General features: G+C 48.9%; 2 protein-coding genes across 2 annotated transcripts; one reads left to right on the plus strand and one right to left on the minus strand.

The window, feature by feature from the left end:
* Positions 1–18,228: 18,228 nt before the first annotated feature.
* Positions 18,229–43,459, minus strand: gucd1 (guanylyl cyclase domain containing 1). The gene is made up of 6 exons (XM_073055584.1): positions 43,240–43,459; positions 28,828–28,912; positions 25,669–25,834; positions 23,051–23,142; positions 20,112–20,353; positions 18,229–19,383 (listed from the first exon to the last, which is right to left on the minus strand). Exons 1-6 carry the CDS (start codon positions 43,457–43,459, stop codon positions 19,292–19,294), a joined length of 897 nt encoding a protein of 298 aa, XP_072911685.1. The 3' UTR covers positions 18,229–19,291.
* snrpd3 (small nuclear ribonucleoprotein D3 polypeptide) lies at positions 43,403–52,866 on the plus strand. The gene is made up of 3 exons (XM_073055585.1): positions 43,403–43,537; positions 51,403–51,595; positions 52,699–52,866. Exons 1-3 carry the CDS (start codon positions 43,412–43,414, stop codon positions 52,758–52,760), a joined length of 381 nt encoding a protein of 126 aa, XP_072911686.1. The 5' UTR covers positions 43,403–43,411; the 3' UTR covers positions 52,761–52,866.
* The last annotated feature ends 19,223 nt before the right edge of the window (positions 52,867–72,089 follow it).

Raw genomic sequence — 72,089 nt, forward strand, 5'->3', positions numbered from 1 at the left:
TACTGTACTCAAACATAGAACACTGCAGCCAGTCACTACTGTACACAAACATAGAACACTGCAGCCCGTCACTACTGTACTCAAACATAGAACACTGCAGCCAGTCACTACTGTACACAAACATAGAACACTGCACCCAGTCACTACTGTACTCAAACATAGAACACTGCAGCCCGTCACTACTGTACACAAACATAGAACACGGCAGCCAGTCACTACTGTACTCAAACATAGAACACTGCACCCAGTCACTACTGTACTCAAACATAGAACACTGCAGCCTGTCACTACTGTACACAAACATAGAACACGGCAGCCAGTCACTACTGTACTCAAACATAGAACACTGCACCCAGTCACTACTGTACTCAAACATAGAACACTGCAGCCCGTCACTACTGTACCCAAACATAGAACACTGCAGTCAGTCACTACTGTACACAAACATAGAACACTGCAGCCCGTCACTACTGTACTCAAACATAGAACACTGCAGCCAGTCACTACTGTACTCAAACATAGAACACTGCAGCCCGTCACTACTGTACTCAAACATAGAACACTGCAGCCCGTCACTACTGTACTCAAACATAGAACACTGCAGCCAGTCACTACTGTACTCAAACATAGAACACTGCAGCCCGTCACTACTGTACACAAACATAGAACACTGCAGCCAGTCACTACTGTACTCAAACATAGAACACTGCACCCAGTCACTACTGTACACAAACATAGAACACTGCAGCCCGTCACTACTGTACTCAAACATAGAACACTGCACCCAGTCACTACTGTACACAAACATAGAACACTGCACCCAGTCACTACTGTACACAAACATAGAACACTGCAGCCCGTCACTACTGTACACAAACATAGAACACTGCAGCCCATCACTACTGTACACAAACATAGAACACTGCAGCCAGTCACTACTGTACTCAAACATAGAACACTGCAGCCCGTCACTACTGTACACAAACATAGAACACTGCAGCCCGTCACTACTGTACTCAAACATAGAACACTGCACCCAGTCACTACTGTACCCAAACGTAGAACACTGCAGCCCGTCACTACTGTACACAAACATAGAACACTGCAGCCCGTCACTACTGTACACAAACGTAGAACACTGCAGCCCGTCACTACTGTACACAAACATAGAACACTGCAGCCCGTCACTACTGTACTCAAACATAGAACACGGCAGCCCGTCACTACTGTACACAAACATAGAACACGGCAGCCAGTCACTACTGTACTCAAACATAGAACACTGCACCCAGTCACTACTGTACTCAAACATAGAACACTGCAGCCCGTCACTACTGTACCCAAACATAGAACACTGCAGTCAGTCACTACTGTACACAAACATAGAACACTGCAGCCCGTCACTACTGTACTCAAACATAGAACACTGCAGCCAGTCACTACTGTACTCAAACATAGAACACTGCAGCTCGTCACTACTGTACACAAACATAGAACACTGCAGCCAGTCACTACTGTACACAAACATAGAACACTGCAGCCCGTCACTACTGTACTCAAACATAGAACACTGCAGCCAGTCACTACTGTACTCAAACATAGAACACTGCAGCCCGTCACTACTGTACACAAACATAGAACACTGCAGCCAGTCACTACTGTACTCAAACATAGAACACTGCACCCAGTCACTACTGTACACAAACATAGAACACTGCAGCCCGTCACTACTGTACTCAAACATAGAACACTGCACCCAGTCACTACTGTACACAAACATAGAACACTGCAGCCAGTCACTACTGTACTCAAACATAGAACACTGCAGCCCATCACTACTGTACTCAAACATAGAACACTGCAGCCAGTCACTACTGTACACAAACATAGAACACTGCAGCCAGTCACTACTGTACTCAAACGTAGAACACTGCAGCCCGTCACTACTGTACTCAAACATAGAACACTGCAGCCAGTCACTACTGTACTCAAACATAGAACACGGCAGCCCGTCACTACTGTACACAAACATAGAACACTGCAGCCAGTCACTACTGTACTCAAACATAGAACACTGCACCCAGTCACTACTGTACACAAACATAGAACACTGCAGCCCGTCACTACTGTACTCAAACATAGAACACTGCACCCAGTCACTACTGTACACAAACATAGAACACTGCACCCAGTCACTACTGTACACAAACATAGAACACTGCAGCCCGTCACTACTGTACACAAACATAGAACACTGCAGCCCGTCACTACTGTACTCAAACATAGAACACTGCAGCCAGTCACTACTGTACACAAACATAGAACACTGCAGCCAGTCACTACTGTACACAAACATAGAACACTGCAGCCCGTCACTACTGTACTCAAACATAGAACACTGCAGCCAGTCACTACTGTACTCAAACATAGAACACTGCAGCCCGTCACTACTGTACACAAACACAGAACACTGCAGCCAGTCACTACTGTACTCAAACATAGAACACTGCACCCAGTCACTACTGTACACAAACATAGAACACTGCAGCCCGTCACTACTGTACTCAAACATAGAACACTGCACCCAGTCACTACTGTACACAAACATAGAACACTGCACCCAGTCACTACTGTACACAAACATAGAACACTGCAGCCCGCCACTACTGTACACAAACATAGAACACTGCAGCCCGTCACTACTGTACTCAAACATAGAACACTGCACCCAGTCACTACTGTACACAAACATAGAACACTGCAGCCCGTCACTACTGTACACAAACATAGAACACTGCAGCCAGTCACTACTGTACACAAACATAGAACACTGCAGCCCGTCACTACTGTACACAAACATAGAACACTGCAGCCAGTCACTACTGTACACAAACATAGAACACTGCAGCCCGTCACTACTGTACTCAAACATAGAACACTGCAGCCAGTCACTACTGTACTCAAACATAGAACACTGCAGCCAGTCACTACTGTACACAAACATAGAACACTGCAGCCAGTCACTACTGTACACAAACGTAGAACACTGCAGCCCGTCACTACTGTACTCAAACATAGAACACTGCAGTCAGTCACTACTGTACAAAACAGACAGGTACTGGATTGGCTTTTGGCAGAGAAAGGGGGTGTGTGTGTAATGTTTGGAGAACAATGCTGCACTTGCATACCGAACAATACTAGCCCAGAATGGTCTTTCACCAGAGCAATGAATAAGTTAAAGAATCTGCGGACGGAGGTCAAACAGAATGCAGGATTTGAACATCAGTTCTTTGATTGGTTAGAAAGTAGACTCGGAGGATGGGGAGCATGGCTGACTAAAATAGCAATAACTGTCAGTATTATATTGTTGAGCTGTGCTGTTTTCTTCCTTGTCTCAAATCTCTTGTAGTGCGTGCTGCAACCAAACAATTTCCGATGCTCGTGGCAATTACTGAAGCAAGCTTAGTGGAGAAAGAAACTCCGAAAATGTATCGTTACAGCCTACAACACCTGCAGGATGAACAGGAGCAAAACGATAGTGTGGGAGTAGATTGTAAGGGCTGCTGAGTCTTTTTCCCTGTCTCAGGTACAAAGGGACAGGTTTTTGGCTCAGCGGCCCAGGGTAACTTGGAGAGAATACTTTGAGGTCTTGGCGCAGAAAATTATAGTTTAACCCGAGATTTGGGAATAAATGCTTGAGTATATTGGGGCTTTTGTGCTCAGACTCTTCGTCTTCTTTTTCTGTGTGAGACCCTCTGGGTCTCAAAGGGGGGATATATTGGAGTATAAAAGTATAAATTTTAACTATGAAGTCAGTTATTTGCTATGCATGTACTCAATTTAGTAGAATGAAATCTTAGGAATGTAGAAGACAATGGTGTGTTAATGAGAGGTAGCTAAAGAACTAAAGAAATGTAGATTAGAACATTGCTCAGTACTGAGTTTATTATTTGCTATGTATGTACCCAATTTGGTAGGAGACTGAAATCTTAAGAATGTAGAAGACAATGGTGTGTTAATGAGAAGTAGCTAAGAGATATAAATTAGAACATAATTAAGTCACATAATCCTAGGACTGCTATTTGCTATGCATATATCCTAAAAATGTAGAAGACAATGATGTGTTAATGAGAAGTAGCTAAGAGATGTAGATTAGAACATGATTAAGCCAATTGATAGGAACAAAAGGGACATATTACGTGTAATATGCAACTATAGATCGATTACATATGCTAATGCAACTGGACCAGGAGATTGCTATAAAAACTGCGGTGTCCGGAGATCGGGGGGGGGGGGGGCAATCAGCGACTAGCTCAATGACTGTCGCAGCTTTGATGTGCAAATTAAAGTTTAACCCTTCTTGAAGAATCTTCTGTGTCTCTTGGTCATTTGTGAGGCACGAAAAACCACGACAATTGGAGGGTTGCGAATGTTGTTCCTTGATTCAAGAAAGGGAGTAGAGATAAACCAGGAAATTATAGATCGGTGAGTCCACTTCAGTGGTTGGAAAGCTGATGGAGAAGATCCTGAGAGGCAGGATTTATGAACATTTGGAGAGGTATAATATGATTAGGAATAGTCAGCATGGCTTTGTCAAGGGCAGGTCGTGCCTTAAGAGCTTGAATGAATTTTTTGAGGATGTGACTAAACACATTGATGAAGGAAGAGTAGCAGTTGTAGTGTATATGGATTTCAGCAAAGCATTTGATAACCCCAAGGCATTCTACAAGTATATGAAGAGCAAGTGGATAAGACGTGAGAGAATAGGACCAATCAAGTGTGACAGGGGAAAAGTGTGTATGGAACTGGAGGAGATAGCAGAGGTACTTAATGAATGCTTTGCTTCAGTATTCACCACAGAAGAAGATCTTGGCGATTGTAGGGATGACTTGCAGTGGACTGAAAAGCTTGAGCGTGTAGATATTAAGAAAGAGGATGTGCTGGAGCTTTTGGAAAGCATCAAGTTGGATAAGTCACCGGGACCGGATGAGATGTACCCCAGGCTACTGTGGGAGGTGAGGGAGGAGATTGCTGAGCCTCTGGCGATGATCTTTGCATCATCAATGGGGACGGGAGAGGTTCTGGGAGATTGAAGATCTGCAGATGTTGTTCTTTTATTCAAGAAAGGGAGTAGGGATAGCCCAGGAAATTATAGACCAGTGAGTCTCACTTCAGAGGTTGGTATTGTAAGATTCAAAATTAAGATGTGCGTTTCTGACAGGTCCGGGTTAAAGTCAAAGGACAACTGTGATTTAATTATGTTTAGGGACAAATGTGATTTAATTATGTCTGGGTTAAAGTCTGTAAACAAGTGTGATCTAATTATGAATGCAGAAGCCTTGACAAAATTAACTGTTTGTGGAATCATTGAAGTCCTGAGATATGGACTATTGTTTTACAGAAACGCGTAAAAAAACAACTCCAAATATGGAATGGGATAAGACTATGTACCTCCCGAGTCAGGGAGGAGGGGTGGTAAGGAAGAAGGATAAAACCTGCTGCCCTGTAAGGTTCAGGGTTCCCTTCTCTGAAGGGGCCCAGCTCTGCAGAACTGTTAATAAACTTTGTTTCCTTGAATTTGTCTTAAAGCCATTATTCGGGAGCATGGCTCGTTTCTGACAACTTGGGGTGCTCGTCTGGGATCCACACTCCAGCCGTGAGGGGGGCAAGGAAGGACATCGGAGAAGGTGCACCCTGCCGAGTTTGGCAGTCCCTGATTCCTTGCTCGTCGCCCCGCGCGGCTTGAGCGAGTGATATCCGGCGGACTCAAGGAAACAAAGAGAGGTTGTCGAGGCAGTTGAGACAGTGAGCGATCGAGTAATTTCTGTGCAAAGGACCCAGGTAAGAAATTGAATTCCTGTAGAGACGTAGTACACAAGAATCGTGGAACTGCGGGGTTCCTGCAGGTGATTTCTCCTGTAGAGACGTAGTACATGAGAATTGTGGAACTGCGGGGTTCCTGCAGGTGATTTCTCCTGTAGAGACGTAGTACACGAGAATTGTGGAACTGCGGGGTGCCTGCAGGCGATTCTTCCTGTAGAGACGTAGTACACGAGAATTGTGGAACTGCGGGGTGCCTGCAGGTGAATTCCTGGGCGATCGCGGGAATACAGGTTCCGGAATTGGACAGGAGTGACCGAGCTAGGTGGGTCACATTCAAATTAAATTCCTGCAGAGACGTAGTGCACGAGAATTGTGGAATTACGGGGTGCCTGCGGGTGGATTGGAACCGGGCAAGTCCTCGAGATGGGGAATAAGGGGTCCAAGAGAGACAAGGGTAAAGGAAATCCAGGCGCCAATGATGAAAAATACCCCGGGGTACCCCCTGATAGTCCGTTGGGACGGATGCTAGAAAATTGGGATTACGGGAGGCGAAAAGGGAAGTCAAAGAAAAAATGATACAGTACTGTGAATTCTGATCCCGCCAGCCGATCCAAGGGTCGGCTGTGTGATGGCCTAAGTTCGGGTCTAGCGAGGATTGGGTACAACAAGCCCTTAATCTGTACGTGAATTCAAAACCTAACGTTAAACCCGAAGAAAGTGATTATGCCCTATGCTGGTTACCAACGACAAATAGTTATAAATTGAAAACGATAAATGAAGGGGGACAGAAAAAGAATACATGGGAGGTGCTCGACCACCTGCCGCCCCATATGTGCCCCCTACCGCTCCGCAAATCGAAGACCCTGAGACGGAGGTTGGCCAACAGCTGATTCGTGTTGAATTTGTATCGAAAGCATGGCCAGATTTTAAAAAAACTGGAAAAACTAAAAGATTGGAATACTAAACCCTTAAGTGAACTACTTAGGGAGGCACAGAAAGTGTTTGTAAGAAGGGATGAAGAGAAGCAGAAGACGGCAAGGATAATGGTCCATACAGTGCGACAAGTAACCGCAGATAGTAGAGAGAGAGACGGGGACCATGGTTGGATCGAGGTAGTAGCCAGGAGCAAGGAGGAGGGCTAAGGAAGGCTTTAAGATGTTTTCACTGCAACGAGGAGGGACACTTCAGGCGCGAGTGCCCCAAATACCGACGGGAAGTGCGCTCGTATGCCATGATGGAAGATGAAGACTAGGGGGGTCGGGGGTTCCTACCCTTGGGGAAAAGAAACTATCGACAGGAACCCCTGGTAAATCTGAAATTAGGTCCCCAAGGGTCAGATACAACTTTTATGGTAGATTCGGGTGCCGAAAGATCTAGCGTAATCCAGATACCCCCCGGCGCCCGGACAGGAACAAAAGTAATGGGGGTATCCAGTATCGGAGGAAAGACAATACAAGTACCTGTTATAGAAAACGTGAAAATTGAACATGAGGATAGGGTAACGGGACAGGACCTACTTTTGTTACCCTCTGCGAGATTCAACCTGCTCGGGCGGGATCTGCAAGTCAGGCTAGGCATCGGGACTGTGCCCAGGAACGGGAAGATAATGGTACAGCTGTTTGCCCTCAGGGAAGAAGACGATAGGAAAATAAGCCCGGAGGTATGGTACCAGGAAGGGAACCGGGGGGGTCTGAACGTCCCCCCTTGCAAATCTCACTATTACCTAACAGTTCGCCAGTACGGAGAAAACAGTACCCTATTTCAATGGAAGGAAGAAAAGGGCTGCAGCCGGTGATTGAAGGACTGATCGCTGACGGACTACTGGAGGAATGTATGTCACCATATAATACCCCAATACTCCCGGTGCGAAAGCCAGATGGGACTTATCTGATGGTACAAGACCTGCGGGGCCTAAATGCAGTAGTCCAAACCCGATACCCGGTAGTGCCCAACCCTTACACACTGATGAGTAAGATCTCCCCTGACCATGAATGGTTCAGTGTAATAGATCTAAAAGATGCCTTCTGGAGTTGCCCGCTAGAAGAGAGCAGTCGTGACATGTTTGCATTCGAATGGGAAAATCCTACGACGGGGCGGAAAAGACAACTCCGGTAGACGGTCCTGCCACAGGGGTTCACCGAATCACCTAACCTATTTGGGCAGGTCTTGGAGCAAGTACTAGCGGAATTCCAATGTGCTCCAGAGAGCCAACTGCTACAGTATGTGGACGACCTATTACTATCCGGGCCAATACAGGAAGGGGTGCAAGAAGACACCATCAGACTACTGAACTTCCTGGGGAAGCAGGGGCTACGGGTCTCAAAGAAAAAGTTACAATTTGTAGAAAAGGAAGTAAGGTATCTGGGACACCGGGTCAGTAAAGGACAGCGATGCATTACCCCAGAAAGGATAGCTGGAATAACGGGAATGTCACTACCACGTACCAAGAAGGAGATACGCACCAGTTAATTTGCGATGCACTTGATATCGAATGGAAGTACCATACCCCGTGGCATCCCCAGAGTTCGGGAAGAGTAGAACGAATGAACAGCACCCTAAAGGCACAACTGACCAAGTTGATGTTAGAAACCAAACTACCATGGACTAAGTGTCTCCTTATTGCCCTTTTAAGAATACGAACAGCGCCCCGCAAGGACATAGGAATATCCCCATATGAGTTGTTCGGACTCCCGTATTGGAATAAGGTGGAAGGGTACCCCACGCTACAAGGGGGTGATATCTTTGTAAGGGACTATTTACTGGCACTGTCCCGTTCCTTTGCAGAACTGCGGAAAAAGGGTCTCTTGGCCCAGACTCCGCTGCTCGATTTTGCTTTACATCAGATCGTGCCTGGAGATTGGGTTCTGGTAAGGACCTGGAAGCCGGAGAAGTTACAGCCACAGTGGGAAGGCCCTTTCCAGGTCCTGCTAACAACAGAGGCGGCTGTACGGACAAAAGAAAAAGGGTGGACACACGCATCCAGGGTAAAAGGACCGGTGAAGCCCGAAAGCCGCACTGAGTGGACCTGTGTTCCCGGTGAAGAACCGTTGGTGGTGAAGCTAAAAAGGCAGCAAAAATGAACTCTATGTGGACTGTAACATTATTGACTGTAATATATTTGATTCTATATGTCGGGGAAATTGAAGGGAAATGCGACAAGTGCAGAACCGTGGTACGAGTGGGGCAGAGGGTGTTCCCAGGATCATTTGTATCCCACTCGCATGTGAATGATCGATGCTATGATCTAAGCAAGAGAGAAACATGTTGGGAGAACAGTAAACCTTATTACCAAGTCTATAATAAAGGATACATGGGACAGGGGGGGGACCCTGAGAAGTCTCAGCTGTCCCAGGAAAGACCGGAGTTCTTCCTCCTGCATCAGGAGGGTGACCAGAAGCTGGGAATTAAGCTGTTTGATTCATTAAGGAGAGAAACACGGGAGATAAAGGTGGGCGAGTGGGGTGATGAGTGGCCACCGGCTCACATCATTGAATACTATGGGCCAGCGACCTGGGCCCAGGATGGGTCGTGGGGGTATCGCACTCCTGTCTACATGTTAAACCGAATTATTAGACTGCAGGCGGTGGTGGAAGTGATAACCAATCAAACGGCACTGGCATTGGAGCTGTTGGCAAAACAGCAGAGTCAGATGCGAACAGCAATATACCAGAACAGGCTGGCTGTGGATTACCTATTGGCCTCTGAAGGCGGGGTATGTGGGAAGTTCAATCTTACAAACTGTTGCCTTAAGATAGACGACAGTGGAAAGGCCGTGTTAAAAATATCCGACAAAATTCGGAAACTGGCCCACGTGCCAGTACAAACCTGGAGATCCCTGGGGAACATGAGTTGGCTAGACGGGCTACTGGGAGGTAGTTGGTGGCGCACCGCTCTCCTAGTAGCAGGCGGGGGTCTAATGATTCTCTTACTTTTGCCGTGTTTGATTCCTTGTATACGAACACTGATCAGGCGCGGTATATTCCAGCTCCAGGCAGTAGCGATATCCCATCATGGGACAAACGAGCTAAAACTTATGCTATTAAAGAAGAAAGTGGGCCCCCTGGGAGTGAGAGAAATGCTAGCTGAAACGCACATCTTAAAAAGAAAAAGGGTGGTATTGTAAGATTCAAAATTAAGATGTGCGTTTCTGACAGGTCCGGGTTAAAGTCAAAGGACAACTGTGATTTAATTATGTTTAGGGACAAATGTGATTTAATTATGTCTGGGTTAAAGTCTGTAAACAAGTGTGATCTAATTATGAATGCAGAAGCCTTGACAAAATTAACTGTTTGTGGAATCATTGAAGTCCTGAGATATGGACTATTGTTTTACAGAAACGTGTAAAAAAACAACTCCAAATATGGAATGGAGTCAGGGAGGGGGGTGGTAAGGAAGAAGGATAAAACCTGCTGTCCTGTAAGGTTCAGGGTTCCCTTCTCTGAAGGGGCCCAGCTCTGCAGAACTGTTAATAAACTTTGTTTCCTTGAATTTGTCTTGAAGCCATTATTCGGGAGCGTGGCTCGTTTCTGAGTAGATGGAGAAGATCCTGAGAGGCAGGATTTTATGAATATTTGGAGAGGCATCATATGATTAGGAATAGTCAGCATGTCTTTGTCAAAAGCGGGTCGTGCCTTACAAGCCTGATTGAATTTTTTGAGGATTTGACTAAACACATCGATAAAGGTAGAGCCATAGGTGTAGTGTATATGGATTTCAGCAAGGCATTTGACAAGCTATCCCATGCAAGGCTTATTGAGAAAGTAAGGAGGCATAGGATCCAATGAGACTTTGCTTTGTGGATCCAGAACTGCCTTGCCCACAGAAGTCAAAGAGTGGTTGTAGACGGGTCATATTCTGCATGGAGGTCGGTCACCAGTAGAGTGCCTCAGGGATCTGTTCTGGGATCCTTACTCTTCGTGATTTTTTATAAATGTCCTGGATGAGGAAGTGGAGGGATGGGTTAGTAAATTTGCTGATGACACAAAGGTTGGAGGTGTTGTGGACAGTGTGGAGAGCTGTCAGAGGTTACAGCGGGACATTGATAGGGTGCAAAACTGGGCTGAGAAGTGGCAGATGGAGTTCAACCCAGATAAGTGTGAGGTGGTTCATTTTGGTAGGTCAAATATGATGGCAGAATATAGTATTAATGGTAAGACTCTTGTCAGTGTGGAGGATCAGAGGGATCTTGGCGTCCGAGTCCATAGGACACTCAAAGCTGCTGCGTAGGTTGACTCTGGTTAAGAAAACATACGGTGCATTGACCTTCATCAATCAAAGGATTGAGTTTAACAACCGAGAGGTAACATTGCAGCTATACAGGACCCTGGTCAGACTCCACTTGGAGTACTGTGCTCAGTTCTGGTCGCCTCACTACAGGAAGGATGTGGAAACCACAGAAATGGTGCAGAGGAGATTTACAAGGATGTTGCCTGGATTGGGGAGCATGCCTTATGAGAATAGGTTGAGTGAACTTGGCCTTTTCTCCTTGGAGCGACGGAGGATGAGAAGTGACCCGATAGAAGTGTGCAAGATGATGACAGGAATTGGTTGCGCGGATAGTCAGAGAGTTTTTCCCAGGGCTGAAATGGCTAGCACAAGAGGACACAGTTTTAAGGTGCTGGGAAGTAGGTACAGAGATGTTAGAGGGTAAATTTTTTACTAGAGAGTGGTGAGTGTGTGGAATGGGCTGCCAGCAAAGGTGGTGGAGGCGGATATGACAGGGTCTTTTAAGAGACTCCTGGATAGATACATGGAGCTTAGAAAAATAGAGGGCTATGGATAACCGTGGGTAACTTCTAAGGTAGGGTCCTGTTCGGCACAGCTTTGTGGGCTGAAGGGCCTGTATTGCACTTTAGGTTTTTTATGTTTCTATTCCCAGAAAATTCAGCCATCTCTGCTCTGTCAGTTTCCCCTGCAATCCACCCGGGCAGGCTCCTCTCCGGCATTCCCTCCACCTGGGCAAGCTCCTCTCTGGCATTCCCTCCACCCGGGCAAGCTCCTCTCAGGGATTCCCTCCACCAGGGCAAGCTCCTCTCTGGGATTCCCTCCACCCGGGCAAGCTCCCCTCCGTGATTCCCTCCGCCCGGGCAAGCTCCTCTCCGTGATTCCCTCCGCCCGGGCAAGTTCCTCTCAGGGATTCCCTCCGCCCGGGCAAGTTCCCCTCAGGGATTCCCTCCGCCCGGGCAAGCTCCCCTCCGGGATTCCCTCCGCCCGGGCAAGCTCCCCTCCGGGATTCCCTCCGCCCGGGCAAGCTCCCCTCCGGGATTCCCTCCGCCCGGGCAAGCTCCCCTCCGGGATTCCCTCCGCCCGGGCAAGCTCCCCTCCGGGATTCCCTCCGCCCGGGCAAGCTCCCCTCAGGGATTCCCTCCGCCCGGGCAAGCTCCCCTCAGGGATTCCCTCCGCCCGGGCAAGCTCCCCTCAGGGATTCCCTCCGCCCGGGCAAGCTCCTCTCCGGCATTCCCTCCACCCGGGCAAGCTCCCCTCCGGCATTCCCTCCGCCCGGGCAAGCTCCTCTCCGGCATTCCCTCCACCCGGGCAAGCTCCCCTCCGGCATTCCCTCCACCCGGGCAAGCTCCCCTCCGGCATTCCCTCCGCCCGGGCAAGATCCCCTCCGGCATTCCCTCCGCCCGGGCAAGCTCCCCTCCGGCATTCCCTCCGCCCGGGCAAGCTCCCCTCCGGCATTCCCTCCGCCCGGGCAAGCTCCCCTCCGTGATTCCCTCCGCCCGGGCATGCTCCCCTCCGTGATTCCCTCCGCCCGGGCATGCTCCCCTCCGTGATTCCCTCCGCCCGGGCAAGCTCCTCTCCGGCATTCCCTCCACCCGGGCAAGCTCCCCTCAGGCATTCCCTCCACCCGGGCAAGCTCCCCTCCGTGATTCCCTCCGCCCGGGCAAGCTCCCCTCCGTGATTCCCTCCGCCTGGGCAAGCTCCTCTCCGGCATTCCCTCCGCCCGGGCAAGCTCCTCTCAGGGATTCCCTCCGCCCGGGCAAGCTCCTCTCTGGCATTCCCTCCACCCGGGCAAGCTCCTCTCAGGGATTCCCTCCACCCGGGCAAGCTCCTCTCCGGCATTCCCTCCGCCCGGGCAAGCTCCTCTCCGGCATTCCCTCCACCCGGGCAAGCTCCTCTCCGGCATTCCCTCCACCCGGGCAAGCTCCTCTCAGGAATTCCCTCCACCCGGGCAAGCTCCCCTCAGGGATTCCCTCCACCCGGGCAAGCTCCTCTCTGGCATTCCCTCCACCCGGGCAAGCTCCTCTCAGGGATTCCCTCCACCCGGGCAAGCTCCCCTCTGGGATTCCCTCCACCCGGGCAAGGTCCCCTCTGGGATTCCCTCCGCCCGGGCAAGCTCCCCTCTGGGATTCCCTTTATTCCATTGTGACACTGATACCTCTGCCTCTTCTCCCTCTCAAATTGCTGTACAGGTTTCCTCCGCTATCCGAAGCTAGAGCCTTCCTATGAAACGGTTTGTAAGCCGGAATGTCGTAAAGTGAAGAAGCAATTGCCATTTATTTATGTGGGAAAAGTTTGTGAGCGTTCCCAGACCCAAAAAATAACCTGCCAAATCATGCCAAATAGCACATAAAACCTAAGATAACAGTGACATACAGTAAAACCAGGAATGATACGATAAATACACAGCCTATATAAAGTAGGAATAATTTTCTGCAATCATTGCAGCACTGTCTACCGTAGTGAAAATCTCACACAATTGCTTCCCGTTCAGTTCCTGGACATCTTCACTTTCGGGCCGTTCGCTACTGCGTTCGGCTTCAATTGTTATCCTTTCCTCTTCATCAGTCAGTTCTTGGTCATGGGATGCCAAAACCTTCAACATCATCTTCGTCAACTTCCACAAACCGTTAGCTAAACTCACTATATTGTTACTTTGTTCACCATGATCGAAATGCTTATTATGTCTAGTTTTATGCTAAGTGTAACACCCTTACGCGTTCTTTTAGGCTTTTCCGATACCTTAGAACTCATCTTGCTAACGGATGCACAATATAAATCGACATAAAGCACAGATGCTCACGGGCTCGTGTTTAAGCAATGCCGGCTAGAATGCAGTTCTGGGGGAGGAGCTCGGCTGCTCGGGACGTGCGCTGCCTTTTCTCGTAACATTGAAAACACCTTCTGTTAGCGAAAACAGGTAACTAATGTAGGTCTTTCGTAACAGCGAGGTGTTGTAAAGCGACGTTCGAGAAACGGGACACCCGTACGAATCCAATCATATTATGAATTCAGTCCTCTTAAGGGTTCCTTTACATTAAGCTTCCTCATAAAATCTGGGTTATTACACAACACCCAATCTAAGACAGCCTTTCCCGAGTAGGCTCAAGCACAAGCTGCTCTAAAAAGCCATCCCATAGGCATTCAATAAATACCCTCTCTTGTGATCCGACACCAACCTGATTTTCCCAATCCCCTTGCATATTGAAGTCCCCCATTACAATTGTGACATTACTCATATTACATGCCTTTTCCAGCTTCCTTTGCAACCTCAACCCCACACCTGGCTACTATTTGAGGCCTATATATGATTCCCATGATGGTTTTTATAACCTTGCGGTTTCTCAACTCCACCCACAAAGTTTCAACCCTATGTCATGTCTTTCTAAAGACACAATTCCATCTCCTACCAACAGAGCCATGCCATCAGCTCTGCCCTGCTGCCTGTCCTTTGATGTTAAGCTCCCAACTATGGCCTTCTTTCGGTCACAGCTCAGTGGTGCCCACGTTGTACTGACCAATCTCTAATTGTGACACGAGTTCGTTCACCTTATTCTGAACGCCACGCATTTAGATACAGCATCTTCAGTACCGCATTCTTCACCTTTTTTAATTCTGCCTCTGTGGTACAATTTAACTCTTTGCTCTGTCTGCATTTGTACCCAATCACTGGCTTGTCCTTCCTTATGTTCATGTTACACCCATCATCTACTTGTAAACCCACTGGCTCATCCTCAGCTCTGTCATACTGTTCCCATCCCTCTGCCATATTACATCAGAACATAAGAAATAGGGCAGGAGTCGGCCATCTGGCCCATCGAGCCTGCTCCTCCATTCACTAAGTCATGACTGATCTGGCCATGGACTCATCTCCAGCTGCCTGGCTTTTCCCCAGATCCCTTATTTCCCCTTCTCTGCAAAAATCTATCCAACCTCGTCTTAAATATATTTACTGAGGTCAAACGGGGAGACTTTTTTCCCTTATTAGGGAGAGAGAGCCTGAGGTATGTCGAATTACCGGGTGAACGAGTAGTCTTTGGGGTACTGCAAGTCTGTGTCTTTGCTGCACACTGAGTGCTCGGTGAGGGGAGCTGATGCTTTTTGCTGGGGAGGGGGTCATTGCTTTGCTGCTTGTGCATGAAGGGGGAGCTGGGGGGGGGCTTTGGGGTTCTAAAATTTAACTTCATTCTTTGGGGCACTCCTATTTGTGTGGATGTTTGTGAAGAGAAAGAATTGCAGGGTGTATATTGTACACATTTCTCTGACATGAAATTTATCTATTGAACCTATTGCTTTGTTGGCTAGAGAATTCCACAGATTCATCAGTTCCTCCTCATCTCCATCCTAAATCTACTCCCCCAAATCAATGTCCCCTAGTTCTAGTCTCACCTACCAGTGGAAACAACTTTCCTGCCTCTATCTTATCTATCCCTTTCATAATTTTATGTTTCTATATGATCTCCTTTTAATTCTGAATTCCAGTGAGTACAGTCCCAGGTGACTCAATCTCTCCTCACAGTCTAACCCCTCATTATCTGGGATTTACATGGTGAACCTCCTCTGCACCGCCTCCAAAGCCAGTATATCCCTCCTCAAGTAAGGAGACCAGAACTGCACACAGTACTCCAGGTGCGGTCTCACCAGTACCCTGTACAGTTGCAGCATGACCTCCCAGCTCTTGAATGCAATGCCTCTAGCAATGAAAGCCAACATCCCATTTGCCTTCTTGATAGCCTGCTGCTCCTGCAAACCAACCTTTTGTGATTCATGAACAAGCACTCCCAAGCCCCTCTGCACAGCAGCATGCTACAATATTTTACTATTTAAATAATAATCTGTTTTTCCATTTTTCCTTCCAAAGTGGAGGACCTCACATTGTACTCCATCTACCAGACCCTTGCCCACTCACTTAACCTATCTGTATCTCTCTGCAGACTCTCCGCTCGTTAGTTTGTCTAAACCACTCCGAACAGGTCTCATTCTCAGCCTGCAGGTAGGACTCTCCTTTTTGGGTATCACCATCCATTCTGTCTTTTTGCAATTGATAGACTGACCCAATTTTGCACTTTCCTCAACAACTATATCAATTAAGTTTTGTAGTTCTTCCTCCGTACTTGCAATTTTCACAGTGTCATCCACGTATCTGAAATTATTGAGATCCCTATTACCCTCTTCAGTTCCCTAGCCCTCAGTGCCAGAGACACAGCCACTGTAGCTTTCCCCAGGTAGGTCTCCCCCACCCCACAATACTCAGAATCACTGCCTCACTGTCCCTAACAAGCCGAAGGTCATCGAGCTGCAGCACCAGTTCCTTAACACGCTCTCTAAGCAGCTGCATCTCGATGCACCTGGTGCAGATGTGGCCTTCAGGGAGGCTGGAAGTCTCCTGGAAATCCCACATCCAGAACAGGACACTGGGCATACCCCCTATTCTCTCAAGAGTTAAATACAAGGAATAAGGAATGAACTTGTAGTTACCTGTTCTCACTGAAGCCCTGTTGTGCCAATGCCTCACCACTCCCACGATCATCGCTCTAAGTGGTACCCCTCTTTTATGGAGACTGGGTTCTTAAAGCTCTGCACTGGACTAGCATGGAAACACTGCTACTGCATCCGTGCAGTACTCCAATCAAAGCCCGCAGTGGTCTGCCGGAGGACACCGGAGGTCTCCTTGCCTTCCTATACCCCGCAAGAGGAGCACTCCACTACCCTACCTGGCACCTCTACTGTCCTCATTGCGCAGATATAAAGAAGGGGAAGAGATAAAAATCTGAGCCCAGAGCTTTGCTTTTGTTTTCTGTAACTGAAGCCTCTCTTCGGTGAAGCCTCAAGATGGCCACCCTGACTCTGTCCACTCAGGCGACTGCCACTGTGGCGATGGAACACAGGACTGCAGCCTGTCGCTAATTTACATGAACACAGAACACTGCATAAACAGGTGAAACTCGGCATCTGCTGGAAGCCCAAAGCAACACACTCAAAATGCAGGAGAAAGTCAGCACATCAGGAATTGAATAAACAGGCGACATTTTGGGCCGAGAGCCTTCTTTGGGACTGGAAAGGAAGGGGGAAGATGGGGGGGGAGGGGAAGGAAGATAGCTGGAAGGTGATGGGTGAAGCCAGGTGAGTGGGAAAGGTCAAGGGCGGAAGAGGAAGGAACCTGATAGGAGAGGAGAGTGGACCACAGGGGAAACGGAAGCAGGAGGGACACTAGGGGAGGCGATCCGCAGGAGAGAAGTTAAGAGGCCAGAGTGAGCAATAGGAGAGGGGGAGGGAATTTTTTATTTTTAACTAGGAGAAATCGATGATCATGCCGTCAGTTTGGAGGCTACCCGGACAGAATATAAGCTGTTGCTCCTCCGTCCTCGTCGTGGCACAACAGGAGGCCACAGACAGACATTTCGGAATGGGAATGTGAGTTGGAATTAAAATGTCTGACCACTGGGTAATTCCACTTCTGGAAGCTGTAGCAGAGGCAGTGTGGTCCTGCAGTCCGTGACGGGTCTCAGCAACGTAGAGGGGGCTGAGCGCAATAGACAACCTCGGCAGATCAGCAGGTGAGGTGTTGTTCACGGTGCTGAATGGGGTCAACGGGCAGGAGTAGCCCTCTGGCCGGGAGGGAGGGAGCTGGACAGCGTTACAAAGGGGCAGCTGGTGTGTCTGGGGGACATGCTGATGCCCAGGGACCAAGCTGCTGAATGGAAATGAGAGCCGTGGTGTTGTAAGTACCCGGGTGGCAGCTGGGATGGTTCAGAACGGGGTCGAAGCAAATATCCAGCGAGAACTGAGCTGCTTGACCTTGTCATTGTCTGTACGTGGTGAAAATCCCAACTCACCGTGCAGCTGGCTATCTCTTGTCCACAGCCCAGCTGAGCGGGGCTGCCTACACCCAGTGTGCAGCTGGAGTCAACCACCCTGGAGCCCTGATATGTGGAAATAGATTCACCACACAGCAGTTCACCGTTTGAGGGCAATAACGAGTGGCCATCAAGGAAAGAAAAGGTGAGGCAGCTACTGCACAAGTCACGGGGGTAGGGAAGGAATGCAATAAATGACAGAACTTGTTTCATCAGAGGACATCGGTGGGGTTGAAGGCAACCCTGGGGGAGAGGGAGCTCTGTACAAATGAGCAACATCCTTTCCCCACCTGCTGAGAAAAAGACTGATGAGATATCCAACCTGTCATTAGCAAATCACCTTTTAATTCAACCCATAACAGCAAAACTAATGTACTACAAACAGAAAAGCATCACAGACAGAGAGAACTGTTTTCAGATAAATGGCATCGACAGCGTTAGAACCAAATCTGAAAGAAATTCACAGGCGTACCCATCATGCTAGTCGCGATGTGTTCAATGCCACTTTTTGGCATCACTCAAGTCCCATTAACGGTTAGACAATGGGCCCGCCAAACTGAAACAAGGTGGGAATCAAGACAGAGTCAACAATGGTGGGGAGACAGGTACATGTCTTCTGTAAAAGGACAGACACATCGTCTAAACAGATCTGACACATCCTCATGACACCTTCAGGAAAGGCGAGGGACCCATGGCACCGTGTGCCAGGACAAGATGAGATTGTTTCCCCTTCCCTCACTCGTGGCTGGGGCTGGAGAATGTGAGGGGCAGCCAGCATCATTAAGGGCCTGCTACTCCGATGCCCCATCGCGCAGGCATCCCTGGTGGCTGGGCTTGTGAGTCAGCCATGCCACCGACTGAAGACACCAGCCCAACCGAAGGTCCCACAGGAAGTACAACAGCAGGAGGCAGAGTCAGCAACAGGTTCTGAGTCGGACCACATCAACTCCGTATCGACAATCCCTGTCTTCCTTACAAAATTCCAACAGCAGCATTCTGAACGTGCAAAACCAAAGTGTTTACTGGTGAATCTCAACTGATTTCCTTCTCAGAATAGTAGATTGTGGGACAAGGGAATGAGTTTGAGTGTCTTTTTAAACCAGTTTAGCTCAGTGTTGTGTAAGCAGCAGGGCCGAGGATCATGGGGGAGGGGACGAGCAGCGGGAGCCGATGCATTACTGTTTCCCTAGAGGTTCTTTGGCACACTTCAAACAGAAGGGAAGGAACTCCCACAGGCGGTCGCACAAAGATCTTTTCCAGTTCGTGGGAAAGAGGGGTGAGTTTGTGGGTACCATGCAGCTCTGGGAATCGGGCACTCACACAGCCCTGTTCGTACATCATGAGTATGTCCTCAGAGTGGAGAGAGGGTCCTGCGGGCAGTGCTGCTGTCAGCTGTCCTTGTAAACAAACAGGATGTCTTCGTCTGTTCCGTAGCTCATACGCGCCTCGTTGAAGTTACTCGTGGATGTGCAGCAGACTCCTATGAAACACAAGTTTGAAGTTAGATAGTGCCCATGTTTAGCTCGTTCCAATCATGGTGGGGAAGGGGGGAGGTCACAGTGGCAGCAGAAACCTTGGATCTTTGCCAGGTCAGAAAGTGCTGAGCCTGACTCGGGCAAGGACCCGCAGACAGGTCTGAACTGTCAATGCTCACCAGCAGCATCCACTAACAATTAAACGCGGCCTTGTTATCCACTTGTTATATTTAACGTCCAACACGTACATCCTGACTATCGACAGGATGATAAGATGGACCTCCTGTCCTCACAGTCTACCTTGTACTTTATTGTCTCCCTGCACACAGAGCCACGAGCCTTGCACCTTTCTCCAAGGTGTAAAGTGCAAAGCAGATGCATCAGATCTGTTTAGAGTAACTCTGTAACGGTTGTACTTTATTCTGCATCATTATTGCTTTTATCTGCACTATCTCAATGCAGAGGGGAATGATTTGAACTGTGTGAACAGGATGCAAGACCGTGTGACAGTAGCAACAGATACTGACTGATCTGGGAGTTCCATGTGCCTCCAGAATGAACAATTCCGAGATGCCTATTCCCGTTCAACACTTCCACAGCACAGGAAGTAAAACTCCAACCATTTCTACATCTTACTCTCTGCAATCTGCGTGTGTGACCTGCTTATAAATGGTTCCCACACATCACTAAGCTCCCTCAGGACAGTCACAGAGAGAGTCTGGGCTCCACTTACTGTCAGCGTAGGCTGGGTTGTTGTAGAAGATACAGCCCGAGTTCCTGTTGTAACCGCACACCACGATGAAATGTCCCTGATAGTCCGGCTTCCGGCAGAAGCACTTCTGCCCGATGGGAAGGAGGCAGCAGAACTTGAGCGGGGCTGAGCAGAGGTCGCAGACGAGCAGCACGGCATTGACCAGGACCACCAGCACGTGACCCTGGGCCAGGTGCTCCTCCATCTCCTGAATGGTGACAGACCTGCCGTGGAGCGGAGGGAAATCAGATCAGTACCACAAGACCCAGAATCGCAAGTCCAGGCCAGACGGTGAGCGGCACAGACAGAACACCCTGCATCCCACCGAGGGGCACTGATCACCTCTCCCCAGAGTCTGGCCGGCCGACAGCAAGGGTCTCTGCTTCAGACAGAGACTCCCCATACTCTGGCATCTTCCGTGATCCTGAGGACTACACCCCTTCAATTGGTGTCCAGTTCAACTCTGGAGTGAATAGGCTGACCCCAGAGCATCTCTGGATGTCAAAGTAAGTAGTATCCCAGTTACTGCCATCTCCCTGGACCCTGAAAAGGCCTTTGACAGGGCTGAGTGAAGATTTTTAACCACAGCCTTGTCATTCTTTGGGTTTGGCTCTATCTTTAAATCATAGATTAGAATTTTGTATAAAAACCCTAAGGCTGCAGTTATTATAAACGTTATCATATCCCAATTTTTCAACATCTCAAGGGGTGCACGCCAAGGCTGCCCCCTCTCCCCACTGTTATTTACGATTTTTTTGGAACCGTTGGCAATCACGATTAGAGCAGATCCAAATATTAGAGGGGTGAAGGGAGGCGGAAAGGAGCATAAGTTGATGCTATTTGCTGACGATATTTTATTACTGATTAGTGACCCTCCTAATTCCTTACCCCCACTAATGAAAACAATTCAATTATATTCTGACATGTCTGGTTATAAAATCAACTGTAGTAAATCTGAAGCTATGCCAATATCAAAACTGTGTTATTCAAATTCAGTATCTCAGTTTAATTTCAGATGGGTGCCAGTTGGAATGAAGTATCTGGGGGTCAAACTCAGTCAGAATTTGGATGAAATAATTACTTTAAATTATGATCCATTATTGAGTAGGATAAGAAATAATCTGGATAAGTGGGGAGCACTGAGACTGTCACTCTGGGGTAAAGTCAATGTAGTTAAAATGGTCATAGCACCTCAATTTAACTACCTTTCTATGATGCTTCCTTTAAATATTTCAGATTTGATCTACAAGCAGTACAACAAACTTATCAGTGATTTTCTATGGGATAAGAATAAGCCCAGAATTAAAATGAGTAAGGTGTGTATGTCCAGTGACATGGGTGGGCTCAGTCTACCAGACGTCAGGGCATATAAATTATCCTTTGAAATGACCAAGTTAGCTAAACATCGGGACAGGGCTGATGTTGATTTAGATTGGGAACGGAGCTTGGCTACACCACATTCTCCCCTTAACATTCTCTCACAACATGTGGAAAACAAGACTAATCTAAATCCTATGCTATTTCACTCAAGGGGTGTGTGGATTACAATTCATAAAGCTTGTAGAATGTCACATTTAAATCAGTTATACTCCTCGCTCTGGAATAACCCTGCGATATGCATTGGGAAAAGAATGGTGTACTCAAAAGAATCGAAGATTAAAGGTGTAAATACAGTAGGTGATCTCTATGAGAATGGGATTTTTATGTCATGTGGATTTGCAGAGGAAATATAACTTTGTAGATAAAAGGAATTTCTGGAAGTATTTACAAATAAGACATTGCGTTAGTAGTATATTCAAGAATGGTGGCCCACAAAGTAATTCTTTAACTGAATACTTTACACTACCTCAGGAAGTTCATAAAGCATCAGTGTTTTATAAAATGTTCAAGCACTCTGTGGGTGAACCGTGTAACAATCTCAAAGCAGTATGGCAGAAGGATCTTGGAAGCAATATTGAAGATAATGAGTGGTCAAATATTTTATCAAATGTGGGTAGACATATTAGGGAAGTGAGAGGGGAATTTATTCAGTATAAGATAGTACACAGATATTATTGGACACCAACTAGACTCTACAAAATTGATTGTTGATAATCAATTGTTGATAATAATTTATGCTGGAAATGTAAAAATGAGGTGGGCACATATTTTCACATGATTTGGGAGTGTTCCATGGTTCATCCATTTTGGTGTAAAGTTCTTGATTTGTTGGGGAATTGGTCGGGTCCTACACTGCCCTTGTGCCCACGGCTTTGTCTCCTGGGTGATAGGAGAATGATACCTAATGTAAACAATGACAAATTTACTATTTTAAAGGTGGGTCTCATCACAGCTGCAGGAATTATATTGCAAAACTGGAAAAAACCCAGATGGTCCCACTGTGAGGGAATGGACTGAGGAAATGGTTAAGATTTCATCATATGAACACGTGTTGGGAAGAATTAACAGTGAGGGAAAAGTGCAAGATGTGTGGGATCAATTTTGGTTGTATGTTAATTTAAACTTAAATTAGAACTTGTTTCCGTTTCTAAGTCTTATTTGTTTTCCTGTCATGGGAGGGCTGTGTAAATATGCTATTCTGTATCTGCTCTATGACAAGCTGTGCTGCTTTGTAAATAAGAATAAATAATAATAATAATCTGAATTTAAAAAAATAAGTCGAATCAGAGAGAGGCAGATTCTGGTTAGTTCCCATTTTACAGGAACCTCCTTTGAACTTCCCTAAGGCCACAGCAGTGGAGTTAATTTCAGACGGGAGAAGTCTGGAGAGCCATACGGGTGACAGGGGCCATTAGTGTGTGTGTGCTCAGACAAACTGTGAGATTCTGGAGGTGTGGAATGAGCAGTAACATCTGAGCCCCACCACGGGACGTGTAAACAAACCGGCCTGGATTCAAGCTGTCAACCCATGCACCTCCTACCTTTTCTCCACTTGAACACAATTCGCCACAGCGCCAGCAAACAGCTGATTTACCCGGTCCTCCTCGGTATCGAAATGCTTCCGATAGAAAGACTGGGAAAAGAAAGGGCAAGGCTCAGCACGATAAAGACAAGGGCGAGGCACTTAAACAAAACTGCAGGTGCCAGAAATCAAAAATGAGAACTAAAAATGCTGTAAACACACAACAGGTCAGAGAAAGAAAGGTCACGTTTCACGTGGAAGAGATTTCACAGCGTTTTGTGTTTTTGTATTGTGAATGCTTGCTCACTGGCTGGGTAACCTGCAGAGAGAAACAATCACTGATCGGACAAGGCACACCAAACGGCAACGAATCCCCTGCCCAACCCCAGAAATGGAACAGGAAAACGTTCCTCGATCAGACACTAGTGTAAATAACCAGGTGCTGGGAGATCAGAGGGCAGACTCCCTGGAAGATGTACAAAGTAGAAGGGCAAACTGCAGCCTGGGGGTGAACAGGAACACAGATTGACAGGAGCACAGCTCCTGTGTACTGGGAAGTTCACAGGCACCATTCAGAAACCAGTAACCATTCACAGTATGAAACAGAGTTAAAACTGAACCTCGCAAATAGTAGGCTCTTTCAGAAGATCGAGACACATGGAGTCACCGTGACTTGGTCATTTGGACTCTGAATGAGTTTGCCCAGAGCAGATAGACGGTAGTGGTCGACGGGATTTATTCTGTCTGGAGGCCTGTAACCGGTAGCGTTACTGGGGATCCACAACGGGACTTCGGCTGTTTGCGATACAATACATGTGTAAATGGCTTGGTTGAAAACGTGAGTGGATTTGTAAATTTGCAGATAATCCAAAGATTGGTGCTGGTGTGGATAGTGTCGAAGACTGCCAAAGGATATAGACCAGTTACAGATACGGGCAGAGAAATGGCAGATGAGGTTTATTCCGGCCAAGCATTTTGGGAGGTCAAATGGAAAGGGACAGTACACGGTTAAAGACAGTGCTGATGTCCCCTGAAAATGGCTACACAAGTTGGTAGGGTGGTAAAGAAGGTGCACGGCCTCTATCAGTCAATAAATCAGTTCAAGAATTGGAAAACTAAGTTACAGCTTTATTTAACTGGTTGGACTGCATCTGCAGTCTGGTCTTCAACTCCGCTCACACGTTACAGGAAGGACTGGCGGCCGAGGAGAGGCTGCAGAAGAGGTTTATTGGGACGATGCCTGGAATTGCTATCAGCAGGAGTCACAGAGTTTTCTTCATGAGCAGCACAGGCTGAATGAAATTTATAAGCAAGTATCAAGTAGACAGCTGTAATGATTTTCCAGGACAAAAATGTCTAATACTAGAGGGCATTTTAAGGTGAGAGGGAATAAGTGGGAAAGTAGTTTTTACAGAGGGGTGCGTGCCTGCAACGTGCTGCCAGGGACGCGGAGGTCAAATACAAAAGAGGCTCCAGGACAGGCACGTGAATATGGAGACTGGAGCAATATGTGTTTTGTTAGGTATTTAGTTACTGGTTCGATTAGCTTGTGGACCAAAGGACTTGCTCCGGTGCTGTACTGTTCCACGTTCTCTGTCTCACATGGGAGGCTGATCCCACAGGTCAGATCACATGGGATCCATGTGAGGTGGCCACGAGACACGACTCGGTATGGTGTAGCAGTCAGACCGGGGATCGGGCCCGTCTCCGCTGTGGTGTGTCACCTCCGGTAACAGGACCGATGAGAACGCAGGTGGCAAGGCAAGTGAGCTTGCCGATGACACTGGTGGATCTGAATCCGCTGTGAGAGTGGGTGAAGGATCTCCATTGGGCAAATGTGAATTGTTGCATTTTGGCGAGAGAAAAGAGGGAAGAACTTGCACAGCCCTGGAGAAGGTTGTACCTGAATATATAGAGCCATACACACCAGGTACTGGAGGAGCTCAGCAGGTCAGGCAGCACCTATGGATGGAACAAACAAAGATACAGCAGCGTAGGGGGCAGCACAGGTAGATAGAGCAGTGGAGAAGGCATTTGGCACACTGGCCTTCATCAACCAGAGCAGTGAGTGCAAGAGTTGAGATGCGTAAGATATTGGTGAGAGTATATCGGAGCACTGTGCACAGTCCTGGTCACCCAGCCACAGAGAGAACGCCATTGATCTGGAAAGGGTGCAGGAAAGATTCATGAGTAGGGAACGGGTTGTATGAAGAGAATGGACAGGCTGAAGCGAAGAAGACTGTCAGGTGAACTTAGAGGAGGCAGATACAACAGAGGCAGTGAAGAGGCTCTTAGATGAATGTGTAGAAAATGTAGGGGATTGGGATGCGGTTCGTTTCAGTAGCTTGGCATTGTGCGCAGAAAGCCCTGCTCCATGCTCCATATTGTCGTGATTCGCATTTGGTTCAGCAACTCAGCATTTCTGCCGAATCAAGTCCCCGTCAGTGACAGTCACGGTCAGCCAGGCAGAAACAGTGAGCTCAGACCCTTGGGTGGGTAGACGACCGCTGGAAACGGCAGAACTGGGCAACCAGGAGAGGACGGTGTCTACGGAAACACCACCCAGCGCGACCTCTGGCTGAAGAAGAACTGAAGGCACCGCAGGGAAAGGCAGCAATATCCGAAAGCGGGGCTCACCTGGTATCGATAGCCCTTGTCAACGCCCAGCGTCCGCGTGCAGAACTTGTGCGCGACCCCGAACTGCTGCATCAGGTAGGCCAGGTCGATGGTCCAGACGCTCTCCCCCAACTGCAGCCTCCAGCAGGCGGTCTGAAACTCCTCGTCACTCACCGGATGCAGGTACCTTCACAAAGGGCATCAGAGGCTGGGGTTTACCAGAGCGCGCAGAGTTACCAATCAGACACCCACCCTGCATGGCCACCAATAATGTGGCAAAAACCCCAGGCCATAGGAATGGATCTCCTTTCAGTGAGAGAAGGGGGGGGGGGGGGTCATGCTATAGGAAGTCACAAAACAGTCACCAGCCCTCCATAATGTAGGAATCACCTGCGAGCAAACAATCTCAGGGAGAAGGGAGAACAAATCTGCAAAACTAGACAAATGCAGGAACGCCACAGCAGTCACAGCCGGAGAGGTTAACTGCCCCGGCTGTTAGCTGAGGCACAGTTTGTGAGGAATCCCCCTGCTCTCTTAGATGAGGAAGTGGAAGGGTGAGTTAGGAATTTTGCAGATGACGCTATGGCTGCTGGAGTTGTGGATAGTGTAAAAGATGACAAGGGGACATTGGTAGGATGCAGAGCCCAGCTGAGAAGTGACATACAGAGTTCAATCTTCAGGTCGACTTCATTGATCCCGGCAAGTTGACAGGGCAGTTAAGAAGGGGTGTAGTGCGTTGGCCTTCACAGTCAGGAGATGCTGTAAGGTCACGTTACAGCTCTACAGAGCCCTGGTTAAATGATATTTGGACTCATCCCCTCGTGATAGGGAGGATGTGGAAGCAGAGCAGATTTACCAGGATCTCCGTGGAGTGAAGAGCATGTTCTAATGAGGACCGGTTTATCTAGTCTGTCATGCTAGGGCTTTTCACTGGAGCAAAGGTGGATGAGAGGTGACCTGATAGATGTGTACAAAATAGTAAGAGGCAGAGTCTGAGTGGACAGCCAGAGATAGTTTATCAGGGGAGAAGTTTTTTTTAGAGATTGAGCACGGAATGGGTCTTTCCAGCCCTTTGAGCCGCGCGGTCCAGAACCCCAGATTGAACCCTAACCCAATCACCTGATAACTTCCAATGGCCAATTAACCCACCCACTACGCCTTTAGACTGCGGGAGGAAACTGCAGCACCCAGTGGTCACAAGTTCTGCGGGGAGAACGTACAAACTCCTGACCCACAAGAGCGTCGAGCTAACCGCGGGGTCAGAGTGATTGGAGGGCAGAGGAAGAGAGTGGAGGGTAAATGGAACACCCCACCAGGGTGATGGAACAGGGGCTTCTAAAGCTCTTCAATGGGCACATTTCAACTCAATCTTTGTTTCTGACCTGCACATTTTATTTTATTGTATTATACTATTTATTTTTAATTTTATTTAAAGATTATTATTGGGCCCACACTGCCCAATGACAGCCAGCTGACTAATCAACCGAGCACCTCAGGATTGTGGGAGGAAAGCCCCACAGTCACTGGCAGCGATGGGTCGCTGGAGCATCAAGCTTACATCCACCTAAATATTTTAATATTCCATTAATTCAGTCCATTCCTCCTTCCAAAACGTATCTACATACACCTGTGATCCGAAAAATTCATCTGGTGCCCGATATATCCAGGTCATTAACAATTTTTAAAAGGCAGAATCACTGGAGTCCCCACACTATCACTCTAATAAAAACAGAGGAGGTCTCTGATACTCCGAGCCAAGTCACATCCACGGACGAGGAGCAGATTTAACATTCTGACAAAAGGATGTTTGATATTCCCAATACTTTGTTTTTATTTTAGATCTCCAGTACGTGAAACTTACTCTTAATTTACAAACTACCATTTACACACTGTTGTCAATTTTCTTTTCAGGAAGGAAGCTCCCCCCCCCCCCCCCCCCCACTTCTGAAATGCTTTATTTCCTGAAAGGCGGCAAATGTTTGCAAAGCAATTGGGACAAGTCAAGTATAGTCACTATATTCTGTGAATATAAAGAGTCAAAGAACACTACAGCAAAGAAATGAGCCCTTCGGCCCATCTCGTATGTACTGGATAATCTGTCCCACCGGAGGGCCATAGCCCTCCCTACCCCTACCACCCACACCCATCCAAACTTCTCAAAACATTGGGACCAGATTCACATCCACCACTTGCACTGGTAGCTCGTCCTCACTCTCATGACCCTCTGAGTGAAGAGGCTCCCCCTCACGCTCCCCTTAAACATTTCACCTTTCACCCCTAACCCATGACGTCAAGTTGTAGTCTCACACAACCTCAGTGGAAAAACCCTCTCTATACCCCTCATAATCTTGTATACCTCTATCAAATCTCCTTCAAGTTCTAGGGAATACAGCCCTAACCCTTCCCTATAACGCAGGTCCTCCTGTCCCAGCAACATCCTTGTAAACTTTCTCTGAACTCTTTCAACTTTGTTCACATTTTTCCTGTACTGTAGGGAAGTGACCAAAACTGCACACAATACTTCCAATTCTCCCAAAAATCCGATGTCTAATCCAGTTTACTACCTCATCTTGAACGCTGAGTGACTGAGCCTGCTTGACCAACCTCCCCTGCGGAACCTTGTCAAAGACTTTGTTTCCAAGGTCCTTTCTTGATTAAATGGAGGATTGGTGTCACCACAACCATTCTTCGGTTTCACCAGCTGTCTGCCTCGTACGACATTGCATGAATCTGATCCGGTAAACATCCCACCCTGCTCATTATAAACCTCTGCAATTATCCGATCCATCACTGCCTCCTCCAGCCAAGGTCTGTGAAGAACACAAGTTCCAAATTCTGAGAAACAGATTCTCGAGGAACTCAACAGAAATTAAACACGTGATTCTGTAGATGCTGTAAATCTTGAGCAATACCTGCAAAAGGCACTATAGTTGAGGGAAATAAAGAGTGGACATTTTGGGCCGAGACTTTATGAAGGGTCTTGGCCCGAGTAGTCGATTGCTTATCCCCCTTCCTAGATGCAGCCTCGTGCTCGGTCCCTCCGGTATACTGAATGCGTTCCTCAGAGTTTGAGGGGAAGGACATGGAAATGGGTGAAAAACACCGTGGGTTTGCAGTGTGTGGCTGGAGCCGGGGAGCAGGGAGGGTGGAATCGGAGAGATGATCCAGAGATCTACTTACTGCAGCACCATTCTGGAGCAGGCGAGTCCACAGTCCCAGTGAAAGGACTGCTGAATGACAGGCACGTTCAGCCGGACCAGATCACCTGCAGGGCAGAGGAGAAGGCAGAAAGAAGCTCAGGAAAGCCGCCATGTCCCTGCGGCACCGCCATTACGCAGGTTGTGACGCCGCCCCCCTGCGGCACCGCCATTACGCAGGTTGTGACGCCGCCCCCCTGCGGCACCGCCATTACGCAGGTTGTGACGCCGCCATGTCCCTGCGGCACCGCCATTACGCAGGTTGTGACGCCGCCCCCCTGCGGCACCGCCATTACGCAGGTTGTGACGCCGCCCCCCTGCGGCACCGCCATTACGCAGGTTGTGACGCCGCCATGTCCCTGCGGCACCGCCATTACGCAGGTTGTGACGCCGCCCCCCTGCGGCACCGCCATTACGCAGGTTGTGATGCCGCTCCCCTGCGGCACCGCCATTACGCAGGAAAGCCGCCATGTCCCTGCGGCACCGCCATTACGCAGGTTGTGACGCCGCTCCCCTGCGGCACCGCCATTACGCAGGTTGTGACGCCGCCCCCCTGCGGCACCGCCATTACGCAGGTTGTGACGCCGCCCCCCTGCGGCACCGCCATTACGCAGGTTGTGACGCCGCCCCCCTGCGGCACCGCCATTACGCAGGTTGTGACGCCGCCCCCCTGCGGCACCGCCATTACGCAGGTTGTGACGCCGCTCCCCTGCGGCACCGCCATTACGCAGGTTGTGACGCCGCCCCCCTGCGGCACCGCCATTACGCAGGTTGTGACGCCGCCCCCCTGCGGCACCGCCATTACGCAGGTTGTGACGCCGCTCCCCTGCGGCACCGCCATTACGCAGGAAAGCCGCCATGTCCCTGCGGCACCGCCATTACGCAGGTTGTGACGCCGCTCCCCTGCGGCACCGCCATTACGCAGGAAAGCCGCCATGTCCCTGCGGCACCGCCATTACGCAGGTTGTGACGCCGCTCCCCTGCGGCACCGCCATTACGCAGGTTGTGACGCCGCCCCCCTGCGGCACCGCCATTACGCAGGTTGTGACGCCGCTCCCCTGCGGCACCGCCATTACGCAGGTTGTGACGCCGCTCCCGTGCGGCACCGCCATTACGCAGGTTGTGACGCCGCCCCCCTGCGGCACCGCCATTACGCAGGTTGTGACGCCGCTCCCCTGCGGCACCGCCATTACGCAGGAAAGCCGCCATGTCCCTGCGGCACCGCCATTACGCAGGTTGTGACGCCGCCCCCCTGCGGCACCGCCATTACGCAGGTTGTGACGCCGCCCCCCTGCGGCACCGCCATTACGCAGGTTGTGACGCCGCCCCCCCTGCGGCACCGCCATTACGCAGGTTGTGACGCCGCCCCCCCTGCGGCACCGCCATTACGCAGGTTGTGACGCCGCCCCCCTGCGGCACCGCCATTACGCAGGTTGTGACGCCGCCCCCCTGCGGCACCGCCATTACGCAGGTTGTGACGCCGCCCCCCTGCGGCACCGCCATTACGCAGGTTGTGACGCCGCCCCCCTGCGGCACCGCCATTACGCAGGTTGTGACGCCGCCCCCCTGCGGCACCGCCATTACGCAGGTTGTGACGCCGCCCCCCTGCGGCACCGCCATTACGCAGGTTGTGACGCCGCCCCCCTGCGGCACCGCCATTACGCAGGTTGTGACGCCGCCCCCCTGCGGCACCGCCATTACGCAGGTTGTGACGCCGCCCCCCTGCGGCACCGCCATTACGCAGGTTGTGACGCCGCCCCCCTGCGGCACCGCCATTACGCAGGTTGTGACGCCGCCCCCCTGCGGCACCGCCATTACGCAGGTTGTGACGCCGCCCCCCTGCGGCACCGCCATTACGCAGGTTGTGACGCCGCCCCCCTGCGGCACCGCCATTACGCAGGTTGTGACGCCGCTCCCCTGCGGCACCGCCATTACGCAGGTTGTGACGCCGCCCCCCTGCGGCACCGCCATTACGCAGGTTGTGACGCCGCCCCCCTGCGGCACCGCCATTACGCAGGTTGTGACGCCGCCCCCCTGCGGCACCGCCATTACGCAGGTTGTGACGCCGCCCACCTGCGGCACCGCCATTACGCAGGTTGTGACGCCGCCCCCCTGCGGCACCGCCATTACGCAGGTTGTGACGCCGCCCCCCTGCGGCACCGCCATTACGCAGGTTGTGACGCCGCCCCCCTGCGGCACCGCCATTACGCAGGTTGTGACGCCGCTCCCCTGCGGCACCGCCATTACGCAGGTTGTGACGCCGCCCCCCTGCGGCACCGCCATTACGCAGGTTGTGACGCCGCCCCCCTGCGGCACCGCCATTACGCAGGTTGTGACGCCGCCCCCCTGCGGCACCGCCATTACGCAGGTTGTGACGCCGCTCCCCTGCGGCACCGCCATTACGCAGGTTGTGACGCCGCTCCCCTGCGGCACCGCCATTACGCAGGTTGTGACGCCGCTCCCCTGCGGCACCGCCATTACGCAGGTTGTGACGCTGCCCCCCTGTGGCACCGCCATTACGCAGGTTGTGACGCTGCTCCCCCCCACCCCAGAAACACAGGCGTTGTAGTGAAAGCAAAGAAAGGATCAGCAGAAGTTAATTATCAAGAGTGTGTGTTGCTTGGATTTCCAGCATCTGCAGATTCTCTCCTGTTTGTGACTGGATTACTACACTGCCAAGTCTCTTCCACGCATGCTTACCCCGAAGACGTTTAAACCTTCCCTTTGGGCAGCCAAATGGAGCAGTCGCAGGAAAGGTGTGCTCCGCCCTCCTTTCTATTTTCACACTCCTTCCCCCTTTTCTCATACCAAACTGTTGGACTTTGTGGCCCTTCCCCCTGCCTGTGACTTTACTCTCTCCACAATGACCTCAGAGAGTACTAAATCCGGGGAAAAAAACGTCTCAGCGGTTGGCCTGACAGTAGAGGCTTTCTCTGCGCTACTAGACCAGCACCGCGTGGCATTAGCGGCCAAATTTAAATCTTCTTTCAGCCTGCTGCAAACGAAACTCGATCAAATCCAATGCAAAGTGGAGGACCACGGCCATCGCCTACCCTCTCTCGAGCTCGCTACGGACGACCTGAGCCAGTGCTCAGTGAGCTGGGAAACATCTGCTCCAGCTTGTCTGAAAACAATACCAAGCTAATGACTACAGTCACTGACCTGGAGGGCCGGAGCAGACGGCAGAACCTACGCATCCTGGGCCTGCCTGAATCTATTGAGGGCGGGCGTCCTACTGAATTTTTTTCCAGTCTGCTTGGTGAGATCTTTGGGAAGGAGACGCTCCCATCCCCACCATTCACTAGCAGCCAAACCAGCCCCAGGACAGAGACCATGCCTGGTTATTCTTCGACTTCACCGCTACCAGATCAAAGATCTCCTGGTTAGGGAGGTCTGGCGGAGGGGGAAGTTAGAATACCGCGGCCAGCAGATTCGGGTTGTGGAGGACTACTCTCCCAAAGTTTTGAGCCTGCGAGCCAAGTACAGAGAAGTAATGATGGAGCGATACAACTGAGGACTCAGACCTTCCCTTCTATACCCTGCACGGGTCCGCATTACACTTCCCAGTGGTGACAAGAAGTGGCTACGCTCGGTAGATGAAGCACGGAAATACATCGATAACCTCCCCACTACACTGGATTCTTCATAAAATATTTATTCCCATACCCTCTGCCAGGTAACGTTTGCAGTGCTTGGACAGTGAGGTCTGGTCTGACTTGATCGTGTGAGGTACTGACCATGATAGGTGGAATAATACTCATTCAGTCTGCTTTCTCTCTCTCTCTCTCCCTCGTATTTCCTTTTACCTCCAATTCAGTGAACTCTACAAGTTTTCGCGGGAAGAGCACTGGGTAAAGTCTGTCTATGGTTTTTCAAATATCAGTTCATATTTCTGTTTTATGGTTCAATTTTTAAAGCCATGTCTAATGAACCTTGGGGGAATTGTTTCACCTCTCACTGAGCACATTGTCAGTTTGGGAGTGTTCAATGCTTACTGTTGCTTTTAAATAACAATAACAGGGTTGAAGACACTACATGTGACAGGAAGTTGTACTGTTGGATGATTATTGTTCTAAAGAGTTTGCTGCTATGCTCTCTAGCAGCCATCTTGTTGTGGGTTGGGGTGTGGGGGGAGGGTACTCCAATGCCGGTTTTGTTTTAAAAACCCTTAGAAGTCCTTGTTATACAGGATCTGCCCTGTTTCTCTTTGTATTACACTTTTGCTTAGAGCTGATACCCGAAAATGCGACACCGCTTATACCTGTCAACCTGCATCTCTTTTAAAGGAAACACGAGTGAATCTGCAGATGCTGGAAATAAATAAAAACACAAAATGCTGGCAGAACTCAGCAGGCCAGACAGCATCCACGGGAGGAGGTAGTGGTGACGTTTCGGCACTTTTCGTCGTGACGATGGGCGGGGTAGCACTTCCACTCCACTTTTCAGGCTAAAGCCAGGGGTGTCTCAATTCTCATTAACCAAATGTTCCCTTTGAGCTCCACAACACAATATCAGACACAAACGACCGTTTTGTCATTGTCTTGGGGAAATTATGTAACACACTGGTAGTGTTGGCTAACATATATGCTCCTAACTTGGATGATGTGGGCTTCTTTGAACTTTTTTTTCTGCGATGCCTGAGCTGAGTTCATACTCTCTCATACCAGGCGGAGACTTCAACTGTTGGTTAGATCCAGTGCTGGATCGATCGTCTCCTATTCCCAGAGTACTAAGCAAATCTGCCTCATTAATTCAGTCCTTCCTCTCCAACAACGGCATCTCATTTTTTAAAAATAAACTTTTTTAATTGAGTTTTCAAATAATTACAGAAATAAAAGAAAATATATGAAAAAAAATGTATATACCCTTCCCCCCTCCCCCCTAACACCCCTATAGAAAAAAGAAAGAAAAAAAGAAAGAGTGCCTGGATATCGGAAGATCCCCACATGCTCCATGGAGTTTGTAATAACTTTAGTATATATATTTCTTTCCCCAAATAACCAATTATTTCATCTTTGGAGCACCTATATATTTAATCCTGTCTTACGCTTCGTCCACCCAGATAAGATATCCTTTCTTCTCACACATCTATCTCACCCTTGACTACTTTCTAATTGATAATCAGCTGATTCCATCGGTCTATTCCTGTGTTTACCAGAGCTTAGTGATATCAGACCACGCCCCAGTTGTCCTGTCTATAACTCTTCTTGGCCTTCCTCAAATAAATAAGCACTGGCGTTTTAATTCAACCTTACTCTCAGATAATGACTTTGTAACATTTATGGAGGACCAGATAATCTTTTTCCTTAAAACCAATATGTCACCTGAAACCTCAAGCCTGGTAGTTTGGGACGCTTTGAAAGCATACCTCAGGGATCAAATAATTTCCCACACTGCGATAAAGAAAAGAAAGAACCATAAAGAACGACTCGATCTGGCCAATCAAGTTAAAGAAACAGACCAGCAATACGCTCAAATTAAAAATCCGGAGCTGTACAAAAAACGATCGGAACTCCGAAATAAATTTGACCTTATTTCCACTCACCCAATTGAATGCCAAATCTTGAAGTGTAAGAGCCGGTTCTATATCCATGGTGACAAATCTGGTAAATTTTTAGCCAACCAATTAAGGGGCTTCAAAGCCAAACAACACATCACAAAAATTCAAATGGGAAATGGAAGCATCACCTCGAATCACTCTGAAATCAACGACACATTCAGGAACTTTTACTCCCGACTTTATTCTTCTGAATCCCCAAATGATAACATTTTTGTCGAGAATTTTTTAAATAGCTTAAATATCCCTATGCTCTCTCCTGATTTCAAAATGAGACTGAAGGAGCCAATATCATTAGAGGAAATATCCTCAGCCATCTCGTCACTGCAGACTGGTTAATCTCCAGGACTCGATGGGTTCCCTGTAGAATTCTTTAAATCATTTTCGTCACTGCTCTCACCTCAACTAACCTTGGTTCTCTACCTGACTCGTTTAAACAGGGAAACTGCCAGCATCATTCTTCTAGCGAAGAGAGGCAAAGAGTACTCCTCATACAGGCCAATCTCTCTGTTAAATGTTGATGTCAAAATCTTTGCTGAACTTCTGGCCCATAAATTGGAGAACATCCTATCCTCTACTATTTCTGAAGACCAAACAGATTTTGTCAAAAACTGCCTCCCCATGGGTGCATCTCTTTCATAGATGTGAATTGTACATTTGTAACGTTTGTTATGTGCTGCACAAACCTCCTTTGTATTATGCTTTCTTGATTTAAAAAAAACAATCAAAATTTGCTGAGAGAAAAAAAATCTTCCCTTCGACGGGAATTCAGTGACACCCTCTCTCTCGGTAATCCCTACTACTCTCCCCGACCCGCTACCACAGCCACATATCCTTCCTGGGAACATGTCTCCGCTGCCAGCTTGTACCATACAGTTTCCAGATCCGCTTTCAATCCTCTTGATCCCAGGTACTCACATTCGAGGGGGTAGCCGGTGTCCCTATCCCAGTCACTTCCACGACTCCGGGATTCTCTCTGTCGCCTGTAATCTTTATCTTCCACCGGATCCACGATTTCAATCACGGTTCTTCCACTTTCTCGCATCCTGCAGAGATCGGACCTCAGAACCTGCCGTCTCCAACACCAGCAGGTACGGCGGACGTTTCCAGACCGCGATCCCTGCTGCTGATCTCAACAATGCAGAGCAGACCCAAAACCCGGACTCCATCGGCAACGATGCGGGTTCCAATGACCTGGGACGTCGCCAAAGTGCTGACTGTGCGACTTCCGACTCGACTCTGGCCTTGAGCTCTAGGCCGGGTCTTCATGCACTGCCGCTGGGACCCCCGTCTCCCCTACCCCACCACCACTCCGCAATCCCATCTCTCTCAGTCCCACCTCGGGTGCTCCGAGATTCCATCTTCCTCTCACCCCAACTACAAAACCCTGTTCCCTCCGACCTTCCCCTCTCTGAGTCACAACGCTCCATCCTTGGTAAGCACCCGCAACTCAGTGAGTTCCATGCCCGCTGAGACACTGAGCTCTTCTTCGGCAGACTCCGTCTCCGAGTCTACTTCTTTGGCAAGGACTCCCCACCCTGATGACCCCATCTCCCAGCTTCAACCCCCCTTCTCTTCCTGGACACCCCGCTCTGGTCTGGATCTTTTCACTGCCAACTGCCTCGACTTTAGACTTCTCTTTCCAATTCTAACCTCACTCCCTCCGAACACTCAGCTCTCCACACTTACCCAAAACCCACAGGTAGAAGTCTGGTGGGCTGCTCTCTATGTTGCCGCGGCCCGGTGACAACCGTCAGACATCTCCTCTTACTTACCGCTCCATCAGGATCCCACTAAGGAGGTCCAGGCCATTGCCTCCCACAGTAAACGAGACATTAATAAATCAACAAACCCACAGACTCTCACAGCTAGCTGGACTAAACCTCCTCCCACCCTGTTACTTGTCCAAACATCATCCCTTCTCTCAATTCACTCGTCTCCGCCACATCTGCTCAGGATGAGGCGTTTCATTCTAGAACAAAGGAAATGTCCTCCTTTTTCAAAGAAAGGGGCTTCCCTTCCTCCACCATCAATGCTGCCGTCAACTGTATCTCTTCTATTTCGCGCACGTCTGCTCTTACCCCATCCCCCCGCCACCCTACCGGGGATAGGGATGATCTTGTCCTCATCTACCACCCCACCAGTCTCTGTGTCCAGCACACAATTCTCTTTAACTTCCGCCATCTCCAAGGGGATCCCAGCACCCTTCCCTCCCCCACACTTTCTGCAGCAACAGCTCCCTACGCGACTCCCTTCTCCATTCCTCCCCCCCTCCCCACCGATCTCCCTCCTGGCACTTATCCTTGCAAGCGGAACAAGTGCTACACCTCCTCCCTCACCACCATTCAGGGCCCCAGACAGTCCTTCCAGGTGAGGTGACAGTTCCCCTGTGAGTCTGTTGGGGTCATCTACTGTATCCGTCCTAGTATGGCCTCTTGTATATTGGTGAGACCTGACGCAGATTGTGAGACCGCTTTGCCGAGTACCTACACATCATCTGCCAGAAGCAGGATCTCTCAGCGTCCTCCCATTTTAATTCCACCTCCCATTCCCATATGTCTATCCACGGCCTCCTCGACTGTCGTGATGAGGCCACACTCAGGTTGGAGGAACAACACCTCATATTCTGTCTGGGTAGCCTCCAACCTGATGGCATTCTCAAACTTCCCTTTCACCATTCCCCTTTCCCTCTCTCACCTCATCTCTGGTGATCTTCACCCTTTTTTCCCCTCCACCCTCGAGAGATCTGTCCTCCCCTATTAGATTCCCCTTTCTCCAGTCCTGTATCTCTTTCACCAATCAGCTTCCCAGCTCCTTACTCCGACCGTCCTCACTCCCCCAGTTTCACCAATCACCCTGTGTTTCTCCCTCCCCTCCTTACTGACCCCTCATCTCTTTCCTCCCCCCGCCCGCCCCAAGACCTGCTGAAAATTCTCAGCCTGAAACATCAGCAATACTCCTTTCCATACACGCTGCCTGGCCTGCTGAGTTCCTCCAGCTTTTTTTTTGTTGCTTGGATTTCCAGCATCTACAGATTTTCTCTTGTGAGCAAAAATCAATGCAGTATCCTCACAGTCAGTCAGAGAAATTCAATATTTTTATGACTTGCTTCAGCAAACCAGTCAGCAATCTATGAGACAGAGCGTGTAGGTAAACAAAAGGAAAGAAAGCATGCCAGAAACTTCAAAACCCATGAATCCCGGTCTCTCACACACAGGAGGAAGTGGATGCATTGGGCGTGAGTTTTCAAAAATCGTGTCTCCAGCAGCCCCCAGAGATCAGGAAGTAGCCACTCTAACAACTATTTAAGAATGAGAAGGAAAGTAGGGAAGTACAGGAAATGTTAAACAAGTGGTGAAAGGGGATTAGAATTGACTGAAGTCAGCAAAGACTGAATCTATGTTGCGAAGCGACAACTAGAAAAGGGAGAACTTTGATATCAAAGTCCTTTCAAGGTCACACACATGGAATTATTAAACATGATAGTGGTCAGGTGTCTCGACTGTGGCAGCTCAGCTTACGAGAAGGACATGGGTGGGGGGGGAAGACGCTTGTCCTGTAGTTCTTGTTTTGTTGAGCACAGTGGGCAAGCTATGTCGGTAACAGAAAGGGTGGAACACTTGCAGACTGCCCCGGTATGTCCTGACGCAAACAATCCAATTCCACACACCAAGAGAGCAGAGTGTACGGACATGGAAATCTAACACAATGACGGAAAATAAAAAACACTGCAATCGGGTGTCTGCGTGAAAATCGCTCTATCGGAAAGTATGAACCCCAGCAGTACAGAAGGTGGTGGGACCACAACCGGAACATTCTAGCCCCTCACTCTCGAGAGATCACCCAGTGACGGGGAACCTCACCGGCCCCTCTCCCTCTCCCAGTGACGGGGAACCTCACCAGCCCCTCACCCTCTCCCAGTGACAGGGAACCTCACCGGCCCCTCACCCTCTCCCAGTGACGGGGAACCTCACCGGCCCCTCACCCTCTCCCAGTGACGGGGAACCTCACCGGCCCCTCTCCCTCTCCCAGTGACGGGGAAACTCATCGGCCCCTCACCCTCTCCCAGTGACGGGGAACCTCACCGGCCCCTCACCCTCTCACAGTGACAGGGAACCTCACCGGCCCCTCACCCTCTCCCAGTGACAGGGAACCTCACCGGCCCCTCACCCTCTCCCAGTGACGGGGAACCTCACCGGCCCCTCACCCTCTCCCAGTGACGGGGAACCTCACCGGCCCCTCTCCCTCTCCCAGTGACGGGGAAACTCACCGGCCCCTCACCCTCTCCCAGTGACGGGGAACCTCACCGGCCGCTCACCCTCTCCCAGTGACGGGGAACCTCACCGGCCCCTCACCCTCTCCCAGTGACGGGGAACCTCACCGGCCCCTCGTCCTCTCCCAGTGACGGGGAACCTCACCGGCCCCTCACCCTCTCCCAGTGACGGGGACCCTCACCAGCCGCTCCCCCTCACCCTGTGACGGGGAACCTCACAGACCCCTCACCCTCTCCCAGTAACGGGGAACCTCACCGGCCCCTCACCCTCACCCTGTGACGGGGAACCTCACAGACCCCTCACCCTCTCCCAGTAACGGGGAACCTCACCGGCCCCTCACCCTCACCCTGTGACGGGGAACCTCACAGACCCCTCACCCTCTCCCAGTAACGGGGAACCTCACCAGCCCCTCAACCTCTCCCAGTGACGGGGAACCTCACCGGCCCCTCACCCTCTCCCAGTGACGGGGAACCTCACCGGCCCCTCACCCTCTCCCTCTCCCAGTGACGGGGAACCTCACCGGCCCCTCACCCTCTCCCAGTGACGGGGAACCTCACCGGCCCCTCACCCTCTCCCAGTGACGGGGAACCTCACCGGCCCCTCACCCTCTCCCAGTGACGGGGAACCTCACCGGCCCCTCACCCTCTCCCAGTGACAGGGAACCTCACCGGCCCCTCACCCTCTCCCAGTGACGGGGAACCTCACCGGCCCCTCTCCCTCTCCCAGTGACGGGGAAACTCACCGGCCCCTCACCCTCTCCCAGTGACGGGGAACCTCACCGGCCCCTCACCCTCTCCCAGTGACGGGGAACCTCACCGGCCCCTCACCCTCTCCCAGTGACGGGGAACCTCACCGGCCCCTCACCCTCTCCAAGTGACGGGGAACCTCACCGGCCCCTCACCCTCACCCAGTGACGGGGAACCTCACGGGCCCCTCACCCTCACCCTCTCCCAGTGACGGGGAACCTCACCGGCCCCTCGCCCTCGCCCTCTCCCAGTGACGGGGAACCTCACCGGCCCCTCTCCCTCTCCCAGTGACGGGGAACCTCACCAGCCCCTCACCCTCTCCCAGTGACAGGGAACCTCACCGGCCCCTCACCCTCTCCCAGTGACGGGGAACCTCACCGGCCCCTCACCCTCTCCCTCTCCCAGTGACGGGGAACCTCACCGGCCCCTCACCCTCTCCCAGTGACGGGGAACCTCACCGGCCCCTCCCCCTCTCCGAGTGACGGGGAACCTCACCGGCCCCTCACCCTCTCCCAGTGACGGGGAACCTCACGGGCCCCTCACCCTCTCCGAGTGACGGGGAACCTCACCGGCCCCTCACCCTCTCCAAGTGATGGGGAACCTCACCGGCCACTCACCCTCTCCGAGTGACGGGGAACCTCACCGGCCCCTCACCCTCACCCTCTCCGAGTGACGGGGAACCTCACCGGCCCCTCACCCTCACCCTCTCCCAGTGACGGGGAACCTCACGGGCCCCTCACCCTCACCCTCTCCCAGTGACGGGGAACCTCACCGGCCCCTCGCCCTCGCCCTCTCCCAGTGACGGGGAACCTCACCGGCCCCTCTCCCTCTCCCAGTGACAGGGAACCTCACCGGCCCCTCACCCTCTCCCAGTGACAGGGAACCTCACCGGCCCCTCACCCTCTCCCAGTGACGGGGAACCTCACCGGCCCCTCACCCTCACCCTCTCCCAGTGACGGGGAACCTCACGGGCCCCTCACCCTCTCCGAGTGACGGGGAACCTCACCGGCCCCTCACCCTCACCCTCTCCCAGTGACGGGGAACCTCACGGGCCCCTCACCCTCACCCTCTCCCAGTGACGGGGAACCTCACCGGCCCCTCGCCCTCGCCCTCTCCCAGTGACGGGGAACCTCACCGGCCCCTCTCCCTCTCCCAGTGACGGGGAACCTCACCAGCCCCTCACCCTCTCCCAGTGACAGGGAACCTCACCGGCCCCTCACCCTCTCCCAGTGACGGGGAACCTCACCGGCCCCTCACCCTCTCCCTCTCCCAGTGACGGGGAACCTCACCGGCCCCTCACCCTCTCCCAGTGACGGGGAACCTCACCGGCCCCTCCCCCTCTCCGAGTGACGGGGAACCTCACCGGCCCCTCACCCTCACCCTCTCCCAGTGACGGGGAACCTCACCGGCCCCTCACCCTCACCCTCTCCCAGTGACGGGGAACCTCACGGGCCCCTCACCCTCACCCTCTCCCAGTGACGGGGAACCTCACCGGCCCCTCGCCCTCGCCCTCTCCCAGTGACGGGGAACCTCACCGGCCCCTCTCCCTCTCCCAGTGACGGGGAACCTCACCAGCCCCTCACCCTCTCCCAGTGACAGGGAACCTCACCGGCCCCTCACCCTCTCCCAGTGACGGGGAACCTCACTGGCCCCTCACCCTCTCCCTCTCCCAGTGACGGGGAACCTCACCGGCCCCTCACCCTCTCCCAGTGACGGGGAACCTCACCGGCCCCTCCCCCTCTCCGAGTGACGGGGAACCTCACCGGCCCCTCACCCTCACCCTCTCCCAGTGACGGGGAAGCTCACGGGCCCCTCACCCTCACCCTCTCCCAGTGACGGGGAACCTCACCGGCCCCTCGCCCTCGCCCTCTCCCAGTGACGGGGAACCTCACCGGCCCCTCACCCTCACCCTGTGACGGGGAACCTCACTGGCCCCTCACCCTCTCCCAGTGACGGGGAACCTCACCGGCCCCTCACCCTCTCCCTCTCCCAGTGACGGGGAACCTCACCGGCCCCTCGCCCTCTCCCAGTGACGGGGAACCTCACTGGCCCCTCGCCCTCTCCCAGTGACGGGGAACCTCACCGGCCCCTCACCCTCACCCAGTGACGGGGGAAACTCACCGGCCCCTCACCCTCTCCCAGTGACGGGGAACCTCACCGGCCCCTCACCCTCACCCAGTGACGGGGAACCTCACAGACCCCTCACCCTCTCCCAGTGACGGGGAACCTCACCGGCCCCTCGCCCTCTCCCAGTGACGGGGAACCTCACCAGCCCCTCGTCCTCTCCCAGTGACGGGGAACCTCACCGGCCCCTCACCCTCTCCCAGTGACGGGGACCCTCACCGGCCCCTCACCCTCTCCCAGTGACGGGGAACCTCACCGGCCCCTCGCCCTCTCCCAGTAACGGGGAACCTCACCAGCCGCTCCCCCTCACCCTGTGACGGGGAACCTCACAGACCCCTCACCCTCTCCCAGTAACGGGGAACCTCACCGGCCCCTCACCCTCACCCTGTGACGGGGAACCTCACAGACCCCTCACCCTCTCCCAGTAACGGGGAACCTCACCGGCCCCTCACCCTCACCCTGTGACGGGGAACCTCACAGACCCCTCACCCTCTCCCAGTAACGGGGAACCTCACCAGCCCCTCAACCTCTCCCAGTGACGGGGAACCTCACCGGCCCCTCACCCTCTCCCAGTGACGGGGAACCTCACCGGCCCCTCACCCTCTCCCAGTGACGGGGAACCTCACCGGCCCCTCACCCTCTCCCAGTGACGGGGGACCTCACCGGCCCCTCACCCTCTCCCAGTGACGGGGGACCTCACCGGCCTCTCACCCTCTCCCAGTGACGGGGAACCTCACCGGACCCTCACTCTCTCCCAGTGACGGGGAAACGCACCGGCCCCTCACCCTCACCCTCTCCCAGTGACGGGGAAACGCACCGGCCCCTCACCCTCACCCAGTGACGGGGAAACTCACCGGCCCCTCACCCTCACCCTCTCCCAGTGACGGGGAACCTCACCGGCCCCTCACCCTCTCCCAGTGACGGGGAACCTCACCGGCCCCTCACCCTCTCCCAGTGACGGGTGACCTCACCGGCCCCTCACCCTCTCCCAGTGACGGGGAAACTCACCGGCCCCTCACCCTCACCCTCTCCCAGTGACGGGGAACCTCACCGGCCCCTCACCCTCTCCCAGTGACGGGGAACCTCACCGGCCCCTCACCCTCTCCCAGTGACGGGTGACCTCACCGGCCCCTCACCCTCTCCCAGTGACGGGGAACCTCACCGGCCCCTCACCCTCTCCCAGTGACGGGTGACCTCACCGGCCCCTCGCCCTCTCCCAGTGACGGGGAACCTCACCGGCCCCTCACCCTCACCCAGTGACGGGGACCCTCACCGGCCCCTCACCCTCTCCCAGTGACGGGTGACCTCACCGGCCCCTCGCCCTCTCCCAGTGACGGGGAACCTCACCGGCCCCTCACCCTCTCCCAGTGACGGGGACCCTCACCGGCCCCTCACCCTCTCCCAGTGACGGGGAACCTCACCGGCCCCTCACCCTCACCCTCTCCCAGTGACGGGGAAACTCACCGGCCCCTCACCCTCACCCTCTCCCAGTGACGGGGAACCTCACCGGCCCCTCACCCTCTCCATGGGACGGGGGAACTGTGATGAGGGTGAACACTCGGGCCTGGGCGCTTCGCCACCAGACGAGAGTGAGATTGGATCGGGCCCAGTGGCTTCTTGCTGCCCCCATCTTTGAACCGATGCCTGATCCCCGCTCCATCCCACCGCTCCCCGGTGCCGGACCTCCAACTCACTCGATGAGATGTTGGGTTCGCTCGGCTTCATGGCTGCCGCGGGAGGCTCTCCAGCCGGACGCCGGACCCCTGTCCCGGCCTGTCGGAGCGGGGGAAGGTTGTGCCGGGGCACCGCCGGACGTGACGTACCAGGCGCGCGTCGCGGTGCAGGCCGGGAGCGAGGAGCGGCGCCATGTCGATCGGGGTCCCCATCAAGGTTCTGCATGAGGCCGAGGGCCATGTGGTGACTTGCGAGACCAACACCGGGGAGGTGTACCGGGGCAAGCTGATCGAGGCCGAGGACAACATGAACTGCCAGGTGCGTGGCGCCCAGCCGCTCTCCGCTCTCAGTCAGGGGCGGCCTGGTGTGCAGGCGGGCCTCGCCGCGGTTCAGACACGGGAGTCAGGAGCTGGAGGATGCAGCTTCACACAGCTGATCAGGCCGATTCTAGAGTATTGCATCCCGTTACTGGAGGGGAAGGTGGTGATTACTCTGGAGTGGTGGGGGCTGAGGGGAAGGTGGTGATTACTCTGGAGTGATGGGGCTGAGGGGAAGGTGGTGATTACTCTGGAGTGGTGGGGACTGAGGGGAAGGTGGTGATTACTCTGGAGTGGTGGGGCTGAGGGGAAGGTGGTGATTACTCTGGAGTGGTGGGGCTGAGGGGAAGGTGGTGATTACTCTGGAGTGGTGGGGACTGAGGGGAAGGTGGTGATTACTCTGGAGTGGTGGGGCTGAGGGGAAGGTGGTGATTACTCTGGAGTGGTGGGGCTGAGGGGAAGGTGGTGATTACTCTGGAGTGATGGGGCTGAGGGGAAGGTGGTGATTACTCTGGAGTGGTGGGGACTGAGGGGAAGGTGGTGATTACTCTGGAGTGGTGGGGGCTGAGGGGAAGGTGGTGATTACTCTGGAGTGATGGGGCTGAGGGGAAGGTGGTGATTACTCTGGAGTGGTGGGGCTGAGGGGAAAGTGGTGATTACTCTGGAGTGGTGGGACTGAGGGGAAGGTGGTGATTACTCTAGAGTGGTGGGGCTGAGGGGAAGGTGGTGATTACTCTAGAGTGGTGGGGCTGAGGGGAAGGTGGTGATTACTCTGGAGTGATGGGGGCTGAGGGGAAGGTGGTGATTACTCTGGAGTGGTGGGGGCTGAGGGGAAGGTGGTGATTACTCTGGAGTGATGGGGGCTGAGGGGAAGGTGGTGATTACTCTGGAGTGATGGGGCTGAGGGGAAGGTGGTGATTACTCTAGAGTGGTGGGGCTGAGGGGAAGGTGGTGATTACTCTGGAGTGGTGGGGCTGAGGGGAAGGTGGTGATTACTCTGGAGTGGTGGGGGCTGAGGGGAAGGTGGTGATTACTCTGGAGTGATGGGGGCTGAGGGGAAGGTGGTGATTACTCTGGAGTGATGGGGCTGAGGGGAAGGTGGTGATTACTCTGGAGTGGTGGGGCTGAGGGGAAGGTGGTGATTACTCTGGAGTGGTGGGGCTGAGGGGAAGGTGGTGATTACTCTGGAGTGGTGGGGCTGAGGGGAAGGTGGTGATTACTCTGGAGTGATGGGGCTGAGGGGAAGGTGGTGATTACTCTGGAGTGATGGGGCTGAGGGGAACGTGGTGATTACTCTGGAGTGATGGGGACTGAGGGGAAGGTGGTGATTACTCTGGAGTGATGGGGCTGAGGTGAAGGTGGTGATTACTCTGGAGTGGTGGGGCTGAGGGGAAGGTGGTGATTACTCTGGCGTGGTGGGGCTTAGGGGAAGGTGGTGATTACTCTGGAGTGATGGGGCTGAGGGGAACGTGGTGATTACTCTGGAGTGGTGGGGCTGAGGGGAAGGTGGTGATTACTCTGGAGTGGTGGGGACTGAGGGGAAGGTGGTGATTACTCTGGAGTGGTGTGGCTGACGGGAAGGTGGTGATTACTCTGGAGTGGTGGGGGCTGAGGGGAAGGTGGTGATTACTCTGGAGTGATGGGGGCTGAGGGGAAGGTGGTGATTACTCTGGAGTGGTGGGACTGAGGGGAAGGTGGTGATTACTCTGGAGTGGTGGGGCTGAGGGGAAGGTGGTGATTACTCTGGAGTGATGGGGGCTGAGGGGAAGGTGGTGATTACTCTGGAGTGATGGGGACTGAGGGAAAGGTGGTGATTACTCTGGAGTGGTGGGGCTGAGGGGAAGGTGGTGATTACTCTGGAGTGGTGGGGCTGAGGGAAAGGTGGTGATTACTCTGGAGTGGTGGGGGCTGAGGGGAAGGTGGTGATTACTCTGGAGTGGTGGGGCTGAGGGGAAGGTGGTGATTACTCTGGAGTGGTGGGGACTGAGGGGAACGTGGTGATTACTCTGGAGTGATGGGGCTGTGGGGAAGGTGGTGATTACTCTGGAGTGGTGGGGCTGAGGGGAAGGTGGTGATTACTCTGGAGTGATGGGGCTGAGGGGAAGGTGGTGATTACTCTGGAGTGATGGGGACTGAGGGGAAGGTGGTGATTACTCTGGAGTGGTGAGGCTGAGGGAAAGGTGGTGATTACTCTGGAGTGGTGGGGCTGAGGGGAAGGTGGTGATTACTCTGGAGTGATGGGGCTGAGGGGAAGGTGGTGATTACTCTGGAGTGGTGGGGCTGAGGGGAAGGTGGTGATTACTCTGGAGTGGTGGGGCTGAGGGGAAGGTGGTGATTACTCTGGAGTGGTGGGGCTGAGGGGAAGGTGGTGATTACTCTGGAGTGATGGGGCTGAGGGGAAGGTGGTGATTACTCTGGAGTGATGGGGCTGAGGGGAACGTGGTGATTACTCTGGAGTGATGGGGACTGAGGGGAAGGTGGTGATTACTCTGGAGTGATGGGGCTGAGGTGAAGGTGGTGATTACTCTGGAGTGGTGGGGCTGAGGGGAAGGTGGTGATTACTCTGGCGTGGTGGGGCTTAGGGGAAGGTGGTGATTACTCTGGAGTGGTGGGGCTGAGGGGAAGGTGGTGATTACTCTGGAGTGATGGGGCTGAGGGGAAGGTGGTGATTACTCTGGAGTGGTGGGGCTGAGGGGAAGGTGGTGATTACTCTGGAGTGGTGGGGACTGAGGGGAATGTGGTGATTACTCTGGAGTGATGGGGCTGAGGGGAAGGTGGTGATTACTCTGGAGTGGTGGGGGCTGAGGGGAAGGTGGTGATTACTCTGGAGTGGTGGGGGCTGAGGGGAAGGTGGTGATTACTCTGGAGTGGTGGGGGCTGAGGGGAAGGTGGTGATTACTCTGGAGTGGTGGGGCTGAGGGGAAGGTGGTGATTACTCTGGAGTGGTGGGGCTGAGGGGAAGGTGGTGATTACTCTGGAGTGATGGGGCTGAGGGGAAGGTGGTGATTACTCTGGAGTGATGGGGCTGAGGGGAAGGTGGTGATTACTCTGGAGTGGTGGGGCTGAGGGGAAGGTGGTGATTACTCTGGAGTGGTGGGGCTGAGGGGAAGGTGGTGATTACTCTGGAGTGATGGGGCTGAGGGGAAGGTGGTGATTACTCTGGAGTGGTGGGGCTGAGGGGAAGGTGGTGATTACTCTGGAGTGGTGGGGCCGAGGGGAAGGTGGTGATTACTCTGGAGTGGTGAGGCTGAGGGAAAGGTGGTGATTACTCTGGAGTGGTGGGGGCTGAGGGGGAGGTGGTGATTACTCTGGAGTGGTGGGGGCTGAGGGGAGGGTGGTGATTACTCTGGAGTGGTGGGGCTGAGGGGAAGGTGGTGATTACTCTGGCGTGGTGGGGCTTAGGGGAAGACTGTTCAGTGTGTAAGATTATGAGAGATACATACAGACAGCTGATATCTTTTTCCTAGGATTAATATATGAGAGGCTGTGCATTTGGGGTGAATGGGGATGAGTTAACAGGAGATGTGTGTGACAAGCTTTTTTCTGGGTGCCTGCAGTGATGGAATACCACAGAGACGGCACGTTAATGTGAAGTGAGTGGAGAGATAGGGACTTTGTGTAGTCAGAGGGATTGCTTTAGTTAAGTGTCTAACTCACCAGAACGTTGAGGGCTAAAGGGCCAAGTTTTGCTGTATTGTTTAGTGTTTAATTGAAGCATAAGTCAGGTGTATCAGTATGGCAATGGAATAAAGGGAATTCCAGAGGCACGAGAGAGGATCTTGCCCAGGTGGGTTGGAGGAGGATACTGACGGGGATGACGGCAGAGCAGAGATGGCTGAAGTTTCTGGGAATAGTTTGCAAGCGCGGGATAGATATGTCCCACAGAAGAAGTTGTTCTCAGATGGCAAGGGTAGGCAACTGTGGCTGACAAGGGAAGTTAAGGGCTGCATAAAGGCCAGGGAAAGAGCAAAAGTGAGTGGGAAGTTGGATGATTGGGAATCCAACAAAAGGCAACTAAAACTATGAGAAGGGAAGAGATTAAACATGAGGGCAGACTAGCCAATAGTATAAAGCAGAATACCAGAAGTTTTTTCAGTTATATAAAGAGTAAAAGGGAAGTGAGAGTTGATATTGGACCACTGGAAAATGATTCTGGTGAGGTAATAATGGGGGACAAAGATACTGCAGATAAATTTAATGGATACTTTGCATCATTCTTCACTGTGGAAGACACCAGCAGTGTGCCCGAGGTCCGTGAGTGTCAGGGAGCAGGAGTGAGTGATATTGCTATTACAAAGGAACAAGTGCCAAGCCAACTGAAAGCTGTTAAGGTGGATAAGTCACCCGGACCAGATGGACGACATCCCAGAGTCCTGAGAGAGGTTGCTGAAGTATACATTGGTCATGATCTTTCAAGAATCACTTGATTCTGGCGTGGTCCCGGAGGACTGGAAGATTGTAAATCTCACCCCACTCTTTAAGAAGGGAGGAAGGCAAAATAAAGGAAATTACAGGCCAGTTAGCCTAACCTCAGAGGTTGGGAAAGTGTTAGGGTCTATTATTAAGGATGAGGTTTCAGGGTCCATGGAGACTATTGATAAGTCAAAGTCAGCATGATTTTTTTGAAGGGAAATCTCGCCTGTCAAATCTGTTAGGGTTCTTCAAGGAAGTAACAAGCGGGGTGGACAAAGGAGAGACGGGATGTCAATTACTTAGATTTTCAAAAGGCGTTTGATAAGGTGCTGCATATGAGGCTGCTTAACAAGACAAAACCCTATGCTGTTACAGGAAAGATACTGGATGGATAGAGTAATGACTGACAGGCAGGAGCCAGCGAGTGGGAGTAAAAGGGGCCTTTTCTGGTTGGCTGCCAGTGACTAGTGGTGTTCCTCAGAGGTCAGTGTTGGGACCGCTACTTTTCATATTGTTTGTCAGTGATTTGGATAATGGAATTGATGGCTTTGTGGCAAAGTTTGCAGATGATAACAAAGATAGGTGGAGGGGTAGGTAGCGCAATGGGATTGCAGCAGGACTTGGACAAATTGGAAGAATGGGGAAAAGAGTAGCAGATGGAAAACAGTGTTGGGAAATGTATGATAAAGCATTTTGGTAAAAGGAACAATAGTGCAGACAATTATCTAAATGGGGAGTCCTTGTGCAAGACTCCCAAAAGGTTAATTTACAGGTTGAGTCTTGGTAAAGAAGGCGGATGTTGGCATTTATTTCAGGGGGAATAGAATATAAAGGCAAGGAGATAATGCTGGGGCTTTATAAGACACTTGTCAGGCTGCAATTGGAGTATTGTTAACAGTATCTCAAAAAGGATATTTGGAGGGAGTCCAGGGGAGGTGCACGACGATGATTCCAGGAATGAAGGGGTTAACATACGAGGAGCATCTGGAAGCTTTGGGCCTGTACTCCCTAGAATAGGTGGGATTCTCGTTGAAAGCTGCCGAATGTTGAAAGAACTTGATAGGGTGTACGTGGAGAGGATGTTTCCTGTGGTGGGGGTATCCAGAACTAGAGGGCACAGCCTCAAAACTGAGGGGTGACTTTTTAGAACAGAGGTCAGGAGGTATATTTTTCGCCAGAGAGTAGTGAATCTGTGGAATGCTCTGCCACAGACTGCGGTGGAGGCCAAGTCCGTGGTTGTATTTAAAGCAGAAGATGATCATTTCCTGATCGCTCAGCGCATCAAAGAAATGGTGAGCAGGCAGGTGTGTGGGATTGAGTGGATCCAGGATCAGCCATGATGAAATGGTGGAGCATGCTCGATGGGCTGAATGGCCTAATTCTGCATCTATGTCTTAAAGCCCTTAATGGACCTGTACTGCCCAGATCCCTTCCCACCGCATTTCACCCCTCCCCCTCATGACTCCAGCATGAACCCCTCAGCTTCTCATTTACTGATATCTCTGTTCTCCTTTTAGATCAAACCAAAGCGCTTCTTCATTTAGTCGATAGTTTCCCTGTTCCCACATCTGACTACAAGGATTTGCACTAGTCTTCGTTAATTTTTTGCTGTATCAGGCAGCTGGTGTGTTCTCTACCCTTGTTTCCCACAGCTCATTCATCCCAGCGCTCCTCTGCGTTTCCGAGTCTTTGCTCCTGTATGTGTCTCCTGGTGGGAGGAGTTGTTCCTTTCTGTGCCTCGTGGCCTTTGGCTGGTATTTTTTGCCATTTCTTTTAGCATTTGTCTTGTTTTTTATGAGGCACCACCCAGCACGGATGGAAAACGTCAAACCCAGGGCCACTCCCCGTCAGAATGAGCAATTGTTGAGTTCATCTCTGTCATCCCTAGATGCTGACGTTGCTGATCCACTCTCAACCCCGTAATTCCAAATTGGATTTACCATTCAATTCTGGAATCAACTGCATCAATCTCTTAATAAATAATTCTTTCTCATCGTCCAGTCTCTCCAGTTACTTCCTCGATATAGTTGTTCAGAAAATCAGTCCAACATGCTCTGGGGATTTCTCCTGCCTGAAGTTATCAAACTGCAGAAACCAATTTATGTGTAGATTACTGTCATACTCCTGTTTCTAATACCATCGCAAACATCACCACAGCTTTCAAATCCCACCGGTGTTTTCTCATCCTTGATATTTTACCGATTCCACATTACCTGAGCGAGCTAGTATCCTTCCTCACTTCTGTGTTCTTCTTTTCTTTAACGGACATTGCTAAAGAGCCTGGGAGAGAGGTAGTGTGTGCAGAGAGGGGTGAGGAAGAGTTGAGGGACAGGGACTGACAGATCGACACCGAATGCAGTGGGTTTCAAATTCATTCCAGCCGCTCTGCTCCTGTCGTCTGGAACTGCAATATGGCCTCGTCAGGCTGTGTGGTCTCTGGGGGGTGTTTGTCTGTTTCCAGAATGTCATTTACCCAGGGTGAGCTGCCACGCTCTGAGAATGAGAGTGGGGGAAATACTTTGAATCAAGAGTTAACACTGCAGGCCTGACTGCTTGCCCATTCGTCATAAAGTTCACTGGCTGTCCATCAAAGCTGTTTGAATGGGAATGGTCACGTTCTTACTGACTTTTACAGAAACCGCCTGGCCCGCTTTCTGTTCTAATTTCTGGGATCTGCAACTCTGCTGCTTTTTTGCTTGCCTGATTTCTCCTGTCATTGCTGTCGTTTACCAGGTCTGCTCTTTCTCAGTCTCTTCGGGCTGCTTGTGCCAGGATCAGACTTTAGATGGAAAAGCTGCTGGGTGTTTCAGAAACTGATCCATTTTCAGTTTGGGGCAGAGATTGTTTCCGGTTCTACTCAGTCAGTATGCAAGGTCCATGAAAAGACTGCAGCCTTCTTCCCCTTCTGTTTATTGCTCATCCTATCAGGGTACCATCTCATCTCCGTGTTCAGCTGTGTCGTCCACACGCTGGCTGGATAGTCTGCTGGACCTCACGCACAAAGCCACAGTCTGCTCTGTGTTAGCACGGAGAGATTTCTGAATGCAGCCAGTCCCTGGTGTGTGAATTGCCATTGCTCTGGCCTAGAACCATACTTATCACAGCTGAGGGATCTGCAGAACCAGCATTCATTGGGTTTCCCTGTCAACTGTGACTGTCCTTTTACCCTTTTACCTGACTATCTTTACCCTAATCATGCCCTTAATGTGTGCAGTGCAGTCTGAAGAGTTGGAGTTGTTCTGAGGAAGCACTTACCTTTTGACTCTGTTTCCCTGTTGTGGCACCAGGGCCACGGTTCAGGGATCATTCCACACCTGATTCACAAGCTGCCCGTGGCCATCACCTTCTCGACCTCCCGTTCTTCCGATGATGACTGCTGCCCGCCGATTCCATGTGGGTGTTGCTATGACCTCAGTCCCTGTACTGACCCAGTCTTGTCCTCTCCCCTCCCAGATGTCCAACATCACAGTGACGTACAGGGACGGGCGTGTGGCACAGTTGGAGCAAGTCTACATCCGTGGGAGCAAGATTCGCTTCCTGATCTTACCGGACATGCTGAAGAACGCTCCGATGTTGAAGAGTATGAAGAACAAAAACCAGGGCACAGGGGCTGGCAGGGGGAAGGCTGCCATTCTCAAAGCTCAAGGTGGGTGAACCTGCCCCCTCGGGATTTGCTATTTGCTGCCCCCAGCCGCACTGTGTTCCACAAGCAATTTCACCCCAAACCCAGTGGGCCGTCCTCTTGTGCATTAACAGCTTCTCTGTCCACAGATGTTTCCTGAGTGTCTCCAGCAGTGCTTTTAATTTCAGATTTTCAGTTTGGATCATGGTGAAATGTAACCTGGAAATGTGGAATCTGGAGTAAAGAGGCTCTGGGTTGGGCAGTGTCCGAGGTGTTGGCTGTGGAAACCCTGCATCGGGACTGAGAGGAGAGGGGGTGGGTGAGACCGGGACCTGTAGATGGACTGAGAGGGGTGAGGAATGGTGGGCTGATAGAGCAGGTTGGGCGGAATAGATGGAATGCAGGAGGTGGAAGAGAGGATGAGAGAGGGACAGAAAGAGCACCAGTACTGCTACCTGATGAAAGAAGGGTCATGGGGTGGGGGGGGGGGGGGGGGGGGAGGTAAAGGGCAGCTGGAACTGGCAGCCCCAAGTCTCCAGTGCACATTTTGTGATGTCTGTGTTCATTAGTACCTGGCCTTTGTACAGGCATAGTTAAAGTGTGCTTTAGCAAGCAGCAGGGTAGAGAAACAGTATTTAGGAGAAGATTTGGGGACAAGCAGAGGCAGTGAGACCCTGGCAACCTGCCCAAAGGAGGGAGTGCTCTGGTGGGGTGGGGGTTTGTGGAAGATTATGCAAGGGGACTGGTTTAAATTCTAGAGAATGACAACTGAAAATTGTCATGGCTTGACCGGAGATGCTGGGATGAGAACTCCCCTGGCTGAGCTGTCTCAGCATAATGGGTCTGATAGAGGTGAGGAGAACGTGGGCATAGTGAGTGGAGACCCAGTCACTGGGGTGCAGGACCTGAGACAAAATGGGACAGGTAGCCCTGATGTAGGTCTGCTTGTTTTAGCTCCTGGGTCAGTGCTTGGCTTCTCAGCAGCAGAGCCTCTACCGTTGTTGATTTCATTAGGAAGAGCATCACCTGCCCCATGATCCATGCAGATCGTTGGGAGTCTGAGATGTGGGAAGACGTGCCTGACGGGAAGGAAAGCTGTGGATCCTAATGTTTGTTTCTCTCCACAGTGGCTGCACGAGGGAGAGGCCGTGGCATGGGCCGAGGCAACATCTTCCAGAAGAGGAGGTGAGGTCCTGGCCAGAGGGTTTCGAGGATCATGCGACGCATTTCTTATATAATTCTGTACGCTGACTCTGTTATGTTGTGACTGGTTGATAATAAACTTTTTCCATAAACTGCTTGGTCCCATGTTGTTGGTGAAGTATCAGCTTGTCTCCCTCAGCAACTCTACTCTGTTTCTGTGCGGTAGATGGGCACACCACACTGGGGTAGATGCCAGTTCTGGAACCACTTGGCCAGAGGCATAGCCAGTGTCCAGTGCCCTCGGGGTCACACGGAATTGGCTGGAGACAGGCGTCTGAGGTACTGCGGACCCTGGGACGAGGCTGAGCTGAATGTTGAGCACCGGCACACTGGGTGCCATCATTGAGAACGGGAATGTCCTTGCAGCAACTGGTGGCCCTGGGGATGGAAAGTGGCTTGCTTCCACTCTAGTTTTGTTGGATCTGAGCTGGGTACTGGGGATCATGGACAGGACAGAGAGTGAGTGAAGTGGTGTGCTCCATTAACACCTGATGTATGGCCTCGGGGTTACCGACACAATCCTGGACTGGTCACAGGTCAGTGGCTGTCACGTGGGGAAGCTGCATTTCATTTCTAAGGAAGCACCAAGCACACCTCTGAATCTTCTGTTATCCTGTTCCCACGACTGGAGAGAACAGAAGCATATCCCTTTGGAACAGAGATGAGGAATTAGAAGGTGTTGAATCTGGAAACCTGTGGAAATGAAGCCATTGGCTATATTTAAAGCAGAGGTTGATAGGTTCTTGATTCATAAGGGTTTGAAAGGTTAAGGAGAGAAGAGTTGAGAGGGACAGTAAATCAGCTCGATGGGCTGAATGGTCCTGTGTCTTATGGGTGAAGAGTACTGGGCACGGGAGGAATAGAGCCAACTCAAAGCTCCTGGGGCATGTTGGCCTGGGAGAGAATGCTGATTCTGTCCAGGGAATTGGAAGTTGTGGAGAACAGTTGTCCGAGTCTTGGGAGCAGAAAGGACAGCGAGTATCACTGCGGAGCTTCTCAGATCGACACGGTCAGAACCTCCACTGGCAGCCATGGTGAATCATCCAAGACTTCCTTCGTTCAGGTGTGGAGTGGCACTCGTTTGCTTTCAACCTCTATTGCCAGAGGGCAGTGGGGAGAGGTTGTTGACTTGCAGATCTTCAGTGTGAGACCAGTTCTATTGTGTCTGGTGAACAGGTTGGTGTCTGGGTATGCAGCATTTTTTGCATCACAGCCTGAAAGGGAGGCTCAAACACTGTAGAGTGTTGACTCACCAAGTACCATCACAGCTACAAGCTCACCAACATCGAGTACATCTTCCTCAGGAAGGCAACATCCATCATTTAGGGACACTCACCATCCAGGACATGCCCTCTTATTGCTACCATCAGGGATAAGGTGCAGGAGTCTTTAGAGACGCTCAGGGTTTTAGGAACAGCTTCTTCCTCCTGCCATTAGATTTTGGAATGGTCCATGAACACGATCTCACTAGTTTGCTCTCTATTTATATTTCCTGTAACTTACACATTAACAACAAGAAATATAATTACAATGTGATAGCAGGTCGGCAGCAGTTATTCAAAAAGGGAGCTTAGTGGGCGTTTGTCCATCAGTGGCGTCACCAGAGCTCTACGAATTAAATAATACAGGTGGGATAAGTGGACCAGCCATTGTCGGGAGTAGAATCGACAGGTTTTGGCTTAAAGGAGGCTTCGGTTTGGAAGATGCATTGGCTCTGTATAAAGCATCTGTTCAGACTTCCTTTTTGTTTTTAACCCTCTCTCTTACTGTACCATTTAAATATAGCCAAAGGCTCCCAGTGAACTACATCTAACAGAAAACCTACAGCACAATACAGACCTTTTGGCCCACAATGCTGTGCTGAACAAGTCCTTACTTTAGAAATTACCCATAGCCCTCTCTTTTTCTAAGCACGATCTATCTATCCAGGAGTCTCTTAAAAGATCCTATTGTATCCGCCTCCACCACCGTGGCCAAGAGCCCATTCCACACTCTCGCCACTCTGTGTTTTAAAAAAACCTAACCCTGACTTCTCCTCTATACCTACTTTCAAGCACCTTAAAAGTGTGCCCTCTCATGTTAGCCATTTCAACCCTGGGGAAAAAGCCTCTGACTATCCACACGATCAATGCCTCTCATCATCTTATACACCTCTCAGGTCACCTCTCAGCCTCTGTCGCTCCAAGGAGAAAAGGCCAAGTTCACTCAACCTGTCTTCATTGGGCATGCTCCCCAATCGTAGCAACATCCTTGTAAATCTTCTCTGCACCCTTTCTATGGTTTCCACATCCTTCCTGTAGTGAGGTGACCAGAACTGAGCACAGTACTCCAAGTGGGGTCTGACCAGGGTCCTATATAGATGCAGCATTACTTCTCAGCTCCTAAACTCAATCCCACGATTGATGAAGGCCAATACAACGTACGCTTCTTAACCATAGAGTCAACCTGCGTAACAGCCTTGAGTGTCCTGTGGACTCAGACCCCAAGATCCCTCTGATCCTCCACACTGCCAAGTCTTACCATTAATACTATATTCAACCATCATATTTGACCTACCAAAATGAACCACCTCACACTAATCTGGGTTGAACTCCATCTGCCACTTCTCAGCCCAGTTTTGCATTTTATCAATGTCCCGCTGTAACCTCTGACAGCCCTCCACACTATCCACAACACCCCCAACCTTTGTGTCATCAGCAAATTCACTAACGCATCCCTCCACTTCTTCATCCAGGTCATTTATAAAAATCATGAAGAGAAGGGGTCCCAGAACAGATCCCTGAGGCACTCCACTGGTCACCAACCTCCATGCAGAATATGACCCATCTACAACCACTCTTTGCCTTGTGTAGGCAAGCCAGTTCTGGATCCATAAAGCAATGTCCCCTTGGATCCCATGCCTCCTTACATTCTCAATAAGCCTTGCATGGGGTACCTTATCAAATGCCTTGCTGAAATCCATATACACTACATCTACTACTCTACCTTCATCAATGTGTTTAGTCACATCCTCAAAAAATTCAATCAGGCTCGTAAGGCACAACCTGCCTTTGACAAAGCCATGCTGACTACTCCTAATCATATTACAGTATACCTCTCCAAATGTTCATAAATCCTGCCTCTCGGGATCTTCTCCATTTACTTACCAACCACTGAGGTAAGACTCACTGGTCTATAATTTCCTGGGTTATCCCTACTCCCTTTCATTTTTTTTGTAATTTATTTTTTTATTGAAGTTTATCATCAAACAAACATTTCCATAAGATTTATTTCAGATATTGAACATATATATCATATTCGTATTTGCCACAAATCTCCACATAATATTTATCTGAGGTACACACTTATAGAAAAGAGAGGAAAGAAAGAACAAGCGAAATGAGAAAACTATGTACAGGTAGGGAGTGATCTTTTTTTTAACAACATTGATTTGTGAGAATAAAATCAGGCCTATGAGGTGTTAGGTAGTTAAACCATTTTTCCCAGTATGAATCAAATTGTTCCAACTTATGATTAACAGATGCTGTTATCTTCTCCATTTTGTAAATGTCCATTGTAATTTCCATCCATGTGTTTAAAGTTGGGCTCTCCTGTGATAACCATTTCCTAGTAAGAGTCTTTTTACCAGACACCAGCAGTATATTCATTAAAAATATTTATCTCTTTTGAACCATTCTTGAGGTATACTGTATACACAATATATATGGTCGTACTTTCTAAGGGAATTTCACATTTAAAGATGACTTGTAGGGCATTGTGTATTCCACTCCAATAGTCTTTGATAATGGGGCATTCCCAGAAAATACGATGATGGTTTGCATTTTGATTTCCACAATTTCTCCAGCAAACAGGGAGGTTACTATCATAATGGGATTTCTGAGAGGGTGTAATAAAAATAACTTTATTAGGTTTTTCCATCCAAACTCCCTCCATTTTGGTGAACTGGTGCACTTCCACTGATATCTCCATATTATTGTCCATTCTTCCTCATATAATTTTCACTCCTTCCTTCTCCCATTTTGTTTTAATGTATGAAGTTGAATGTGTTTTAAGATTTAACAACCCCTTATACATGCTTGAAATGATTCTACCACTATTATCTGAATTATATGCTTTTTTAAATAGCTCTATCAAACATGTTCTTGCCTTGGTTACATTTTTAACCATCCTATTAACATATTGCCACATCTGTAAATACCGATAAAAGTCTTGTTTTTCTAGCAAGTGTTTCTCTTTAAGCATTTCAAAACTGAACAGTGTTCCTTCTTTCATTATATTGCAAAGAACTGTTATTCCTTTAGCTGTCCAGTCCTTAAATCTAGCATCCAGTTTATTTGGCGTAAAATCCGAGTCATATGCACACCATTTAAGAATTGCAATATCTCCCTCTAGTTTATATTCTTTTATAATAGTTTTTCATATTTTAAGAGTCCATTTCACCCATGGGGTATCATTAGTATTTGTGTACCTTTGTAGGTTGTTATCAGCCAAAATTGCCTGTATGGGGATGGGAAGTACCCGCTCCTCAATGTTTTTCCATTGAGCGTCATATGATGGGTTGCACCAACATATCACAGCTCTCAACTGTGCTGCAAAATAATAATCTCTAAGAGAAGGTAGGCCCCATCCTCCCTTTTCCTTGGCTAATTGCAATGTTTTGATATGAACTCTAGGCCTTTTACCTTGCCAAATATATCTTGATAACATTTTGTTCCATTCATTGAATTGATTTTGATTCATCTCTGTTGGTAGGGTCTGAAAGAGATATAATAGTCTGAGCAGTATATTCATTTTAATAGATTCAATCCTTGAACTGAAACTGAAAAAAAGGAATTAGGTCCCATCTTGTTATATCTTCATTATCTTTTTATATATAGGCTGATAATTACATTCTGATAATTTTGCCAAATCTTTTGGCATAATGATGCCCAAATATTTGAAAGACTCTGTTTGCCATGCCCAAGAAACTTTCAATTTCTCTAGGTGGGCTATTGTTATATGAAAGTAATTGTGTTTTATCTATGTTGATCTTGTATCCTGATAATTGACCATATTGTTCAAAGGATTGCATCAATTTAAGTAAAGAGTATGTTAGTTGTCCCAGATAGATCAAAATATTATCCGTGTAACAGTCCAATTTATGCTCTGTCCCTTTAATAGTAATTCCCCTGATATCTTCATTTTGTCTGATGTATTGAGCTAATGGTTCCAGATATAACGTGAAGAGTAGTGGTGACCATGCACAACCCTGTCTAGGGTAAAACTATTTGATAAATATCCATTGATTTTAATCCTAGCAGAAGGGTTATCATATAAGGCCTGTATAGTTTTAATAATTGTGTCATGGAAACCAAATCTATGTACAACTCTGTAAAGAAAATTCCAATTAACCGAATCAAATGCCTTTTCAGCGTCCACGCTTATCACTATTGCTTCAATTTTTTTTTGTATATGATCCATAATGTGAAGTGTCCTTCATATATTGTCTTGTGTTTGGCATTGTTGTATAAAACCTGTCTGATCATTACGTATCAGTATGTGTAGAAACTCCCCTAATCGTTTGGCCATGATGGAGGTAAATAACCTATAATCTACATTAAGAACGGATATTGGTCTAAATGACCCGCATTCCATTTTATCCTTGCCTTCTTTCAGTATAGCTGAGATTATCGCTTCCTTCCAACTGGGTGGCATTTGTGCCTGTTTTAGAGCCCAGTTCAGTGTGGGGAGTAAAACAGGAATTAACTCATTTTTAAATGCTTTGTACCACTCTGCCATATACCCATCTGATCCTGGTGACTTGCTTAATTTAAGCCTACTGATTGCAGCTTTTAATTCAACTTCAGTTATGTCAGCAGTCATCCTTCTATTTTGTTCTTCGCTTAAAGTGGGTAACTCTAGAGAATTCAAGAAGGTGTCAATTTGGGTTATGCTTCCCCCTGGAACTTTGGAATATAGAGTTTTGTAAAACACTTCAAAAGCTTCTCGAATTTCACTAGCTTATTTTTTTTAATCGTTTTTGTTCTGGGATCCCTAATACTATGAATTGTATTTTCTGCTATTTTTTTTTTCAGTTTCCACGCCAGTATTTTCATAGACTTAGATCCACTTTCATAATGTCTCTGTTTCAGAAACATAAAATTTTTCCTGATTTCTTGCATAGCCAAACTATTAATTTCATTCCTAATTTTTAAAATTTGCTCTAATGTATCCTGTGCCAAATTCAATTTGTGCTTTTTTCTAGTTCCTTCAACCTACTTCGTAATTCCTCTAATGTTTTATTCCTTACTTTTTCTTACATGAAGATATTGCTATAATTTTCCCTCTTAAAACAGCCTTCAGAGTATCCCATTGAATGGGAGGTGGAACCTCTCCATTATCATTGAATTCTAAGTAAAGAGCAATTTCTTTTTTAATTTGTTCCTTAAAATAGGGATCATTGAGTAGACCTGAATTTAGTTTCCAATTAGTATTCTTTAGTTGTAGGTCAAAATAAATATATAGGTGCATGGTCACTTACATCTATATTCCCAATTCCACAGGTGTTTATTTTGTCTTTGTCTTTTCCAAATGTTATGAAATAGTCTATTCTTGTATATACAGAATGGGGGGTAGAATAATGAGTGTAATCCCTTCTGTTGGGGAAAGGTCCCTCCATATATCAATTAGACCAACATCCTCAAAAAGTGTATTAACTTTCTTATGTAAGGATTTTGATTCATTGGTTTTTCTATTGGAAGAGTCTAACTTTGGTTGTAATTGTAAATTTAAGTCTCCCCCACATAACAGGAGACCTTCTGTTTCCATTACCATAATATTAGTAATTTTCTGAAAGAAACTAATATCACTTCCTGGGGATGCATATATATTCAATAGAGTAACTGAATTTCCGTCTATATTCCCCCTTACCAGAATATATCTGCCCTCCTTATCTCCCATTTCGAATACTTTTTCAAAGTTTAGCTTGCTTGAGATAAGCATAGCAACTCCTCTCCTATGTCCTGATTTATATGAGGAGAAAAACAAATTAGTGAAGCCCATTCTTTTTAGTTTTCCATGCTTATTATCACTTAAATGAGTTTCCTGTACATATACTACATGGGCTTGTTCTTTTTTCATTTTGGATAGAATTCTAGTATGTTTGATTGGATTTAACACCCCATTGACATTAAAAAAATGTATTTTACTTTGTCCTTAGCTATCTGTATTTATCTGTCAATATATCATTGAAATTAGCAGAATAAAACTTAATCGATCTACTCCCTGAACAAATAAGAACCAAGAAACACGAGTAATAAAAAAAAGGCAGTGAAGGTGTGATTCCAAGGCTGAGGTCTCTCGTAGATGACCCTGGGTTGAGCTAGAGGCAACGTCTAGCTGTGGGGGATAACCCCTCCTACCTGTGAGTTGAGGGCCCCCATTGCAGTATTCATAAAAGTCAATGAACAAATCTATGTCCATTACACAGAAAAGATTTCCCTGTGTATTTACATATTCTCATTTAGGTGGGGAAAAGAGAGTGAATGAATGAATGAATAAAGAAGAAGAATTGAGTAATATAAAATCCACCTTATAATAAGTATTTCTCGAGATAGGTATATCACCGTCTATTTTTGCTTCCGTTTAGCTTATCAACACTTTTGAAATTAGCCAAATCTCTGGCACTTCTGGAGGGGGTGAGGGCTGTCTTTGGAAAACTCTCAGTCTCCTCCTAATATATTTCTCTTGCCCTCCTTCCGTCCCCTGCTTTCTCAATTCTCTCACTATTTCCCAAGCAGGATAACTGCTCAGCCAGGCTTTCCCTCAGTTTTATCACACTGACGGGCAATCCTCTGGCTTTCATGTCTGTAGTCGCCTCTTCCACTGTCTCATACAGTTGGATCCCATCGTCATAAAACACTGACAGTTTAGCAGGGTATGGAGTTTGGAATCAAATCTTTCCTTACTTTAATATTCGCTTTACTTCAGAGTATTCTTTACATTTCTGCGGGGGGGGGGGGTGTAATCCCTTTAGAAATATATTAATTTACCATCCAAAAACACCCTCTTCTTTCCCCAGGCCCTTCGTAGAATCTCTGCCTTGGTATTGTATCGAAGGAATCTAATTACTATTGAGCGTGAAATTGAGAAATTACTATTCTCTGTCTCCAGTAGGCTGCGGGGCGAGCGTACGATGCGCCCTCTCAATTTCAACATCCATAGTCGAGGGAATCTCCAGCGTGTCCCGCAGCAACTTTCGTACAAACTCCGTCATAGACAAACCCTCCGCTCCTTTGGGAACATTGCATATCCTGATATTTTTCCACTGTGATCTTCCCTCCTGGTCAAGCAGTTTACTTTCTTTTTGATTTAATATTTTTATCATCTTACTTAGTATCCGTTCCACGTTTTGCACGCGATCTTCCAATGGACACCTTCTCAATTTGTGTCTCTGCCACCGCTATTTTTTGATTGACGTTGTTGGTGAGCTCTGACTTGATATCATTTAGTTGCTGTTTTATATCTTTTTGAAATCCCCGTATCTCTTCCAGAATTTTTATCATATTTACCGCTTCACCTGAACGAGGCCCATTGTCAGCCTCACTACCACACGTTCGGGTAGGAGAGCCGCTTGCTGTACCCCTCTTATCCACAGGCTCCGCAGTGACCCTTTTTTAAAATCTCCATTCTTTTTTCCCATTCTTGCCCCCCTTATCAATTCAGATATTTTCAAAAGATCTTATATTTGATGGATTAACGGGGCAAAATAAGCTTTTTTCTGGAGGAGCTATTGACTTAAGCTGCCATTCTGGATGATGACGTCACTGGAACCCTCTCTACTCCCTTTCTTTAAATAAGGGAACAACATCCGCAACCCTCCAATCCTCCAGAACCTCCCCTGTCCCCATTGCTGATGCAAAGATCATCGCCAGAGGCTCAGCAATCTCCTTCCTTGCATCCCACAATAGTCTGGGGTATATCTCGTCTGGTCCTGGTGACTTATCCAACTTGATGATTTCCAAAAGCTCCAGTACATTCTCTTTCTTAATATCTACATGTTCAAGCTTTTCAGTCTGCTGCAATTCATCACTACAATCACCAAGATCCTTTTCCATAGTGAATACTGAAGCAAAGTATTCATTAAGTGCCTCTGCTATCTCCTCCGGTTCCATACACACTTTTCCACTGTCACACTTGATTGGTCCTATTCTCTCATGTCTTATCCTCTTGCTCTTCACATACTTGTAGAATGACTTGAGGTTTTCCTTAATCTTGTCTGCCAAGACCTTCTCATGGCCCCTTCTGGCTCCCCTAATTTCTTTCTTAAACTCCTTCTTGCTAGTCTTACAATCTTCTAGATCTCTATCATTACCTAGCTTTTTGAAACTTTCGTAAGCTCTTCGTTTCTTCTTGACTAGATTTACAACAGCCTTTGTACACCACGGTTCCTGTACCCTACCATCCTTTCCCTGTTCGTTGGAACATACCTATGCAGAACCCCACGCAAATATCCCCTGAATACTTGCCAGATTTCTTCTGTATATTTCCCCTTACTCCAATTAAACACTTTCCTAACTTGTCTGTTCCTATCTCTCTCCAATGCTATGATAAAGGAGATAGAATTGTGATCACTATGTCCAAAATGCTCTCCCACTGAGAGACCTGACACCCGACCAGGTCCATTTCCCAGTACCAGATCAAGTACAGTCTCTACTCTTTTAGGCTTATCTACATATTGTGTCAAGAAACTTTGAACACTACTGGCTCCAAAACCAGGCCCAGACCAATGCCCTCGACTCGTCCTCGTGCAGTTCCGTAATTTCGGTGATAAGCAAAGAGTGATGGAGGCTTCGAGATGCCGCGGGAATGATGCCCAGACTTTAATATATGAGGGATCCAGGCTTATGTTTTTTCAAGGCCTTTCGGCAGCCGTTATTCAGAAGCGCAAGGATTTCGACCAGGTAAAGAAGTGCCTGAGAGAATCTGGAATCCAGTACTTTATGCTATACCCAGTGGCGCTGAAAATCACCTACAATGGGACCTGCAAGATATTTGATTCTCCTGACAAAGCTAAAACTTTTGTGGACACGTTGGGCTAAAGAATGTATACATTGTGTAGCCCTGGTTCTGGACGATAACATGCTCAATGGTTGTTTTATTTTACCTTTTCATTACTCGATGGCAAGATATCTTCAAGGATGAGTAACGTGTTTGTTTTGATTAATACAGTTTCATTATTTGTTTAAATTAGCGGTGCTGCTCCAGCCTGAAGGAGCTGAAACATGACGGTAACAAATCTGTGGATTGATAAATTATGCTGTTTTCACTTTTGACCATGTTAAATGCCATATTGGCAGTGGGGCAGAATATGAGGTGCTAGGAGGGTCAGATATCCCCTTTAAGTGTGGGGTAAGTCCTCTTGTTCAGCACTTTTGGCACTTCGTTTTTTTGTGTGTTTTTAAAAATTTATTTATTGCTGCTCAGCTGATCTTAAGTCGGGTTTCTTCTCCTCCAAAGTCACATGATTGTTATAAAGGGTTATGACCAGTAATATATTAAAATTGTGCACTTGGAACATTAAGGGGAGTCATTCACCAAACAAGAGAAAGAAAATCCTACTAAACCTGAAAAAGGAAAGGGTGGATAGAGCCTTATTGCAGGAGACACATTTAAATGATCGAGAACATCTAAAACTGCAACAGAGTGGATTTGATCAAGTCTATTTTTCATCTTTTGATACCAGGAGTGGGGGGGGGGGTGGCCATTTTAATTAGCAAGAACTTACCTTTTAAGTTATTAGACTGCAATAAGGATAAGTATGGGAGACTTGTGATTGTTAAGGCTTCAATATATGGAGAGGAATATAGTATTCTCAATGTTTACTGCCCTCCAGCTCATCCTCTCAAATTCCTAATGGATGCTTTTTCCAAACTTACAAGCTTTTCAATACAAAACATTATTGTAGGTGAGGATTTTAATTGTTTCATGGACCCATTGATGGACAGAGTGCCTAGTGGTCCCCCATTGCTCTCCTCACAGTCCAAACAAATCATGGGCTTATGTGGAAAACTAGGAATTGTGGATATCTGGAGGTTGTTACATCCCTCAGACAAAGACTTCACATTCTTTTCTAATCCACACAAATGTTCACCAGAACATACTTTTTTCTAACCCCCAAAATACTCCTAGATTTAGTTGTATCCTGCACAATTGGAAATATCGCTATTTCTGACCAAGCAGCAGAATATTTAAATATTAAGCCCAAAGATAATTCAGCACTATCTAGACATTGGAGGCTGAAATCATTTATTCTAAAAGATAATAAATTTATAGACTACTTTACTTCCAAATTCAAAACTTTCCTAGTAATTCCAAATCAGCTAGTCATCCATCAATGCTCCAGGAAAACACTAAGGCCTATGCAAGAGGATACATTATCTCCTACTCTGCTAGTAAGAAGCGACAAGCTGCGGAACAGCAGCGCCTAGTGGAAGCAAGGCTTGCGGCAGCTGAAAAGGATTATATTAATAAGCCTTTTACAGCCAGTTACAGAATATCACAGCCCGACGCTGTACACTAAACTCTTTACTTACACAAGCAGCCAAAAGAAAATTGACATTTGTTAAACAATGATTGTTTGAACATGGTGAGAAACCAGGTAGGTATTTGGCTTGTTTAGCTAGAAAGAAAAATGCCTTTCAGACTATTGCTTCAATTAGGGATGGGACAGGAGCCGTCACTAGTAATTCTAAAATGATTAATGTTGTGTTTAAGAATTTTTATTTAGATCTCCCAGGCTTTTCTTCTGAACAAGAGCCCCTCCGTTATCTGTACATGAGATACAGGAAGCTGTGAGACAGCTCCAACGTGGCAAGGCCCCTCCCTGGTCCTGGTGGACTCGGTAGTGAATTCTATAAAGAGTTCACAGGATTATTATCAGAGCCTATGCTAAACATGTTCAATCATGCATTTAATTGTGGTCTCCTCCCACCATCATTGACAGAAGCTAATATCTCCCTAATTCTTAAGAAAGGATTATTAAGAAAGAAAGATTGTGCCTCCTACAGGCCTATTTCATTGTTAAATGTTGACTTCAAAATCTTATCTAAAACCTTAGCGTTGCGATTAGAAACTGTGTTACCTTTTATCATAAAAGAGGGTCAAACGGGTTTTGTAAAAGGCCGTAGATCATCCAACAATATGAGTAGATTACTTAATGTGAATCAGGCATGTCAGCAACAGGCAGTGGACGGCTTGGATGCAGAAAAGGCCTTTGATCGTGTCGAATGGCCGTATCTTTTTCCACTTCAGAACAATTTGGTTTGGGCAATAATTTTATTATTGGTGAAGGTTCTTTATAACAACCCTCTGGCTGTGATTCTCACTAACGGTATTAGGTCGGATAATTCTAGTATTCTGAGGGGTAGCCAGCACTTTGTCACCACTACTTTTCACACTGGTGATCGAGCCATTGGCTGAGGCTATTTGGCGAGACCCCAAAATACCTGCTCCAGACATAGGACTAAAGTCACATAAAATTACATTGTATGCGGATGATGTTCTAAATTTCTTATCAAACCCTGCTATATCAGTGCACCACCTTATACAATGCATCAATTCATTTAGCGCCTTTTCAGGTTATAAAATCGACTTTACTAAATCAGAGGCTATGCCTCTGGGGAATCTGCAGCAGGTACCTGACAGTCAGGGTGTTTTCCCCTTTAAATGGTCGCAGACAGGTTTTGTTTACTTAGGCATATTTATCACACCTACGTTTGATTAATTGTTCAAAGCTAACTTTACAGTTATTTGGCAAAATCAGACAGGATCTTGAGCGATGCAGCACTCTTCCCATTTCTAGGCTTGGCTGAATATCCTTGCTCAAAATGAACATTCTTCCTCGTCTGCTCTACCCAATACGAATGATTCCAGTCATTTTTTTACCCAACAAATACTTAAAAAGATATTTTTTGTTTGTTTTGTTTGTCTGGTTTGTTTCTTTCATCTGGAACAACAAAAGACCCTTATTAAAATGTCTAAGTTACAGCTTCCCAGTAGTCTAGGGGGTCTGGATTTTCCAGAGATCAAAAAATATCACTTACGGTAAGTTCCTTTTTATCTTATGTGGTTGACTGGGTTTGCAGGGACCCCCCCTCAATTTGGCTGGACATTGAAGCTTCATAAGCAAAATGCCCTCTTATTAATCTGCTTTCCTCAATAAGGTGAAACTAGTTAAGGAATATTGTCGCAATCCAATAACAATTAATACAGTCAGGGCTTGGAGGGCAGTGCGACAAATTGAGGGCATTGCAGTGAAAATATCACCCTTCACTCCAATAACCGGCAGTCCAGACTTTCAGCCTAGCATAATGGATTCTGGATTTCTAAGGGTATTTTCCATCTAGGAGATTTGTTTGATGAAGGAACGATGATGTCTTTTAGTCAAATAGTACAGAAATTTAACATACCCAACAAGGATCGTCTTCATTTCTTTCAGATAAGAGATTATATACAGAAAACAACATCATTGTTAACTGATTTTTATAGTTCTGAAATAGAAAAGAGGGTGTTTTGTTCTAAGGGTGAAGTCTCCATTAGTACTTTTTACAGCATCCTGAGGGAATGTTCTTGTGGAGAGGCTGAGCAGCTGGGAAGGGTCTGGGAGGAAGAGCTGGGAGTAGAAATTACAGCTGAAACATGGGAAGACATCTGTGATCATGCAAAGAAAATTTCAGTTTGTAATAGCATTGCAACTCAGAATTCTGCATAGAGCCCATCTGACTCCAGATCGTCTCTTGAATTTAAGACGGGGGGTTCTCCAATGTGTTTTAAATATAAAGTAAATACTGGAACTTTCACCCACTGTTTTTGGATTTGTCCCAAACTTCAGGCATACTGGAGTGATATTTTGGATGAAATGGAAAAGATTCTGAAGATGGAGCTTGAACTGGACCCAGTGTCTTTTCTCATAGGCTTACCCAGCAGTCGTATTATTAATGCACGTCAGAAAAAAACTTTTTAACATCTTGACTTTTTCTGCGAGGAAGAACATTTTACTTTGTTGGATATCTGATAAGGCCCCTGGACTTTTTGGTTGGCGTAAATTAACCATGGAATACATTCCTTTGGACTGTTTGACATGTATGGTACACTCAAAAACTAACAGTTTTCATAAACATGGCAACCTTTTCTGCAGTATGTGGATGTAAACCGGTGTGCTATACTAATAAGGGCTTTTGTATAGGATCTTGTGGTGATGTCTATATTTTGATGGAAGCTGATACCTGTGAGGGGAATAAATGTAAGTGTATTTGGAAATTGAAAGTTCTGTTATGCTGAGCAATAAATAAATAAGTAAATATTTTTTTTTAAAAAGAGACCTTGAACATACCTAACAAACTCCACCCCATCTAAACCCCTCGCTCTAGGGACATGCCAATCGATATCTGGGAAATTAAAATCTCCCACCACGACAACCCTGTTATTATTACACCTCTCCAGAATCTGTCTCCCTATCTGCTCCTTGATATCCTTGTTACTATTGGGTGGTCTATAAAAAACACCCAGTAGAGTTATTAACCCATTCCTGTTCCTAACCTCCACCCACAGAGACTCCGTAGACAATCCTTCCATGGCGTCCACCTTTTCTGCAGCCGTGACACTATCTCTGATCAACAGTGCCATGCCCCCACCTCTTTTGCCTCCCTCCCTGTCCTTTCTGAAACATCTAAAGCCTGACACTCGAAGTAACCATTCCTGACCCTGATCCATCCAAGTCTCTGTCATGGCCACAACATCATAGCTCCAAGTACTGATCCACGCTCTAAGCTCATCCGCTTTGTTCACAACATTCCTTTCATTAAAGTAGATGCATCTCAAACCATCAGTCAGAGTGCGTCCCTTCTCTATCACCTGCCAACCCTCCCTCTCGCACTGTCTCCAAGCTTTCTCTATTTGTGAGCCAATCTCCGCCTTGTCCTCCGTCACTTCAGTTCAGCTCCCACCCCCCAACAATTCTAGTTTAAACTCTCCCCAGTAGCCTGAGCAAACCTCACCACCAGGATATTGATACCCCTTGTATTCACGCCTGCCCCAAAAGAGGTCCCAGTGATCCAGAAATCTGAATCCCTGCCCCCGCTCCAATCCCTCAGCCACGCATTTACCCTCCACCTCATTCTATTCCTATACTCACTGTCGCGTGGCACAGGCAGTAATCCTGAGATTACTACCTTTGGGGTCCTGCTTCTCAACTTCCTTCCTAACTCCCTGTACTCTTCTTTCAGGACCTCTTCCCTTTTCCTACCTATGTCGTTTGTAACAGTATGTACCACGACCTCTGGATGTTCTCCCTCCCACTTCAGGATATCGTGGATGCGATCCCGGAGACAGGCTGCCTGGCCATTGGGTGTTGATCTTTGTGGGTGGAGTGAAGAAACTATCAGGGTAAAAGAACGTTATGGGAATCCGATATCGGCACGAGAGGGTATTTGTTGAATGTCTTCGAGACGGCTTTTTAGAGCAGCCTGTGCTTGAGCCTACTCAGGGAAAGGCTATCGTAGATTGGGTGTTGTGTAATAACCCGGATCTTATTAGGGTGCTTAATGTAAAGGAACCCTTAGGAGGCAGTGATCATAATATGATTAAATTCATACTGCAGTTTGAGAGAGAGAAGATAACTCACATGTATCAGTATCACAATGGAATAAAGGGAATTACAGAGGGACGAGAGAGGAGCTTGCCCAGGTGGGTTGGAGGAGGATACTGGTGGGGATGACGGCAGAGCAGAGATGGCTGAAGTTTCTGGGAATCGTTCACAAGGCGCAGGATAGATATGTCCCACAGGGAAGAAGTTCTCAAATGGCAGGGGTAGACAACCATGGCTGACAAAAGAAGGGCTGCATATTAGGCAGCAAAGGTGAGTGGGAAGTTGGATGATTTGGAAGCTTTTAAAATCCAACAAAAGGCAATTAAAAAAAGGTATAAGAAGGGAAAGATGAAATATGAGGACAAACTAGCCAACAATACAAAGCAGGATATTAAAAGTTTTTTCAGTTATATAAAGAGTAAAAGGGAGGTGAAAGTTGATATTGGACCACTGGAAAATTATGCTGGTGAGGTAGTAACATGGGACAAAGAAATGACAGATCAACCTATTGGGTACTTTGCATCAGTCTTCACTGTGGAAGACACCAGCAGTGTGCCAGAGGTCCGTGAGTGTCAGGGAGCAGGAGTGAGTGTTGTTGCTATTACAAAGGAAAAAGTACCAGGCAAACTGAAAGGTCTTACGGTGGATAAGTCACCTGGGCCAGATGGACGACATCCCAGAGTCCTGAGAGAGGTTGCTGAAGAGATAACGGATACATTGGTCATGATCTTTCAAGAATCCTTGATTCTGGCATGGTCCCGATGGACTGCAAGTTTGCAAATGTCACTCCACTCTTTAAGAAAGGAGATAAGTAAAGAAAAGAAAGGAAATTATAGGCTAACCTCAGTGGTTGGGAAAGTGTTGGAGTCTATTATAAGGATGAGGTGTTGGGGTACTTGGAGTCTAATGATAAAGTAAGTCAAAGACGGCATGGTTTCTGTCAAGGGAAATCTTGTCTGGCAGATCTGTTAGAGTACTTTGAGAAAGTAACAAGCAGGGTGGACAAAGGAGAGGCAGTGGATGTCATTTACACAGATCTTCAGAAGGCATTTGATAAGATGCCTCATATGAGGCTGCGTAACAAGGTAACATCCTGAGTTGTTCAGGGAGAGATACTGGCATGGACAGGCGGGAGGCAGCCAGTGGGATAAAGGGGCCTTTTCTGGTTGGCTGCCGGTCACTAGTGCTGTTCCTCAGATTAACCAGCCTATAGTTTCTTTCCTTCTGCCTCTCTCCCTTCTTGAAGACTGGACTGGCATTTACAATTTTCCAGCCTTCCAGAAACATTCCAGAATCTAGTGATTCTTGAAAGATCATTACTAATTCCTCTACAATCTCTTCAGCCATCTCTTTCAGAACACCAGGGTGTACACCATCTGGTCCAGGTGGCTTATCTACCTTCAGTCCTCCCAGTTTCCCAAGAACCTTCTCTCTAGTTATGGTAACTTCACACACTTCTTGCCCCCTGACATCTGGAACTTCCACCACACTGCTGGTGTCTTCCACAGTGAAGACTGATAAAAAGTACTTACTCAGTTTGTCTGCCATTTCCTTGTCCCCCATTACTATCTCTCCAGCATCGTTTTCCTGCAGTCTGATATCCACCCTCACCCCTCTTTTAAACTTTATCTGAATAAAGCTTTGGGATCTTCTTTAATAGCTTACTTTTTGTACCATCCTTGCCTTCTTAATGACCTTTTTAGTTGGATGACAGACAAAATCTTACCAATCCTCAATTTTGCAACAAATCTTTGATCTGTTATATACCCTCACTTTGGCTTTTATGTTAACTTTGACTTCTCTCGTTAGCCATAGTTGTGTCATCTTTCCATTAGAATACTTCTTCCTCTTTGTAATGTATATATTCTGTGCCTTCTGAATTATTCCCAGAAATTCCAGCCATTGCTGCTCTGCCATCACCCTGACAGTGATCTTTTCCAATCGACCCTGGCCAGCTCCTCTCATGTCTCTGATACTGCACTGTAATACTGATACTTCTAACTTTGGCTTCTCCTTCTCAAATTTCGGGGTGAATTTGATCGTATTATGATCAATTTGCTCTAAGGATTCTTTTACCTTAAGCTCTCTAATCAATTCTGGTTCATTGCACAATGCCCAGTCCAGAACAGATGATCCTCTCTTAGGCTCAACCACAAGCTGCTCTAAAAAGCCATCTCATAGGCACTCTAGAAATTCCCCTTCCTGGGATCCAGTACCAACCTGATTTTCCCAATCTACCTGCATTTTGAAGTCCCTTTGCATTTTGCAAAGTCACTTTGCAGTGGATGTATTTCCTGCGGCTCTTGAGGAAATACGGTCTGCCTCAGGAATTGCTGCTGCAGTTCTACACTGCAGTCATTGAGTCTGTCCTGTGGACCTCCATCATTGTGTGGTTTGGAGCCGCCACCAAGCAGGATAGAACCAGACTACAGCGCACAGTGAGGACTGCCGAGCGCATCATTGGAGCCTCCCTGCCCTCTATTGTGGACCTGTACTCTTCCAGGTTGAAGAAGAGGGCGGGGAACATCATAAAGGACTCCTCCCATCCTGCGCACGGACTGTTTGATCTGCTTCTGTCTGGTAGGCGCTTCAGATCCCTCCAGACTAAGACTAATAGGCACTGGAGAAGTTTTTTCCCTACTGCGGTCACTTTGCTGAACAGTTAACTGCTGGTTAACTGTCGGCTAACTATTACTTGGATTGCACTACCTGTATGTATAATCTATATTTTCATTTATATTTATCATTATTATTGTTATGAGCAGAGAGACAACATCTGCCGGAAGTAAATTCCTTGTATGTGCATAGGTACTTGGCGATTAAAGTCTGATTCTGATTCTCATGACCATTGTAACATTGCCCTTCTCACAAGCATTTTCTATCTCCTGTTGTAATTTGTAGGCCACATCCTCACTGTTGTTTGGGGTGTGTATACAACCCTCATCCTTCCAGTTCCTGAGGTCCATCCTCAACGACACCCATACCTCTGGCCCTATGTCAGCTCTTTCTAATGATTTAATTTCATTTTTACCTATAGAGCAACCCCTCTGCCTTCCTGCTTTTCCTTTCAATGCAGTCTGTATCCTTGGACATTCAAATATAACACCTTTCATCCTGTATTCACCTTTTTCAATTTTGTCTACCTTTCACATCACAGCTCACCCTGTTGATTGCAATTTTGCTCTATCAACAGGAAGTAGAGGTGACTCTGGCCCTTCTTGTACACAGCCTCTGTGTTGGTGCTCCACTCAATCTGTCATCCAGATCAGTATCCCAGGTACTTGTGGGTCCTCACCATGTCCACGTCCTCATTGTCAGTAGTAACGGAGCAGTGCAGGCTTAGTTTTCCCAAAGTCCATCACCACCTCCTTTGTCTTGCTGTTGCTGAGCTGCAGATGATTCAGCCTGCACCATTTGACAAAGTCCTCCACCAGGGCCCTGTACTCATACACCCTTTATGCACCCAACTATTGCTGAGTCATCAGAGAATTTCTGCAAATGACATGACTCAATGTTGTATCTAAAGTCCGAGGTATACGGGAAGGGAGCCAATACAGTTCCCTGTGGGGCCCCATGCTACTTGTAGCCATGTCTGACACACAGCTCTGAAGCTGCACACTGGTCTGCCAGACATGTAGTCCAGCTTACAATGGAAATGCCAACCTGGATTGAATGGAGCATTTCTCCCAG

This window comes from Hemitrygon akajei, chromosome 9 (genome assembly GCF_048418815.1).
Source record: "Hemitrygon akajei chromosome 9, sHemAka1.3, whole genome shotgun sequence".
Lineage (NCBI taxonomy): Eukaryota > Metazoa > Chordata > Chondrichthyes > Myliobatiformes > Dasyatidae > Hemitrygon > Hemitrygon akajei.

Coding starts and splice junctions, on each gene's coding strand:
- snrpd3 (XM_073055585.1), top strand. CDS start 43,412: ATGTCGATCGGGGTCCCCATCAAGGTTCTGCATGAGGCCGAGGGCCAT. Junction 43,538..51,402: donor AGGACAACATGAACTGCCAG/GTGCGTGGCGCC, acceptor CTCCCCTCCCAG/ATGTCCAACATCACAGTGAC. Junction 51,596..52,698: donor TGCCATTCTCAAAGCTCAAG/GTGGGTGAACCT, acceptor TTCTCTCCACAG/TGGCTGCACGAGGGAGAGGC.
- gucd1 (XM_073055584.1), bottom strand. CDS start 43,459: ATGGCCCTCGGCCTCATGCAGAACCTTGATGGGGACCCCGATCGACAT. Junction 28,913..43,239: donor CGAACCCAACATCTCATCGA/GTGAGTTGGAGG, acceptor TCTGCCCTGCAG/GTGATCTGGTCCGGCTGAAC. Junction 23,143..25,668: donor ACAAGGGCTATCGATACCAG/GTGAGCCCCGCT, acceptor TTCTTTTCCCAG/TCTTTCTATCGGAAGCATTT.